Here is a 72089-nt window from a genome sequence, read left to right on the forward strand (position 1 = left end):
ACCCCCAAAAGCTTTATTTTCCTAAAAGGGAGCGGGGGACACTGCCGCAACACCTGCTCCCCTTGACCCCATATATATGGTCACCATATATGATGTTGCCACAACCTTTTCCCGGCTACATTATGTATGGCAACCATATATATGGGGAAAATATTACCGAATACCTTCTATTTGATGGTCCTAGAGGCCTTACACTCTGTTGTCAGGTTTAGACAGTGACGTAAATGTTTGCCATCAAGTATATGGCGTGTTGCCCATTTTGCTGTCCAGTGGAGTTACTGTCTGATGTTTGGTTCCTGGTGTAACATTGCAGTCTGACACCAGTTTCCTAAAGGGACATCATGGTCTGGCCAAGTTCGACTCACAGGAATATTGGAAAATGTTATTATAAAAGAAAATGCTTACAGAATACTTAGCAGAGTTTATTATTTTGACAATATTCCTGGTCTTTGGAAACAGACAATCACATTTGCCTTGTGGGTCACATTGTAGGGACTAAAATAGGGAAATTTTCCTGTGAGACATGTATGAATGTGGAATGAGCTATAGGACTTAGGAGGCGGACACCTGAAGCTTGACCTCATTTGTGACTCGCTGGTAGCGAAGGCACTGGTCATGAAGCCACATGCGGAAATGATGTACCTCGTGAAATTGCAGAAGGGCTTCCAGGTTAGGGCTCTCCCGGGCACTGAAAGAGTGCCACTTACATTTGGCAGAGCGTTGGCATGTATTTGGGGCGAGCAGCATCGAGTGTCGAGACCATCAGGAGAGCGCCCCGCTGGTGGAGCATTGTGGGCCAGCTCTCGAGGTGAGTGGAAGACTATACTTCCCTGGCCATGAGGAGATCTCAAGGTCTGGTGGAATGTGCATCCATAACCTCATATCTATTCAGAAAGACTCTAAGAGGCATGGATCACAAACAGAAGCATGTGTGTTTATGTTTAGCATTCATACTGCGCTACCATGACCCGAGGGCTTACGAGTGCCGACAATACCAACACACAAAGAACTGTAAGTCTAACTAGTCAGGATCCAGAATGTCTGTAAAAGAGATTTTTCAGTTTGTCCAGACACATCTAACAAAATAGAAATGTTTTTAATTTCCTCTTAAAAAGTTGAGCTGACTCAATTTCTCTCAAGCCTGCTGGTAGAGCATTCCAAGCCCTAGCATTGAAAAAAGATCAGATCTCAGATTTGGTGGTTTTACATATTGGAATCTTTAATTGAGTTGTGTTGTTGGATCTTAAGGTTCCTGCGCTGTATTTGATAGCCAGACGTTCAGTTAGATACCGAGGCATGAGTTCCATGTGACATTTTTGGGTTATTAACAGGAGCCTACTCTGAATTCTAGCTCTCACTGGAAGCCAGTGCAAGGAGCGTCTAGCATCAGAGACATGGGGCCTCATTACACGGATGGCGGTAGGGATTTACCAGTACCGGTAAAATACTGGTACCGGTAAATCCCTACCGCCTTACTACGAGGTCCCTTTGCGGGTTGGGGGATTTAACGCCTGCTTTTTGCAGGCGTTAAAATCCAACCCGCTAAGGGACCTCGGAGCTAATTACGGCACCGCAAAATTGCGGTGCCGTAATTAGCGCCTTCCCCATTCCCATAGAGCCCTATGGGGCAGAAATGGGAATGGGGAAGGGCAATGGCGGAAAGGGGATTTACCGCCCCTCCAACCTTGGAATGGGGCGGTAAATCCCCTTTCCGCCAAGGCGGTGCCGGTATTTTACCGGCATGAGACATGCCGCTAATAGCGCCATGGCTCACCGCCTACCAGGTAATGAGGCCCATGATCTTGCCAATTAAGTCCTGTAACAACCCTCACAGCACTATTCTGAATCACCTGGAGGCGATCGAAATCAGATTGTGAAGTGCCAAGCAGCAGACTACAGCAATAGTCGAGTTACGACCCAATGATTGCCCGTGCTATGGTCTCCGCATTCTCCTGTGAAATGAAAGGTTTAAGTGATGTCAGTAGTTTAAGGTGATAGACGGAAGCCAAGACCATCCCACCTATCAGAGCTCTCATCGTAAGATTCTGATCAAGAATAATACCGACCGTTTTGACTTTGCATTGCACTTCAATTTTAGCATCCAATATGGAAAAACTATTGTATGCCAGTCCCAAGCATTGAATTTTCTTTGGAGTGCCCACAATCATGAGCTCAGTTTTCTCCTTGTTGAGCGCCAAGCCATTTGGATCATCCATAAACGGGTGATCTCATAGACCTGATTAACTTTACGCTCATCCTCCTCATATATTCCAGTGGGCGGGAGGACACATTGCGTGTCAACCGCATAGTTCGTAAAAGAAATAACAAAACTTGTCAACATTTTAAAAAAAGGGACCATGAACAAGTTGTACAACGAGGGCGAAACAGATGCCCCCTGTGGAACACCATACAGTAAAGGGATTGGCCTCTGCATCACCGCTCACTACTCTGCATTGTCTATTGGTTAAAAAGGAACGTATCCATAGAATAGCATTACAGGAAAAACGTGCCACTTCCCTCAACCTGGTGGACAGTAATGAGTGCTCCTCCAGGTCGAGAGCGGCGGACAAGTCCAGAATAATGAGAAGGGAGGTATGGCCCCTATCCATAGACTCCAGCAATCTGGCCTTCAAATCAAGAAGGGTTGTTTCCGTTCCATGGAACTGTCTAAACCCGGATTGCAAATTATTAAGAATTTGATGTTGGTGAAGAAGTTCCGAAATTTGCTCATAAGCAACCCTATCCAAAATTTTGAACAAAAAAGGGTGTTCGTAATGGGCCTATAATTACTCGCCATCAGAGCACATAACCCAGGTTTTTTGAGGAGTGGTAAGATCCATGCCTTTTTTGATGTATCTGGAACAGGATTTTCGTCAAAAGAGCGAATTACAAATTTACAAATTGCCGGGAAGAGAGGCAGTGGGTAGGTTTTAATGATCATAGAGGACCCAGGATCACCCTTGTAGCTGGAGCCTTTGAGCTTGGTAATAACCTTCAATCGCTCTTGTTCAGATGTAGGGGAGAAACTAAATTCGGGCATAGCAGGTATTACATCTAAACTATGCTGTGTCTGCCTTGCATAAGAATCAGGCAGCAGTTTGCATATAGCTTTCTGGTCCTCAGTTCCTTGTTTGATACGTGCTAGCTTGCCTGCCATAGCGTCTTGGATGGTATTACACCAGGTGTTATCTTTACAAATGGCTTCTTTCTCTGGCCCTTTTAATATTTCTTGCTCCCTCAAGATCTTTAAAAGTTCCTCGGTTTCGGAGCCAGCATTAGAAATGCGTTTATTGATCATTTCCTTTCCTGTGTACAGGGGCGTTGCTAGGGGGGGGCTAAGGGGGCTATAGCCCCTGATCTTTTGGTTGTAGCCCCGCATAGAATCTCAGGAGCTACAGCCAAAAGACTAGCTAGCCCCCAGTCCCAACAGTTCCAACATCAACTTAGCCCCGGGTCTTTTCCAGACCTAGCAACTCCCCTGCCTGTGTATGTGTAATGCATGACCTTAATACGTAGACGTTGCTGCTGCTTCTGATCACAAAGGACGACTGGACATGGGCATCCGACGAGTAACTTATGTATGCATACATGTATGTGTAATTAATAGGGTTTCTTTTTAAAAATGCCCTTTCACCCAAAGTTGATACGACACTAATCAGTGGGGTTACTCAAATGTTCAGCTTTTAGTGCATTTTTTTCTGCACTCCAAAAATATATTTTCTCTATAAATATTGTGATATCCTACAATCTTGCTTCCATTTTAGCACCAAATGCTGCACTTAACCCGTGATCATTCCGGTGTGACGAGGTGGAGAAGCATGGCAGGTCACTGGGAAATGTTCTGGAATTCCCATGCAAGTTACAAGGGTGTGAGTACAGTACACCGCACAGTAAGAGTCTCCCCACCAGATCAAGCTCCTTGGGACCCACCCCCAGTGTTTCAGAATCATTCTGAACTTGAAAGGATCCGGTCTCAGCACCAAGTGAGAGGAGGCAGGTCGATGCAGCATTAATTTCTGGACTGTGGCTGGGGACCCTGAGTGACAGGGGCCTGAGGTCTTTTGTAAAACTCTGATGTAGGCTTCTGGAATAAACAGATTCTGGCCTCTGCCCTGGTTGCCTGGCGAACACCTGACAAACATCCATTGTTTCCTGATGGGCACTTCCCTGATTGGCAAAAGTCCCAGCAGGACCCACTGAGCACAGCACCTGAGTGAGGTTTGAGACAGCGTTCAGCCTGCCAACCTGATGCAATGTGCGCCTGGTTGTCCATCTCTCAAGCAGCCCTTTCTCTGAGGTCATGCCTCCCATAATCCTTAACGCTCCACTTATGGTTATGCGTGGAGTCTCCAGACTGCCCCCTCCCCATATTTCACAATTCCCAGATGATTGCTGCAAGCAGTGCACAGTGCATCTACTTCAGAGATAAAGAGAGAGAAGGAAAGAGAAAGAGTGAGAGATAGGGGAAGAGAGACAGAGAGAGAGAGAGAGAGAGGGGGGACGAAAGTGGCAAAGTGAGAAACAGAGAGATCAACTGTCTGCATAGGTCAGTGGTAGGAGTGCAGAGACAAGGCCAGGCTGTTTACCCTCGTTAGACCTTTTCATGCTCTGTTGCGGCTTATCGTGTTTTGTAATGCCTTGTCATGCCTCACTGGGCCAGGTTGTGCCTTGCTATATGTGGCTTGATTGTTTGCACCCCTTGGCTCACCATTCTACTTTCTATCTTACACAATACTGCTTCTAGATGAGATGGTGCCCGCTGATATGTGCTCCCATGTGTCCCACTATTTGTGCCTGTCTGTCCAACTGTCACTTTTGCCCCACTTATGTTTTCCTCTTGGGTGTTCCACTGTCGTTTTGCCCCCTGGTTCCAAATACAATTGATTGACCAACCTGCCCCATGTAATTCACAGCACTGGCTCCTAGTTGTCATACCTAGACCTCGTCGTGCGGTGAATCGGTCCTACGGAAACACCAGAACTCTGCCTTCTCTGGAATACATATTCTGAACTCCCCCGGGAACCATTGTTACCCACTTCTGGGTACCCACTGTTGCGTGCTCCCTATGTCTATCACTACTATCTCCGTAGGATCGTAGTGACTGGAGTGCGTCACCAAAAAACGGTCGATGGGTACACCTTGAGATATGCTGACGCATATATGACAAAACCTCTTTGGATATGAAAGCAGAATAATCTATCGGTGTAAGTACCCAGAAGCAGAGTTTTAGTCTCCGAATAGTTTTAACTTTTTAACTATTTTCTACAAAAAGGATATGAGAATCGCTTCCCTCCAGTTCTCTAGTGGCCCCTTCCTCTTGTTGTTTTTGTTTCCGTAAACGAATTGCATTCTCTGCTGTGACTATGTGGTCCCCTGCGGTTTTTCTGTCTCCATAATGCAATCCCAATGTGATGAGGTAATTGAAATTCCTGTTGATTTGCCAGGATTGAGCAATTGACTCTCAATGGGGTAAATGAGAGCTTTCTCCAATCAGGCCTTATTTGTTTTGATCTGTACATGACCTATTATGAGTGTCACGTTTAGCAGATAAGAACTATGATTAATACAAGTTCAGAAATTCTGCATATCTTTACCCTCCACCCTGTGCCCCCTCACTTTCGTAAAGGGCCAGTCACTGCAGACTGTCCACTGCCAGAGACACCCGCCCACTCGGACAACTCCTCACACGAGACATTGCAAGCGCCACTCTGGATGGCAGCTCCAAGTTGCCTGCCCGGCCCTCCTCTAATCTCCCCGCACTAACCTTCTCAACCACTACTCCCAAACACACTACACGCATATCAGTTAAGCCACTCGCACACACCCTTTGAATACCTCTCCAAATAGACCTCAGACAAGAGAACACCATGGGCCCGATTCACAGAAGCGTTTGATAATGGTGGTTTTGTGCATCAGGGCCTATACCTCTGCACACAACTTACACATCACTGTCCCAGCCGACACATCCAAGCAGCGCGGGGACGCAAGGCTCCCCTGTGGACACACATGCCTCAATGCTCTTGATGCAGGGCACCTAGAAACAGACCCGCACGCAGAACCCACGCTGCTTGCATTCTGCACGCATCAAGATCATATCAAGGCTGTCTTGCCTTGCACCCCTTTTCCCCACTGACCTAATGCACCCCCTCTCTTTCTGGACCGCCACAATGCCTGGAGACCATGCAAATGGCAGCGGTGCACAGTGTAACTCCCAATGACATACCATGTTGCTCAGACAAGTATCGCAATGGCCATGGGAAAGGTTTGGGATTATCCCAGAAAGCTTGGACTTTGTGAGGATTCCCCGACATTTGCGGGTGCCCCTGCCTAGACCCTCATAGGCACTTTACTGACCACACCCGCTAACGCAGGTCAGGATGTACGAAAGCATAGTGTACCTCACACCCTTGTACATGACACTAACAAAGGACCCAACTATTTAGGAATAACACCAACATACACGCCTCTGTGAGGAAAAAGGTTTGTCAATCGACCCTCTGGTGTGTAAGCTAGCAAGGTATATAAGTACGATTAAGGCTGGTCTCTTTGTTGTTCAACTCTTTTTATTAGTACTTGAAAACAAACACTTTTCCCAGCAGATATTGAAGATGCAAGATAGCCATGAGTCTATACGACAGTAGATGCGTCAACATGTACAAGCATAGGGTATGTTCTAATTACCTGCAGCAAAAATAAACTCCTAATTCCCAACAACATACTTTGTCACCTTCCACCAAGGGCATGGGGCTGAGAGAGAGAGAGAGAGAGGGGACGGGCAAGGAGAGACAAACAATGTAAACAACATATTGGCAAGATTTACTGTTTACACTTCAAGACCGCCATCAGTCTTTAAAGATTGAGGAGCGGTGAACCAGTAGCCGTGCCATAATGGATCCGACCATGGAGAGTGGCTCTTCAGCTTACACTGACACTTTAAGGGGGAACTCCATCAGTGGAAGGAATATTCCATTGTGAGGAGCTCAAGATGGCAAAGGAAAGGCGCCTAAGAGGTGGTCAAGGAGACAAGGGTACTGGTCACAGATGTCCTGGTGGGGTATCAGGTGGGAGGATGGCAGAAGAGTGGGGCCACCAGATGAGTGGTCAACTGTGATAGCGAGTGAGTAGGGTGACATGATAGTCGCTTGAGAGTCACTGATTTATATTGATTGATTGATTGATTGTTTATTTATATAGCGCCTATACACAATGTGTTTCAAAGCGCTTCAAGGAGGGAGGGAACATAGGAAAATACAGTTACATTCAATAAAAGTCCTTGAAACAATACAGAATGTGAAAAATAACTATCGTAATGGGCCTGACGACATTTCAGATAGTGCAAGTGCATGGAACAAATAAGGCAAAGAGGGAAAGGAAAAGAAGGAGAACACAACAAGCAGTAACATCACTATGCCTGATGACAATTGATGTGACAATAGGGTGATGACAGCAAGATCCTGGGTCTAAGGACAGACGTCACTCAGACAGTCTCTTCTAAACTCTCATTCATTGACAAGGAACATCCAATTGTTAGCCCGTGGGTGCGCACCATGCCTCAAACTCAATAACTCTGCACCAGTTGCACGCTTTTCACAATTACTCCTCATTTTAAGAGCAATATTTTTCATGAAAGGGTTTGGACTTTATCGAGAACGGGCAATAGCTGGACACAAATGCCAACGCATTTTCAGAAACGCATGCACGCAGCAAAATAAGGGATTGTTAATATTGATTAAGGAAGGGTAATGCCGGGGACTTGGAGACGCACTCATGTTACTAGTAGATAGGGAGAAAGCCGTGATCTGCCGTCAGTCGTGACTGTATGTAAAATCTGTACATTGTTTTAGGACACATGTTTCATTGCCTCTAAGGCTTAATCCTCAGGCAGGTGCTCTGGCTCGCCTATTTTTACAGTTTTAGAGGTTTATAATTCCAAAATCAAGCCAACTATAGGCTCCCTAGGTACGCTTGCGAAGGAAATCAGGATTTAGAGTGGGGGGTTGATGAGTGTGACTTGGGATTTAGCTAATGGCTCCTTGAGATTAAACATGCAGTGGTGTGCATGGAAGCAGGGGGGTGGAAAAGGATAATTGGAGAAACTAATTTGTCTCCCCCTGTGTAATGTTGGGCGACATTACCCCCATAAAAAAATCCAAAGAAGGGGACCCATTGTAATGACCACACATGGGACCGCTGAGCATCGGAGCGCATTGAACCTGGTACTCATATATGATGTACCCTGAAGAAGCGCGGCATCTCGCCTCTACAAATGCATTTGACATGTGGCGGATTGCTAAAGAGCACAATGCAGTCTGACGTACAAAAGGACCAAAGTAATCGTACACAGTGATCACCAGTCGGAGATCAGACACCAAGTCAAGAAAGCCGAAAAGCAAAACCTCATTCCAGACTGGATTGCCATTTCTGTAGATGGTTCTGGTACGCTTGGTCCTACCCATCACACTAACCTGGACATAGGAATTAGACGTGGTGAACCTAGGTCTATGGAGATGGATTCCTTTAAGAACCCTCACAGTTAGCTCCCCTACGCCGCTTTTCTTAGGACAGCAGTCATTGGTGAGGAAGTTGCTGCTGCGACATTTGCAGGTGCAATGCCCCTGTGGTTGGGGGGACCCTCCTTTGGGGCAATGGGGGCACTTGTTCACTGCTTGTTTCTCCAGGATATACTCCGCAATGGCTCGTCTCAGGTTTTTCTTCACGTGGCTAGGGGAGCACTTCAGCATGTGGAGGGGTGAAAGCGAGTACTTCACCACATCTGGATTACTCTTTAATGACGTCATCCAAAGTTGAATATTGTTTATCTTTTGTTTCGTGTTTTGACTTGGGAATAAGATGTCAGTGTCCTTTTCCACGTTACCTCCAGTCACTTCGGAAATCCTCTCGTTGAAGGTTTGGGAAAACTTGGCAGAGCCCAGCTTCTTTTTGCTCTCATTATGGCAGTACTTCAGAGAGGCTTCGCTTTTTATGGATGCTCGGTTATTCAGGGTGACGCCGACTTCCGCGTCCAGGCACCCTTTAATCTCTCCTTTGGACATTCCACGCATGGCTACGTCACAGCTTTTTATGGCGGTCACATCTCTGACTGTGCCCCCAAGGTCGACCTGCCTGATGTAGTGGGTCCCAAAGACATCAATGAGATGGCGGAAGTCTTCCTTGGTGTCTTTGTTGTAGGTGCGCGGCAGAGCGTTCAGCATTTCGTCGAATTCTGACGTAACATTCGCACACTGTTTAATCCGGTATCTAGATAAAGTAAATGCACAGGTGTATTAATATATGTACACACCGCAGATGACAACACTGTGAAACACTGCAAAAGCCAATGAGTCTACTCAAAGACTTCCAAGTTCTCACAACTTGCCTCCAAAAACTGCTTTTGGAAGAGTTGATCCTTCCATGTATGACTCCACTGTCATGGCTACCATATGCTGTTAACGAGGATTAAACTTTAATGGCTGAGAGTGAACCCCCTCCCATGCAGCTCGGGCCCTAAGCACAGTCTCAATTTCCACTACATGTTGGAACAGCCCGCAGCCCCTGCCAGTGCAGCCATTATTTCACCGGAAGAAGGTTAAACCTATTGGAGCTCGTACTGGTTAATAAATATGAAACTCATTTGTATGAGAAATGTGCAAACATTTTACACATGTATCTTCAATTAACCATTATTTGAATGTATCTGTATGGTGGAGAGGTGGCAAGACACGTAATTTACGTTCCCGCCTCTTAAGTCCTCACCATCATAGGAATACGTCAGCAATTACGCCAGAATGACATTTTTTTATGCTGTTGTAAATGCTGTGGATTCCTACAGAACCCTCCTGCTTTTTATCCTAGCCAAAAGCATGGGCGGTGCCAGGCATGGGCTTTGGAGGGCTGCAGCCCTCCCACTTTGGGGCAGCAGCCATCCCTAGGCTGTGAGGCCCAACCCAGACAGCAAGAAGCTGTCACATTTCTCACCTCTGATAGCAGTGCATTTACTTACTTTTAAACATTAAAAGTAAATAAATACTCCACTCCCTGTGCAAAAATAGTCTTTTACCAGGACTGCGGCATCAGCAAACATGGTGGGGACAAACGCCTGCCCACGGGATGATATCAATAGACCCCCTATATGGAGGCTAAATTGGCCCATTCCCCCAATGATTAGTGTTCCTTTAACTAAACAGCCTGTGAGCTGCAGAGGCGTGGACAGGGAAGGGCCTGAGAGGGTCCAGAGGCAAACGGGTAGGAAAAAAAAGGGCTTTTGTTTGTGTGTAGGTGCAGATTGTGTGCATGTATATATGCATGCATGTGAAGGTGTGTGTACGTGCGCATTGTTACGTTTTAGGTGAGGGGGTCTCTGTAATTGCATGCACATGAGTAAATGCAGTGTGAATGGTGTACATGGGTGCGAGAGCGTATGTGAATGAGAATGGAGTGTGAATGTTCTGGGTGCTCGTGTGAATGACAGACGTCGTATGGGTGTGTGCGTTTGTGTGTGTGGGCGCATGAACATTTTTTTGCCAGGAGAATGGCATGATTTACTGGCATTTGTGGGCAAAGCAAAGCCAACTTGAGTGTTATTATGTGAAGGAGGGGTTGCAGTGGGGCAAGGGCACTGCAATGGGGCTGGCTGGGTCCTACTCTGTATTGAAAAGTGTCCTCGCATTAAGGGTAAAGCCAGCATGGTGAGTGTTCTTACATGGGGCAGTCAAACGAAAAATGAGGTCTACCCACTTTATTATTTCTAATCTGGACTCAGTGGAAATCAAGAGTAGCACAAAAGGGGACAGTCCAAGACCGGACCTTCCTTCTAATTCTTTTAAGAGAGGCCTAAACCATTATTTTTAGTTCAAGCAAAAATTGCATTCACAAGACCACCACCAATTTATAAAAATGTATACATGTCTTTATTTGTTTTCACATCAATTTATGAATAATAACATAAACGCAAATTACTCAAACAGAGCTAAATGGTGTGGTACAGCAAGCTTCTCTAACCCAACCATGAACTCCATTATCACACAACTCACACATCGACCATTCACTCTTTATGCACAGCCACAGTTGCTGTCTTATGTCATCAACCCAATGCAGTAAATAAACAACAGCGGTGATGTAATTAATCGTCACCTGGCACCAATGATTCCAACTTTGTGTGCCGCTAGTCCTTCTTACGTGCCGATCACTATGTAGAGGCTATGTAGTTCCCATTGAAACATATACATAGTAAATAACCAATTCACTTTTTTTAAGCAATGACACATTTGTAATACATATGACAGTTGCCAGCTATAATACGAAATTTCTTTGCCATGTCCCGGCCTTCCTCAGGGCACATCACCTTCCCATGGGTTAGAGGGAACCAGTACTTAGTATTCTCATTATTCTCAAATTGGTATCAACACCCAGTAGAACATCAAAGGTATTACTGGAAAAAATAGAGATGGTGTGCGGTCAGTCCTGCAGGTCACAGCCTGTATACATATTTATTTATTATTTTTAATCCGTTCTCACCATGTGTTACTGCTCGGGCCACAGTCAATGAAGGGACCCGCAATCCGTGCTCCCACCACCGTCCGTGGAATTTCCCAAAATAGACTCTACAATCCTGTTCCTGTTCCGTGCCACATGCCTGTGGACCCTCCACCGACTCAGTTATGAATCTATCACATTGACTAAGCGCCTTAACACTGTGTGCCGCTTCCTCTGTCAAGCATACCACCCTGGACAACAATCGTTGCCTCGCTAGTTGAACTGGGCCACTCCCAGATGAGACGGTTCACACGGTCTCCATCTGAACAAGACAGTGAGGGCGGGAAGGACAAGTGAGAAATGAAGATAGAAGGCAAAGCCATGTATCTGTCCGGCCAAAGTCTTCCACCCAAGAGGTCTTTACTCATCTACTAGAGTGACCTTAAACCAAAGATGTAAGCCATCTCATAAGGTATAGAAATTGGTTAACACACCTATATGCAAGACACAGTAGGTGCCAAACTGTTTCGTACCACTCCAAATGTTTATAAATGATTACCAGATTTCTGGAGTGCTTCAGACTATTCAAGATCCATCTGGCCTATTATCCTGATGGTTGCATTCTAACGATCCGGGACTTCCAGCTTATCTACCCCCGAACCACATGTTAAGAACCACCTACTGATCTAAATTCATGTTTAGGCAACAGGTAGAGCTGACATTTACACTAGCAATTCTGGCAGAATTCTAAGATGCAGGGAACTATGCAGCAAGAACTGATCATGCAACCTTCTCACAAAGGTAATTGCTACCAAAAACAGAGACTAATAGGTCAATGACCCTGCGACATATCTTCCACTGGGACAACCAGTAGACTCTATAAACTTGTTAAGACCAAGGGGAAATCTAAAGGAAGAAATACTGGCTTCCTTGGTGGCCGCAATGACAGAAAATCATCCATCAATGCTGCCACCTTCTGCTTTCATTACTTCCAGACCACCAAAAGGTTTCCTGAATGACCTGATTGTTGCACACTGCACCATAAGCCTAGCTACCGCCACACCCATCTGAAAACATTACAGTAAACAGTCTACAATCTCTGGTGAGTGACAGGACACAAGGCGGAGGGTGCTAGCTATAGGCCATGCATGGATTTGAATGTATTCTGTTGAATTGTGCACTGCCACTGCTGCTTTCTCTGACAAACCCATCTTCTGGAACCCTAACTTCACTGACTTCTCTCCTAGGATCAGAAACTAGAACCCCCTGGCCCTAAACACGATCATTCACACAAGCTTCATGATTCGTTCCAAATTCTGACTGTAACCCTTTGAGTTGTGGCACTTGTGTGGACCACACACAGCAGCTTCTTGGCAAATTCATGAAAAGTTTACCTACAGAGGCATCGCAAGAAGGCTCTGGAGGGGGGGGGGCTGTAGGGCCAGGGCTCTTGGCTGTAGGCCCAGATAGAAGCTGTGGGGCTACAACCAAAGGGCTAGCTAGCTCCGAGTCCCGACAGTCCCGACATTAGCGTAGCCCTGGATCTTTTCCAGACCTAGCAACACCCCCTGAGTACCTACCTCCACTATTAAGAGGCCTCAAAACCCAGCAAGGAACAGACAACATTTCTTTCCATCTGAGCATCCACACCTGCCACTGCCTCTGGCTTGGCTCCTCACTGTCTGTTCAGGAACTTTATCACAATGTTGCCTGAGTGAACTAACATGACTGTCCCTTGCAAGTGGTCCATAAATGCATCCAGTGCTGTCCTCAATGCTTCAATATGCTTCCCGGGATCAGGAGATTGTCACCAATTGGGGAGGCAATCTTATCTGTGCTGATTCTGAATGCAAGGTGCCTCCTTATCCCCTACCGCCGGCATCCGATGTGAACACTCTTCAGGTTGTCCAAGCACAGCTTCCTTACAGTACTGGTATCAGTCATTCTAAATCCTGTAGCGGGAGAGCTGAGACTGGATGAAGAGCTTAGCATGTTATTTTATGCTATGTTGTATGTAGCTGTAGAGCGCTATGGACCCATAGTACTAAAGTGTTAGCAGCACAGAATTTACAGTCATTCACTAAGCCTTTATTCAATATAAAGTCATTAGGCAACCATCAACAATATACAAATAAAAAGGTTCCTAGTGATTGCATCGACAGCCAAACCATCGACAACCATACCATTGACAAAAAAGCATCTAAAAAAACCCATTGAATGCATTTTTTAAAAAAATGTTATGGGGGTTCACCCCCTACCCCCCTTTTTAAACCATTAAAACATATTTTTACAAAACTAAACCCTTTACCATTGAAAAAAATGCATTAGATGGGTTTTTTCCGATGCATTTTTTTCAATGGTATGTTCTGTCGATGCTTTGTATTCGATGCAATGACCGGATACCAACTAAATATGTATTTCAGAATTACACCATTGCACAATTACATATTGAATTTAAACCACACCATTACGATTTAAAAAAATGAAGATAGGATGATCAGGGTCAAATATTGAAATACTATTACCCAAAATTAAAACTGGGATACAGTACATGACAATGTTATTACAAAATACAACACATATCCTAGGTGATGCGATAATAATCATTCTTCACAAAAATCATTGCTCAAAGCCAGCTCTACGCTGTTGCACCCCTTTTAGAAACTGGGTCCTTGGGAGCCAGGCCCGATGCAGGTACTTCACGACAAAATGGAAGACGTTCAGACTTTGCGTTGCTTTGCATGGACTCCTTGCCCCACGTACCCCCAGTGATGTAAATAATGGTTTCAGATATCTAAATCTCAGGTTCTGATAACAGACACAAAATAACATAAAGTGGACTAAAGATTTATCTCCCACTTAACATACGGGGCAAAGACTTGCCCCATTGGTCTTCTAGGTACTTGTAAACTTGGCCACATTTAGGGTATTAAACCATAATTTGAGATGAAGCGCGTGTTCAAATGGCAGAGCAATAACATTCATGTATTCTTCGTCACCAAAGTCAGGTTTGCATTCGAAGTATAGTTTCCCTGTTGTCATCTGAAAACAGGCAGATTCCATCCTACGCCATACTTGGACCGTGGCTGCCTCCTTAATATTAGTTTTTTTGAAACAGGCTGCAAAGCATTCAGATTTTCCCATTAAGAGCCGAGACCCAGATATATGAAAGTTCTCTTGATATCTTGGAGCCACAGAAGCGATCTACTACCCTGCAGAGACATACGTGCTAAGAGATTCTCTGTATCTATCCAGCCCTGGTGTACACCAGATCCGGGTCCAATACGGAACTGGCTTCAATGTAATTTCTTAAATAATTGGCCTGATGTCCAGCTCCAAGGGGAGAGATGCACTGAGTACTTTGTGGAAGAGTCAATAGTTTAAAAAAAAACATTTTCAATGGTGGAAAACTCATGAACATTGTTACACCCCGAAAGCTCTACCCCATATAAGGCCAAACGTTTGCCCTGTGCGTTATACACCTTGATTTATGGCAAGATTGCTCCATGGCCATGCCTATTGGCAAACCTTCTCACAACCCCACAGTTACGATCTAAAATTGTGGTGGCCTTTGCAAGATGGGATGACCAAAGGCAATTATCTGCAAACCTTAGGCCTAAATTGTCATATGAGATGACCTGCTCCAAACTATTGCCCTCTATTTCCATTGTCAGTGGATAAGACTTACAGTGGGAGGACCGGAAGGCCATGACTTTTGTTGTACTAGCATTAATCTTCAGGCCCAGACTCTTGCATTTCCTACGAAAAACAGACAGAGGGCCTCATTATAAGTTTGCTGGTCTGGGAACTACGGTACCGGTAAGCTTGCTGGTACAGTTGTTCCCGGACCGGCAAACTATGAGTTGTGCTCGCGGGTACATTTCTGCGGGCAGAGCGGCACCCGCAAGCACAGCATGGTGGATGCACCGGCACTGTTATGAACGGTGTTGGTGCATCCGACCTCAATGGGAATGGGGAGCATCCTATTCCGGTGCACGCGAATGGGCAAATACCGGGTCCGGCGGGGCCGGAATGCCCCAGTAATTGCCCATTCGCGGGTGCTGGAATTCTTTGCAAGTTTGGAGGTAGCCTGCCGGTACTACAGGCAAAGCTACCTCCAAACTTGTAATGAGGCCCAGATGGCATCGATCATAAGATCACATACTTTTGCAAAGGAGTTTAAAAAAAGTCTAAAGGCCTAGTCCACAGTACTCTGCCAATCCTGAAAGCCTGCTTTCAAGTGGCTGATAATTCTTGAGGAGGTTACCCAGTCTTGCAGGTGCCCAAGCAAACCCTTAGCAAAAATCTTCCCTAAGTAGAGCAATAACGAGATGGGGCGATCACTTGCTGGAATATCTCTTCCCCCTTTCCAGGGGTGGCCTGGCCTACAGGGAACTCAGGAGATTTCCCGGTAGGCCTTTGCACCCTTTTGTGTGGTATTTCCAAATGTTGCCATATTTTATTTGTTCATTTATTGGACATTTGTATGGCGCCTAAACACAAGTGTTTCCAGGCACAACAAGACAATGAGCCCCATTACGAGGAAGGTGGTAGGGGGTTAACGTTCCGGTACAGCTGCCGGCTTCATTAACCCCTACCGCCTCATTATGAGGTCTGCTCGCGGGATTCGCTAAGGACGCCTGGTAAAACCAGGTGTCCTTTGCGGGTCCTGCGAGCAGACCAGGATGCTAACAACGGGCCCGTCATTAACGGGCCCGTTGTTAGCATCATCCCCATTCCCATTGAGCCCTATGGGGGCTGAAATGGGAATGGGGATGTACCGGGTCCGGGTTCCCTGAATGGGGAAATACCGGGCCCTCCAAGGTCGGAATGGCCTGGTATTTCCCCATTCAGGGAACCCGGACCCGGTACCCGGAATGGGGGTAGCCATGCCGCTAAAAGCGGCATGGCTACCTCCTTCCTCGTAATGAGGTCCAATGGGTGGAGGGACACAGAAGAAACAATAACAGTAAGGAATGGTCCTATTAGGCCTTGTGACATTCGGATCATGCAAGTGCAGTGACAATAAGTACAGTTAGGAGGGGGGACGTCAGGTCGAAAGGGATGGGGTGAAGGGAGTGGAGAGGGAGAAGTGCAGGAGACCACCCAGGGCTTGGAAAGTGCTGAGGAGGCCCAGGGGGTTAAGTGCCAGGGGGAGCTAGGGGTCAGAGTAAGATAGTGCGGGAATGGGTGGACCAGATTCAGGCTAGTCAGGGAAGGGTGCCCGTGGGCAAGTGCTGGTAAGGGGAACTGGGTTAGACTGGATGGGGAGGGCCTGGCCTCATTAAGGCACATAAGGGTCCAGGCACCAGTCACAGTGGCAGGGGGAACCGTTTAGCAAAGGAGGGGGAGAGGGAAGGAGGAGGTGAAAAGGAAAGTCTTGAGAAGTTTCCAGAACTTAAGGAGATCCGGCTCAAGTCTGAGAGGGACAAGAAGGCCATTCTGGGGGTAGCTGGAAGGTCGAGCTGAGGGTAGATCTCTATCTTTGGCTGGGGCCTCCCTTTGGAACAGCCTCCCTGCCACCTTGAAACTTGAGGAGAACCAGCTCTGGTTCCGGAAGCAACTCAAGACCTTCCTCTTCGCTTCTGCCTTTGCCCCTTTTCTCCCCTGCTGATCTGCTTTCTCTCTTGGCACCGTGCACCTGGCCACCCTCTGTTCTTCAGGCCCAGGTACCTGCTTACCAGTGCCTCCCTCCTGCACTGCCTCCTGGACACCCCTTGCACTGGGGTCTGTATCTATACCCATACAGTCCTACACCCACTCTTCTTCTGCACTTATCAGATACACCCTATCTGACTAACCTAGCACTTTGCCACTTGCTGGCTGCACTACAACTGTTTATCGTCTTTATTTATCTATTTATTTTACTTTTATTTTTTATTCTGTTCTCTCCTACGTTCCGCACTTTCCACTTCTCCCCTCCTCCATGCAATTTCCCCCTTTTCCATTTCCCATGCACTTGCACCCTCTTAATGTCACTGGGCCTAGTAAGATCGTTGTTTTTGCTCTCCCTTGTTCCCCTCCCTTTGCCTTGTCACACTCTGAAACACTTGTGTATGAGTGCGATATAAATAAAATACAATTTCATTTAATTTCATTCCAGAGGGAGGCTCCAGCTGAAGAAAGAGATCTACCCCAACTCTCTGCTTGGAAAAACATCTGATCTGCAGAGAGTTGGAGCTAGAGGACCAAAGGACTCTAGCAGGGAGGTATTTAGGTAGAGACCATTGGATGTAGCGGGGTCCCAGGCCCCAGAAAGCCTTATGGATGATGCAGAGGGTCTTATATTTGATCCTTGCAGCCACCGGGAGCCAGTGGAGAGATTTTAGGGCTGGAGAGATGCAGTCCCTGGGCTGGAGGACAAGGATAAGTCTTGCAGCCCTATTCTGGATTAGTTGAACAGGGCGAAGGGAGGAAAGAGGCAGATTGAGGAAGAGGCTGTTAAAGTTGTCCAGCCTAGAGAGAACCAGGGCTCTGGAGACATTGAGCTTCTGGGGATAGGCGAGGAAAGGGAAAATGCCTCTGAGGATGTTGAGCAGAAAGTTAGACGTCTTGGCAAGGTCTGTGATGTGAGGGGAGAAGGAGAGAGCGGAGTCGAAGATGACCTTAAGGTTTTTTGCCTAACAAGTTGGTGAGGGGAGGGGGTCCACAGATGGCGGCCAGAGAGTGGGGGGAACAGGGAGCAGGTGCCCCAATGAGAAGGATCTAAGTCTTACTGGAATTAAGGCAGAGATCATTAGCAGAACACCATGCCTGAATAGCAGTCAGGCAATCAGGTATGATAGCGGAGGAAGAGGAGGTAGAGGAGGGAAGCTTAAAGGAGAGGTATACGTCACCAGTATAGCACTGGAAGTGAGGAGAGAAGGTGGAGATCAAGTTGGGCAGAAGGGCAAGGTAAATGTTGTAGAGCCAAAGTGATAGGATAGATCCCTGTGGAACGCCGCAGGTAGAGAGTGAGGTGGAGGAGAGGAAAGGGCCAAGTTGCACTTACTTGGGAAGGTTGGTTAGAAAGGAAGGAGTTCAGCCAGGCCGTTGTCCCTTCCGTGAGGCCAAGGGTATCACAGAGGCGATTTAGGAGGATGGCATAATTGACTGTGTCAAAGGCAGAAGATCGAGGAGGATCAGAACAGAGGGCGAGTTGGAATCAAGATTTGAGAGCAGGTCTTCACGGGTGTTCAGTAGCTCTGAAGCCAGACTGGTGGTCGTGAGACAGCCAACAGATTTGGTGTGGAGGGTCAGTTGGGGATGACCAACTTCTTCAGGAGTCTGCCCAAGAAAGGGGTGATGGAGATAGGCCTTGGCCCAAGCGTCTTTTCCACACTCCTGCTCTGCATGGCTTCTTTCGAGCTTGCTCCTCTCCCGCCTGCTTCACTTCTGTAGACCATGTCCTTCTCTCTGGGCCGTCTCTCCCCTTCTGTCGGGCGGTTACCCTTTTTATACACCTGGGACTGGGCAAATGACTGCATGTGTGAGTCCTTCAATTTCATTGCCCGACCATGATGAAACCTATTAGCAAGACATGCCTGGCTACAACTGAACTCCTCCAAGGCCGTCTTCCTTGTCTCAGTACCAAAGTGGTATTCCCGGGAGTTTGAATGAATGAAAGTGTGCATAACTCCCGGTTGTTTCTGCCTCATCCCAGTATTTAGGTGAACTGTCTGTGGGATATTTTGAGTGGAAGAAAGGGACAAAGATGGACAGTAGTCCATAAAGGCATGGGAAATAGAGGGTTCACTTTTACAATAGAAAGGGGATACCATGTTTCACCCAAAGACATCCTCTCCCCACTCCCCAACTGCCCTCCACCCATGTGAGAAGAGGACCCAGGGGGAGATGAAGTGAGGATGGCATCAGGTTCCTCACACAACTGTTGCTCTTGAAATTCAACACCCATTTTTTAACATTTGCTCTTCATGGCAGCCGCTGTCCCTAATATTTCTTCTATCAGCACTGCAGCCTTTGTAGAATCAAATATCACATTCCATAGCAACATCACCTGTTGTTCCGAAGATAGGACACACAATCTGCCGCCTACTGCCCGACTGTATAAAGGGTTACAAAATCCTACAGAATTTAACAAGTACTTGTAGACTTCTCATCATTGAAAAGTTTTAACCTCCATGCCTTATTTTCATGTAACATCCTTTTTGTATGTAGTGCATCTACGCAAGGTTTATCATTAATGTCTTTCCTACAAAACTGGGAAGAATAGTGTCAACATGAACCACATCTACCGGATCCGTAGTCACTCCCTCCACTGCATACATCTGGGCCATGGATCATGGAAGGATCAATTGCTCTCGGTACTTCAAATCACCTTTAAAATAGCCCTGTAAAGGCACTTGGGAAGCAAACAGCCGATCATAGGTATCGGACCATGCTGCACAGGCAGCAGGCTCTCCGCTAGGAGCCTCAGATTCTCTCTCCCATGGGGCATTACTGTGCTTGCCTTTTCGTTGGCTACTCGACTCCCCTATCCTTTAATATGCTTGCCTTTACTTACTCTCTTGCAGAGTATCTAAATAGGTTTGAATCATGGCAAGCCAATGTGGTCCAGTTGCAGCCAAATCCTGCAACTCTCTCAAGGATTTGGGGAGGCATTTTGAAGGGTTCTCTTGACTTTTTGTTACCTTGAGGACCTGCATCTCCAATGTCCATCGGGTTAAAGGACTGGGATGACAAAGAGGGCCAATTCTGCATGCCTTGGTCCGAGTAATTGCCAGACTTGGAAGTTATCTTAGTATTACCCCACAATAGTCACTGCATGTCACAGCTAACACCTCTACTTTGCCTAAACACTGCTGTCCTGCTACTGGGATGTTAATACTCCCAGATGGCCCTAGTGGCATGATCACACACACAAATTATATCCCACTTGCCTCATTGTGTTTCAGTGTGATGCACTTGCGGGTCCTTGCTGCATCTAAGAACACCACGAGTGGTATTTACACTTGCAGAGGCCTATAGCCCCTGCTGCTGTCCTGCCACAGTGTGGTCCCTGACACTGGAAGATCTGCACGCTCTACTGCTTCCACAGCCACAATCCCAGGAGTGACCATACTATTTCCAATTTATTCTAGAAAATAAATTGACGTAAGACCAGCACGGTCCTGGGATTATTTTCTAAAGATTAGCTATCTGGACAACTCCAGGCTCTGGCTATACTTTTGCCATTTCTGCAGTAGAATTTTCGTAGAGCTTCAGCCAAACGAAACCAGAATAGGATGAGGTGTTTGGGAAGCTCCTGCTTTTAGGCATTAAGGAAGGCAGGAGCTTAGAATGAAATAATAGAAAGTAAAATGTTTTTGTTTGGGGGCGTATGTCAGAGGTAGGGTTATTACTCTATAAGTAGTTTGACGAGCAGGACCCATGAAAAGGTAACAAAAGATACCTTTCCTTCATTTGTACTTTTTGCAGTGCTATGGTTTTAAAACACAATCTGGCAACGCTGAGTATCCTATCAGGGTCTGGATGCATCAGTGTCCTTCTGATGTCAACACCCCTCAATGGTTATAGGTCAAAGGATAGACTACAAAGGATCGAACCGTCAAAGGATCGCCGCAAAAGGACCGAAACCCCCGTTTTTGTGGTAAAAAGAACTTTTTTCCCTAAACGAAAACCCCCCAAAATATATAATTAAAAATAAAAATTCGATCCTTTTGTTTTCGGCCCTATTGCGTCGATCCTTTGACCATTCGATCCTTTGTAGTCGACCCTTTGATCGGACATCCCCCTTCAATATGGACTATCAACAGCTTTCTGAGAACTGAGACATCCATGAAATGTCAACAGCCAGATACTGCTTAGCACTCACACCCTCACCACTCCCCTCGCTTAGGATATTGACAGTTGCCATTGCACAGGGGCCAAGTGAGAGGCCTGGGGTCTGGGAGTAGAGTACCACCATAGCCAAGCAGAGAAGGAAGAAGAAACAGGACAGGGAGAAGAAACACACTCCACTGTGTTACTGCGCTCTTCTTGGCCCGTTTGCCATTTCCCCTCTGCATGGCACTGTGCCCCTGGCCATCCTCACACACCATGCACACTACTCTTCCCCTTTAGCAATGACAGCAGAGGATGGCAGAACCATGCAGGAGAAGATGACCCAGTGAAGAAACACAGTAATTGATTGATTAGTTGAGGCGCTTGTACAGCGTAATATACCCAATACAGGTCAATCTCAATTGCAAGGCAAAAAGCCATTACATTTGCTGTCAGGAGGAGGAGGGAGAATTGGGCAGGAGAGTCTGCATGCAGGGACACAATGTCAACTGCTCGCTCCAGTTTCTAGCACAATGTTGGCGCCATTTTTGGTAATTATGCTGGGCGGTCAATAACACTTAGGATACGTGCCCTTCCCGACGTAAGTCCTTGTCTTTAGTTTGATAATCCTGCATAATGACTTCTAAATTAGGCAATAACCAATTATCACATTGCAGACTAAACAATATGTGAGAGAGTGTGAATTGTCTAGCATGTAGTCCGTTGGACATGGTGGATTGTGAATGCCAATGACCCTGTTGGACACTCCTCTTTCGCTCTCTCTCTTTCTTGCTTTCCCTCTCTGACTCACTCCCTCTACCACGTCTTCTGCCATCCTCTACACTGTTTGCCATGCCCACCACACATCCCCCAGGCACATCACATCCATCTGTCACCTCACCTGTAAAAGCTGCAGGCCATTTCTTGACTGATGAAGCTGTATTTGTCTTGGGCTGATTTTTTCTGGGAAAATTCTGCCAGCGTGGAGTGGGTGCCAGCAGCTGCCCTGGTCAATGCATTACCTAATTGTCTCCAATCTAGGCCAGTCCTCCAGTCATTAGTGATGGAAGAGGTAAGGGACTTTGTCAGAGAAGTGCTGGACTCATGGACAGTGGAAGATAGCTGGTTTTTGCATTTGTAGGCAATGCGCCAATCCGCGATGGCCTCAGGCAGCTTCTGGTAAACATTGCCTTGGAGGGGGTTCCTACACAACCGGCAAGTCTCCACTTCTCCCCAAGATGTCATTGGAATAACATATGCAGTTTTCCTTTCCATGGAGGTGATATCGAAGCCTTCTCCTCCTAGGTTGTAGCCAGGGACATAATTGGCTTTTTCGCATTCTTTAGCCTTACCAGTCCGGCAGCTTGCCGTTACTCCATCCAGCTTGGGGGATGTCATGCAGAGAGCCAAGCACAGTGAAAGGAAGCCACGATGATTGCTTATTGTGGATGCTTTGCCCGTCCACATTCTGGAGGGTGATTGACGCTTCTGCACAGGTACTTGGTCCTATGGATTTCAAAAAAGAGAGCGTGAGAGAGAGAGAGAGAGAGAGTGTCAGGAGAAATAAAAGATAGGGAAGGAAGTAAGGCACAGTTGCGAATTGGTTCCCGGGCCATGCGTATCATCATCAGGAAAGCTTTTGTTTTCAATATGCACTCTGGGGCTTGTCGATCAAACAGTTAATGGGGAAATGTCCCAGCATGTAAAGTGCAAAGCCATAACAGGCGGAAGGCATTTCGCATCCCGCATGTCAAGGGCCACTTAGCGTGTATGGATAATAGGTGTAGACATGCCCACTGGTCCCTCCATTTTTTACTTCAGATTCTAGATGATCTCCAGCAACATCTGTGTGTTTCCACTCTATAGTTGGATCCATTGAAAGTAATGATAAAAACATCTTTCGAGTCCATTCCACACACTGTTCTGCTTTTATGATTTTACTCCTCAATACTAATCATCAATACAAACATCCTAAAATCATCAATGGAAACATCATAAAATTATCAATAGAAACATCCTACAATCATCAATAGAAACATCCTAAAATTGTCATAGAAGCATCCTAGAAACATCATAAAATCGTCAATAGAAACATCCTAAAATCATCAATGGAAACTTTAGAGGGGTGGAAAAGAATGTTTGACTCAAAACAGTAACAGAAGCCTCTAAATAACTTGGATATGTCAGAGGCTGATCACTGGTCTGAAAGGCTAGTCAGGGTTCTTTTGGAAAAACAAAGATCTCAAATTTCTTACACTACTGCTGCTATATTGTAGGGTGTATTGAACTGAAGGTGGTAATTTATCCCCCTGAAGATGAAGGTAAACACAGCATACAAATAGCATGTATGATAGAAAACTAGAAAGAAAATAAAAGGCATATACGTTTCAACCATTCCCAATGTATGCCAGAAGCTTTGGGTGATGGGAAGTACCAAATAGTTTGTGTCTCTGCTGCCATCACTTGTCTACAAGTGTGGAACCTTTGTGGTTTGTGACTTTACTCGCACAGGTGAGAAGTTCTAATGGTGGTCTCCTTCTTTGAGCTTCGATAAAACACACCAAAGTACCTTACTGATGTGTCTGAATGGCTGTAACATCTATGGACATCTTTGAAATGAGATCCTCAGCAGAACCTAAGCGTACACTGCCAACATCCTCATACATGATCAGAGAATTTAGGCATATGATGGTCACTTGGTGGGTAATACGGAAAACATATTTGGTCATCTATCTAAGGCCATACCTGGTCATCTGATGACGCTCTTTGGGTAAATAATGCCAGTACAAGGCAGAAGCTGGGCGTACCTTGAAATGGCCGGAAGTGCCAGGACATTTCATTGAGATTCTTGGCACTCTGGTGACATTTTTTGGGTATATGAATGCCACACGTGGGCTTATGATGGGAGCTCTAGAACATTTGTTGTTCGCACTTTGTGCATAAACTGCCAGTGCACCAATATAAGCTGCTAACAGTGCCTGGGTAAGATTCAAAAGCAGGGCATATGGTTGCAGCTATTAGGCTGATTGCGGCCAATCTTAGGTATGACTCAGCACATTTTGGCATACGTATGATAGTACCTGGACATAACGTGGCAGTACCTTAGCACAAAACAGCTAATCTTGTGAACGTGATGGGGCATAAACTGGGAGGACCTGGGCGCATTCAGTCTGTGAAAGAACATGTTACAGTTAAACGTGAGCATATAGTCAGAGTTCCCAGGACTATTAGGGTCATACCTGTGCATTATGACAGCTGTTTCTAGGCCCATCCTTGCTGTCATTTGGCTTTATGATGCCCATAGTTGTACATAGTAGTTCCAAAGCATACTATGTAGTGCTTATAGATGGACATAGGAAGGCATGTGTTAACAATATATTGACAGTACTGGGGCATATACCAGCAGTATGTGGTCTGAAACTGGGATGGCTGATATTGATGTTCTGTCTAGAGTTCTTCGATGGTTGAAGGCCTGCAATGGGCCATGTGATGACCATTCTTTGACGTTTTGAAAACTATAGTTGGCAATAGCATGGCCAGCCAAGGAAGCAAACATGCCTGTGCTCTGCCTTACAAATTACATGTTGATTACATACATGTTAATATTGGTTTGCAAGTAATTGCCATTTTAAGGACATACCTCCTCATGTAGTAAAGGTCACAAACTCTAATCTCTCTAGGGGGTGATTAATTTCTAGCAGGATTTCCGTGGTAAGGATAAGGATAATTCTCCAACTCACTTACCTATTGTTTGTCTTTGGATACAAAATGGAGTGTGCAGGGGACGCAAGTGATCCACAGCCCGTGGACACCCTTTGTCTTTTTGCTCTTTTGACCATCACAACCTAGTCTCAGGGTTGTGTCTCTCTCCTCTGCACCTCATTACTCCACCTAATTCTCTACAACACATATATACATTGGTGTGCAACTGTGTTTATTCCTTTTTCCTCTGTCTTACCAATGACAATTTCCCAATCAGGTGTATTGACCGTGAGTAACAGACTCATTAAAATCAAGGGTCATGTACAACTACAAAGCATGAGCACCCAGTAAGACCAACCCACACTTAACACCCATTTTAGAGACCAAACACACATTAACATACACACTAAGGCATCTTAATAGGTTGCACACCTTCCCATCCAGAGCACAGACTTCAAATTCGGGAGTCGCACCAGGCTTCAAAGACTGATCCCCCAGAGAGGACATGCTGCCTTCACCAACCACAAACCACTCTAGAGAGCAAACCTTACACTGACATTTGCATTCCGGTGCAGAGCAAGGATGCAAAGCCCGATCATCCTGAGGGAATACACCAGCCTGTAGTATCTTGGGTGGTGAGCGAAGGAAGAATGTTGAGGTGCGTGATGCCAGCAGTGTGCGGTGGGACAGTTCATGCAGATGGGAGCGCTGGATGATCCGGTGAGTCTCCTTCCTACCTCTTACCTGTAAATGCTTCTGAATAGATACTCTTTATACACCTACAGAGTACTGCCTGCTTAATGAGCTGCCTCCTTACTTACCCCCAGGCTGTACACTTCATAAACTACCAGACAATCTATGGTGTTGTGGACGACTGCATATCTGCTTGCCATTTTAGGTACATTTTAAGTGTAGGAAACCTGCTATGGGCAAATCATTATCTCAACACTCCTGATAGATATCGGTCCCTGAATGGAGAGCTCCATTCCTGCGCTGATGGAGTTGATCGATGTGTTCAACAAGGTTTCTGGATACAAGATCAATTGGACCAAGTCGGAAGCGCTGCCGGCATCAACCACTTGCACTGTTTTGAAGATGCAGGGCTTTCCCTTTAAGTGGTGTCCGAATAAGATGAGATACCTTGGGATTTGGCTAATGAATGATGTCCCGAAAATAATGGATGTCAATATTACACATGTGATTCAATCTTTGGAGCTGGACCTGAAGAGATGGAGTGCACATAAATTGAGTCTCTGGGGGAGAGTGAATGCCATCAAAATGACATCAACACCGCAAATCAACTATGTGCTCAGTGTGCTTCCCCTGGACGTGAAGAAGGGCCATTGGAGGAAAATTGAGAGTTTAATCCAGTCTTTTCTCTGGGAGAACAAACAGCCACCCCTCAGCTTGTGGAAATTGCAGCTGCCCCAAGACTGTGGAGGTTTGGGGGTTTCTGACTTTGAGAATTATCATTTGGCCTTTGGAGCCAGGCATCTGGTTCCATTTATTGAAGATTCGGAGGATGTTTGGACGCTGGCAGAATCAAGTGGTTCTCCTCCGTTGCCGCCTAGGGCCATACTGTCCACGGTGGATGGATCTGGTTATCGCTCATTTCCGCCGACAAGATTCCTGAGAACTTGTTGGAGGGAACTATGGAAGAAAAGTAAGCGCAAGGTATGTGATAATGATTACATCCCTATCTGGTTGAATCCAGGTATTTTGCTGAATGGGAGGCCGCTATTGTGGTTGAACTGGCTCCTGAGTGGTGTACTATGGTTGAGTGATCTGATGGAAGACGGCAAATGGATCAGCTATAGAAGACTTGCACAAATTAAAGATCTCAGAGACTGTACAATGGGTGAATACAGAAAATTGAGAGGTTTGCTGCAGAACCAGAGAACTGTTGATGGCGGTGGTTGGCAGTTATGGCTACCTGAATATAAGACATTAGGTGGTATGGCGTCCAAAGTATATAGAAATCTGAGCCAACAGTACACGCCAGCAGAGGGGTTGTTAACTAAGTGGTCTGAGGTCCTTGGCTCTGATATGACTGTGGAGAGGTGGAGGTTCCTTTGTAAAAACGTAACTCTGACATCCATTAATCTTGGAGAACAATGCCGCCAGATCAAAATTCTTAATAGGGTGTTTAGGACTCCCCAGAGACTTTATGCGAGAGGGATGATTGACTCAGAGGCCTGTTGGAGGTGTAAGCATGATGTCGGCTCCTTTGAACACTTGATCTGGGACTGTTATGAACTGAGGACATTTTGGAGGAGTGTCACTGAGAAGATTAATGAGGTTCTATTGCTGCAAGAGGATTTTGATTATAACACTATCATCTTGGGTGAGGACAATAAAGTGGAAGATCTCACTTATCCACAGAAATGCTGGTTTTTTAGGGCTGCGAATTCTGCGAAAAAGATTGTTTTGAGAAAATGGAAATGTGATGAGAGGCCAACCTGTTCAGAATGGGTGGAGGACTTGAGGCAAGTGGCCAGAATTGAGAAGGTTATCCTTCGCAGGAACAAAAAGTTGAAATTGTTTGATGATATGTGGGGTGGGTTTTTGGATGACATGTGATAATAAATTGGTCTGTTTTGCTTTTTAGATTCTGTGAAGGTTGGGGGTGGTTATGGGGTGAGGATTCTATGCAATGAGTTATACGATTACAATGCTGATAAGTTTGTTGTTTGTATGTTTTCTATAAATTTCAATAAAATTAATAATACAAAAAAAATAAGATATCGGTCCCTGTGAAGCAGTGCAAACATATGCACAATGTGTCAATTGCCACATTACATGATATATTGGGACATTCCCTTGGCATGTAATAGTCATACCTGGGCCTATGAAAGTTTTTCTGGATCATACGCTGTCAACACTTTGGCATAGGCTGGCAGAACCTGGGTGTAAACTGTCAGTATAGCCATGGTTCCAGTGGCCATATATGGGCAAACAATGGTAGAATTTGGTCACGTGTTTGAGGCCCCTAGCATACAATGGCAAATCATTTGGAAATGATAGCTGAGTTTAGGTAAACACAGGCAGTTTGTGAGGAGAGGAAGGTGATACTTTGCTGGTTTCATTTGGGACATCTGTTATGTTACGTTATGGTAACATGTTTTATATCGATCGTGTACTCCGAGGGCATTTCTTGGCACTGGCCTTCAGTCTGAGAGGAAGGAGGAAAGCAGAGGATTAAACCAAGGCATAAGAAGAGAGATGGGGCTCAAGGTGGCAACTGAATTTGGAGTATTGAGGGAGCATTGAGGGAGAGGATAAAGTTGGAGATGAAGACAATTCCATATGTGAGCAGCTAGAAGGGAGAAGAAACGACCATCAACACAACAGCGGCCTAAACACAGAACACAAAAAAGAAATGGATCAGCTGACTTCACAGTACGAGGCAGGGAGTATTTAGTGAACAACAGCTTAACGGTCTGAAAGAGGAGTGTGGGCTGAGGTTCCCTCATTCCACTTAAAAATGCTCTGGCTCCATTGAGGGGCATACGATAAGTCTGTTACAATCGCTCAACATCTTCTCCACTACATCCACTTCAGTAGAATCCAACTCTCACCGCACAATGCTGATGATGACACATCCCAACACCACATCAGTCGAGAAACACAACTCATGGATACATGACTTTAGCCAGAATCAAGCATTGGATGTGCTCAGGCTCTCCAAAACCTGGCTAGACGGGTCAAATACATTATTCTTGATCTTCTCATCCATATTAACTTCATAATCATAAATGACAAAACCCAAAAAACAAGGAGGAGAGCTAGCTGTTGTCCGCCAGTTATCCTTGGAACCATGCATAATCCGCACTGCATCTCCTAATTCCTTTCAATCTCTCATTGTCAGTCTCCCCTATATTAACCCCCCTCAAGTCCTCATTACAGTCTTCTGCCCTCCTGGAAAAGACTGCAGCTATATTCAAGGCTTCTTGGATCTAACAATCTCAATATAATTCAGGCACAAACAGATTCTCATCACCTGAGATTTTAACATCTGGATTGAGGATCCAACAATGTATTTGCCTCTTCTTTCCAGAATCTGCTTTTGTCTATTCTAGCATGTTAAGCGTCCAACCCACTGCACCGATTGCACCCTCAACCATCTAATTTCCTCAGACCAAACTCTGCCGCTCCCGCCACCTCTCCAGTTAGTTGCTCAGACCACTCTCTTATCTCGTGGCTTTTCCTGCTGTCTATGCATCTAACTAGCTAACTAACTAACTAACTAACTAACTAACTAACTAACTAACTAACTAACTAACTAACTAAAAAAGGGCATCCACTCAAAATGCCACAAATCACACCCAAAACGAACCAGACCTAATCGTAAACTCGACCCCAGCTTCTTATCCCTGACCTTAGTACTAAAGCTCATCATTTGATACACACCAACAATCTGTCATCTCAGTAAGGCCCATCACCACAATTCCTTTGAAATGAACCAAGGGAAGGCAGCTCACCTTTTCCAATTCCTCGGCAAAGTGCTTAATAAACCCCAGGAGCGCTTTATAATAGTCACATTTTAAAGCACCACCATGCAGATTCCTTTGAAATGACCTCCTTTCCTAGAATGCTGCATCAATCTCATCAATTGCACCCTGAACCAAACTCATCTGCCTGCTAGCGCCAAAGCATCATTCTTCATGCTAGGATCGCTCAAAGCTCTCACCACTCTCCTCGTATATTGCCAGAATATAATAGTCCCGAACTCCGAAATAATGAACGCCTCAGAAGCCAAAAGCCTTGTAGTGACTCTCGTCTCCTCTCGCAAGCTTGAGGCCCGCGTTAACTCCACTCTCTCCTCTGGCCACTTCATTCTATAATTCCTCTGCAGCATGAAAACCTTTCTTTGCCTTCAAATCTCCAATCTGTGACACAAGCACTCCTTAACCCTGAATTGGACTGATGCAATCCCCTACTGGAAGGAGTCAATGGATCTCCCCTAAATAAGCTGCACATTCCCCAGAACATGGCAGCCAGGCTCATCTTTAATGCCAACCTCTACACCTACTTTCACCCCACACTACAAATCTTCTATTGGATCACTGCCAGACAGAGATGCGGCTGTAAATCCTTGCTTCTAGTCCAAAAAGCACTCCTGACTGCTTCTCCAATCTGTTTTCTACACATCAACTCATCAGACGCCTGCGCTCCCATAACAAAAATGTGCTTGACCCTCTCCTTTCAAATCCTCTACAATGTGTGGTAAAAAAATTTCTGTTGTTGGTGCCCACCGCTGGAAACTGCTTCCTCAATATCTGTGCTACCTTTGTAACCTCAACCAACCTAGACGCAACTGTGGGAACTCTGAGATCTTGCGAGACTTCGCGCCCTACAGCAACTTGAAGACCTGGCTTTTGCCGCGAGCCTTCTCAGATTCCCCCCCACACCTTCTAATTTGTCTGGCGACATTAGGCTTCTTCACCATACGCACGCTCGATACATTTCGAAAATACAGCACCTACTCTGGGGCGTATATGTAGCCAGCGGATGGAATGAAGGTGGTGACGTGAAAGCATTTGAGTGACTTAAAAATGCAGGGAGCACCTCTGATCCTAATTACTTTGCGGTGGTTGAGACTATCGTTCTTTTATAACACGGGATCGGGATTCAAACCTGTGTTGCGCTTCCTCCCCAAAAAAGCAACGCCCAAGGCAAGGGTCACTGCCATCATTTAAATGTCATTGTATTTGTATGAGGCCAGTGACAGCAGAATTGCATGCAGAAAGAACGAGAAGGTGTCGAAGGACGTCAAGTTGGTAAAAACAAGAGGAAGCAATTTGGTTAATTTGAGGAACAAGGGAGAGCGAGGAACAGAGTTTAATATAAAGGTTTTTGACAACAGAGATAAGATAAGGGCGGCAGTCTTGCACACAGTGGCCCTCATTACGACCCTGGCGGAAAGTGACTGACCGGAGCGCCACAGCGTAAATAGCGTTTCCGCCATTGCACGAAGGAGCAAAGTGCGGCCCATTCCGACCCATCGGGCACGAGCACCACGCCACGGCGGAAGTGCAAAGTCCAAGATGGCGGAAATGACCCCAAAACGGCCCACACCGCCGCCGTACGGCGCCCTAGGTGCCATACCGCCACCCCTCTTAGCGGTCACCGCAGTGTGCGCCTACCGGAAAGTACGGTGACCGGAAATATACGGAAACGGAAGTAAAAACATGGGCCCGGAACGGGAAACATCCCGCCGTACACCTATAAAACCACTAAAACCACACAACCACTAAAATCACTACCCTGAAACACACCCCAACCCGTCACCCACCCTAGCGAAACCAAGAAAAATGGGAAAAGTAGCGAAGAAAGCGTGCGACCGCAAGCGGCAGGTCCACTTCTCCCGTGAGGAACTCACCGTGCTAACAGAGACCCTCCAGGAGAATGCTGCCGTCGTCTTCTCCACGCAAATGACCAGAACGGCACTTGCAAACAAGAAGACCATATGGGCTCTGGTGGCACAGCGGGTAAGTGCGGTGGGGACCGCACCCCGCACCCCACAGCAATGCCGCAAGCGATGGGACGACCTGCGGATACGCGTCCGCAGCATACTCTCTGCCAACCGCAACATTGCCACAGCCACCGGGGGAGGTCCTGAATCACCCATCAAGTTGACCCCCTGGGAAGAAATCTGTGCCTCCACCATCGGAATGGAGAGCATAGAGGGAGTCGGAGGGATGGAGAAAGGAGTGCAGACATCCGAAGATTCAGGTAGGTGGGCCCGATAAAACAATGCCAAATCCACACAGTCCATCCATGTGAAGTACCATGCGTCCACATAGTGCAACAGAAACACATGTCCAGGAGAACGTCCACACACATCGGCCTGATAGCGCACGTTAAAACCCACAATAAATACATAAATAATTAAAAACCCCTAATACACGCACTACACGTGCAGCAGGCACACCCTAACTGCAGGCTGCCAAACAACTGCACCCTCACTCCACACACAAATTAAAGCACCTCCAAGGCCCCGACCCAAATCACCCTCAGGTACCACCCCAAAGCATGTGATACAATGCCATTCCAATTCCCACAGACCCATCAATAACCCTCGCCCTCCTTTACTCCACCACAGGGTCCGATCCAAACGACGAGCTACAGGACACCCCTACCAGCACACCTGCAAAGAGGGCCAAGACCAACGGCCAGAGACCCTCCACCTCAGCTGCACGCATCAAGACACGGCAGCAGCACAAATCAGGTGGCAGCACAGAGGAGGGAACATCAACAGGCACCCCAGCAGCCAGCATGCCCACAACACCACCACCACAGGTCCCCCCAATGGATGCCACAGAAGGCACTGCCTCTGGTGGCAGCAGCACCATAGGTGACACCCCATTGATGGCAGCATGCTCGGACACAGAAAACGGGGATGTCGAAGTCAGATCCATCCATGACCTGTCCCAATCCCCCTGTCTGTCCCATCCCGTACAACATGAGGATACCACGCAGGGCCACCCACAAGACGACGACTGGCCATCCCCCACAAGCCCTGTGGCAAGGCAACATGAGGACAACAGCCCCTCTGTGGCACCCCCGCAAATGGCCATGGCCCAGCAGAGGCAACAGTCCCTCGACCAGTTAATCGTACAACAGCAGCAACTGGCCACACTCCTCAAGGACCATGCCGATGAATGTGGGGGCACTAAGGCAGACATAGAAACATCAACTGAGACACTTAGGGCAGAAATGGAGAGAGGTACAGAGACGCTAAGGGCACAAATGGAGAGTAGCACCGAGAGCCTGAGAGTCCAAATGGAGAGTAGCACCGAGAGCCTGAGAGTCCAAATGGAGAGAAGCACCGAGAGCCTGAGGGGGGAACTGCATGCGACGTCCAAAGACGTATGTGCCGAACTTGCCGCAGTGCGCCGTGTGCTCACTGAGCTCTCGCAAACCCTTAGGGACATGCATGGACGTGAGCAGGCAGACACATCATCCGTTGCAAGTTCCGTCCAGGGCAGCCCCCAACGTAGATCTGGAAGGAACCTGCGCTCCACAGGCAGGGGTGCCCCTGATACCCGCAGAGGGGGCTTGCAATAGCGACAGCCCACTGACAATGAGCATCTTTGGACACTGGTGTTCGGGGGGGAGGTAGGAGGGTGGAGGGGGTGTGTTGGGCTCACTTGGGTGGCGGGTCGATAGGGTGTTCAACATGACATCACATATGCCATAAAAAGTGCACGATCAACCAATGAGATGTGTGGACATTGATCTGTGTGTACTAGGCCATCATAGGCGTACAGTCCATATTGTGCATGTCCCAGACACACGCAGTGCCACGAGTCCCGTGTCCATGTATCAGCCACCAGGCGTGAGTGCTAGAAGCATACATCAATGAGATGCTGACGAATGTCACGGGCCTCCGGTGCCTCGCAGACTCCATGAGGTGCTGCCACATCCCCACCCTCATCATGACCATCATCAGGTGCTTGCAGTTCTGCGTCAGGGGGCATGGGCACATTTCTACGTACGCACATGTTGTGGAGCATGACACATGCCATGACCATCCTTGCAACCTTCTCATGGCGGTACAGGAGTGCCCCGCCAGACCTGCTGAGGCAGCGGAAACGAGTCTTCAGTAGGCCGAATGCCTGTTCAATGACTACACGGGTACGTGAGTGGGCATGGTTGTAGTCCTCCTCATGCTGGTCCCGTGGGTTCCGGACTGGTGTGAGGAGCCATCTCTTCAGTGGATATCCAGCATCACCTGTATGTGGACGAGAAACGTATGATGTGGAATGCCATTGATACGTACGCACACCCCCCCCCTTCCTGCCAGGTCATTGCCAATTCACATACCCCACATAATCATGCATGTAATGAGACTCACCGAGTAGCCAGGATCTGTTCCCTGCGTGTCGCTCCATGTAGCGTGGTATTGTAGAGTTCCTCAAGACCATAGAATCATGGGTTGATCCAGGGAATCGGGCACAACAATGTGTAATGATCCTGTTGGAGTCACACACCATTTGTACATTCAGGGAATGAAATTGTTTTCGGTTGCGGTACTGGGCCTCCATGGCATGTGGGACGACCAATTCCACATGGGTGCAGTCGATGGCACCAATGCAACCCGGTATGCCGGCAAGTGCATGGAATCCCACTTTTGTGTTGGTAATTTCCTGCTCCGAGCGTGGTAGAGAGATGTAGTCGTCTGCGTGCTGCAGGAGGGCATCGAGCACTTGAAATAGTGTCCGTGAGAACAGTGGCTGAGAAATGCCATGCAACTGTCCGACTGTGTGCTGGTAGGTGCCTGTGGCCAGGAAGTGGAGTACAGACACCACCTTCAGTAGGGGTGGGATGGCGGTTGGGCTATCTATCATGCTGACAAGGTCAGCCTGTGTCATGTCCACAATGGCGGCTATGGTGTCCCGGTCCAGACGGTAGAGGGTGTGGATCTGCTCATCAGTGAGGTTGAACGGATGTGCTCGGAGGCGTGGGATTGCGGGCTGCCTGCGTGGTGGTAGTGGCTGTGCTGGTGGGCCTTGCTGGCCCTGCCTTGGCCTCCTCCTCCTCCTGCGTCTCCTCCGTGCGGCTGGTTGTAGTTGATGTTCGTCTTCTTCTTGGAGTTGGAGCACTTGCAGTGCTATCAGGTCCCCCAGGGCCAACATCGCGAGTCCTGCTGGTAGCATTTCGGTGTGGTTGTGGGAGGAGACTGGCTGTGCAATTTATGTGTTTTCAGGCTGTATGGCCTCCACCTGTGGTGATTAATTCCACCTGTGCAAACTGCTCTCCCCTTTGGCCGAGCACGTCCCGTGCACAACGCTGCAATTCGGGGAATGGCATCTTGCTATTGCAATCATGTATTTGTACCCGATGGCCGTGTAAGATTGGTTGATATGTTCATTCTGCTGTGGTCCCATTGTTTCACATACTATCTGTGCAGTCGCGAACAGACTTGTGAAGGGTCAGTGGAACGTAGTACTCGAGTAACGGTGGGCCCTCATGCATCACTGTACCGAGTTGCAACGACGGGCGGGGCGTCCCATTTGTGGGTGAAGGCAGTTGCCATTTTCACACACAGCCGCACTCGATGGAATAATTAGTGATTTCAAACGGCCACAGATGCCTTTTCGACGTGATGTTGCAAATGAGGAATTCGAAGGGCGGCGCTTTCGGTTTCCAGCTAGCGGCGAGGAGATGCCCACAGGTCTGACTGCAAATACAACGTTCTATTGTTCAATGTCCTTGAGACAGGGCCCATGGCGAGGAAGCAATGATTGATATGAATAGTTTGGGATGCGCAATAGCTACGTGGGCGATGAGGCCGGCCGTTCCCAAATACATGTTACTTCACAACACTGGAATTACGGGCTGGGGCACTGTGGATTTTGCAGGCTGCATAACGCACAGACTCAATGGATGTTTCTAATGTTATGTGAGTAATTATTCAGGCGTTTTGATCCCGGGATGAGGGAATGATGAATGGATGCATGGGCAGGTGATTTGATACAGAGTTTGCCATGTACAGGGCTTCTTGGGATCTATCCGCCTCCCCTACGCTATGTGATGCAGGGCTGCCATAGTGGGACCATCGTCTATCTGGCCTTGTTGAGCCCTCCCTGTCTCGACGCGCCCTCAGACACTTGTGTCCATGCACGTTAACATTCCCATCTGATGGATTCTGTTTTGACAGACGCATGCACAGGTACACTCGTTTGTGATGGTGTTTGCACCTCGATATAGATGGTTATGAGTCGCAAGTGGTTTTGGGGTGGTGATGATCCTTTGGAGTGGGCTAGCATGCATATGGCTGTGGATTTCGTGTGATCATTGAAGTGAGTTGTTGGAATGTAGTTCTGATGGCCATTCTGTTCTTTTTCTTTTCTTTTGGTTGACAGGTATCTCCTCCCCTTTTGCCACTGCCATCTGTATGCCACTCCTGCAGATGGGTTTTACTCCCGACACCTGCTGCTTCGTGTTAATCAGTGGAGCAGCATTACGATCTTATGGGACGATCGCCAATGGCCCACATGCCCTTACGCAGTACTGGTGGCTCGGAGCAACATTTCGGCCTTTCAGCTGGACTAGTGCCTCCCCATTGGGACGGCCCTGCGGTTCTGTGCGCTTCCATGTTGCCTTTTCGTACGTGAATGTGGCTCTGTGTACCATGGGGGAACAGGGCGACACACAAGTAGTGGCTGGTCATTTCTTGCGGATGCAGCCCACAATGGTGATTAGTGTTTTGGAGTTCATGGCCTGATGGCTGTATGGGCTTGGTGACTTTGATGTGCATAAAATTTCTATTCTGATTTGGCCCGTGTAGCGTTTTTCTTTGCAAGTGATGTGGCATATGCCTATTTGGGGGGCGATGTATTGTGAGGAGATCTGCATTGGGTTCCAGCTTCGGAGTTTAGTTGCGTGGTACTGTACTGGGCGCGTTTGCCTACTAAGCCCGTGAGGTCAGGGATGGGGGCTGCCAATATGACAGTTTGAATGTTGTCATGCTCAGGGGCGGGGGATTGGGTTTTGTGTAACAGATGCCGGTCAGCCAGGTGGACTGGTGGAATGATGTGATTCTAGGAATATTGCTGGTCACAGGTGCCTGTGTTTGCGTGCGTTTCTTGGTAGGGGACTGTGGTCATGTCCATTGGGATGGCTTCTGTATTCGTGCCATCTGTGCCCTGCAGCTCCCATTGGCCCCTCTTGTGTTTCTTTTGTTCGTTGCCATGCATGGGTGACTTGTACATTTCAATGGTTGCATTGTGACTTCATTGCACCTACGGGGAGTTGTACTTTGTGGGCAGGGAGCGGTGTACAGGCACTCAGTGGGGCCGTTTACGGTTGATTCGCGATGCCGTACTTCTCACCATGGCGGAATGGTACATTACGCCATGCCTGATGGGGTTAGGTACATGTCCGCTAGGGTCGGAATTGCCGTACCCTTGCGCCATGGTGGTGTTTGCGGTTTCGCATGGCGCGCGCGCGCGTGCTTGGTGCAGTTAGCGTTGGCGTTCACTACGGTGTCGCTAATGGCTTCGTACTTTGCGGTGACGGGTCATAGTCGCACTGAGCGCTATTCGATGGCGGTATTGCATTTCCGCCATCGTTTTCCGATTTCCGCAAGGGTCGTAATGAGGGCCAGTATATTGTCGCACTGTCAGGTTTGTACCGCCCACGCTGACCATTACTGCATGCTTGCACGTCTTGCACTGAGTGTACCCCACATGCAGCATGCTCACAACATGGACTGCAGCTGAGGCACAGTGGCCATGTCAGGTGTATCTTAGTGGTACACACAGCACATGCGCATATACCTAGATACACCAGATATGGCCTACAGCTAAAGGTTAGAGTCTGTGTTTGGATATAGTGTGTTGGTTACACAAAGTCCATGGTTGCCTGCCGCGTACCGTGGCACCCCAGGCACATATAAAACATGAGCTGCAGCTGAAAGCTACAAGCAGTTTGGCTAATCTTAGTAGTCACAGGTCTTGCTGTGTGTTTGCCATTAAAGCACAATCATACATGTGCCGCTTTCATTCTGAGGCGCCTTCACAGTGGCATGAGCAAGCTTCAGAAACCTTTCAAATAAAAAGGCAAGAAATAAAGCGTGCCTCACAGGAGTGATTTTCAGGCTGTGCTTGGAGTTGCACAGTACTTGCCTGTGAGTCTAATGCCATATATTTTGAACACTACTCAGACTCCCTTCACAAGTCTGCTGCCTTTGAGTGCCCCCTGTTTGTGGAGCTTATATGGTGTGCCCACAGAGCACAGTCACAGAGCATGGCATACTGTGTGCTGCTAAAACGCAATAAACATTAGCTGCAGCCAGGGGCCTAGGAGACACATAAAATCTGGGGGGGACAGGGGACACCTTGAGGACTTTGCTACGGACACAAACCACAGAGTAAAATCTGCCCATTTATTTGTAGTGAGTGATGATCATGCACATTTGTTCAAAAAAACAAATATATTTTGCGGCGTTCGGTATGCATGACACATTCTGTTGCTATTGTTTGTATGTCAACTAGATCCATTATATCTTTGTGTATATTGCACACACAAACATGAGTGAATCTTTTCTGAGTCATAGTTGTACGCAGCCACGTTTTCAGTCTTTGCAAAGCACTAAAGCTCCTCCCAGCCTCACAGGAAGATACTGGAACAGTTAGGAGGATCTGCAGTTGCTTCTCCACCTGTGCAAATAAAGCTCTTTCTGTGGGAGGCATCCTTTGATGTCTACCAATTCTGAGATGGAAGAATACTTATGGACGCTTGATAATGTTGTTAATTGTGCAGAGAGGAGGAAATATTCAATGTCTGTTTACTTAACATTTTCAGCACTTCTGCCTGTTAGAAGCAGCTGTGCCGCATGAGATGGTGTCATCCCTACTGCAGTACTGCAGGACATTATTTTACATATTCTACTCAATTGACTTTAGTACACAGGTGTTGGAAAACAATCAAGAGTGTTCAATTTGATTTGTACCTGCCCTAGTATTTGGCTAAGGCCTTCACGTACCACTGCACTAATGCTATGCTTAACCAGAAAGTTAACACACCTTCTAGCAAACAGAGTTTCTGAGCAATGCTTCGCTTAGCAACGAATTAGGAGTATGCGCCCATGATTTCATTAGCTTAACATACAGACCCAGAGCACGACCCTGGATTAGAAACTCGGTAGCTGCCAGTCCAAAATCACCCCAGATTAATTCCATAGGGGTGCTCTGGGGTAATCCCAACAAAGATCTTCAGCACTTTCCCTCAATGTGTTTAGTGTCAAAAAGGCCTCTTAAGGCCCACACTGCAGACATACATAGGGCCTCATTAGAACCCAGGCGTTAAGGGGTTAACGGCGCCGTAAATGGTGTCGGCGCCGGTAAACCCTTAACGCCTTACTACGAGGTCAGAACAAAGAACCATTTGGTAGTTTCCTGGTACCGACAAGCGCGGTGGTCTATCAAACATTTCTTCAAGCAGACCTCCTGATACACATGCTGCAGTCGATAGTGTTTACTTATTAGCTAAGCTTGCACCATGATTGCTAGCAAACGCTATTTGTTTGGCCAGGTGAGGCCAGCACACCCCACTCTGAAGATTATTCCACCAACGCTGATGCTAGGCAATTACATTAATTGCCAAGTGCTCACATCCGAAGCCAGGCATTCCACTAATTCACACCATCTAGCAGGCATGCCAATGAAATATAAGCGGCCTTAGATATTGCACTCATATGCTGAAGTAAGCAAATCATATTCCAGGTAGTGCCATCAAACGCCAGCTTCTAAGATCATATAGCAGGTATCACCATCAAATGGTCAGCGTGTGCTCAGCATTTCCATTAAAGGGTAAGTATTTGCCCCATATGCCAACCATTGTCAACAGATACCCAGGCGCTCACACCACACACTGGGTGTTCCCAAATACTAGGTGCTCTTATCCTATCCCAGGCAGGCAGTGCCACCCCACCACTCAAAACTAAAACACCATAGAAGAAAAGCTCTTCCTCATGCTTTGGGAGATGCTGTAAACAGGATAAGGAAGCAACATGTGTTTATTTATTGTTTCCTTGTAAGGCGCTTATGCAATAAGAATATACTGTTTCAAAGCACCCACAGGGCAAGGAGGGAGGGAGAGTGGAAGTACATTACAACAATTACAACACAATATTTAAGAGCAGAGGGGCAGGAGGGGGGGTGAACCTACTATGCCTTGTGAGTATTCAGAAAGTGAGTATTCAGAACATGTATCTGTTGCAAGAAAAATGAGACAAGAAGACCAAATTCAGGCTTGCCTGAAGTGCTGGCCTGACAGACTGGTGTGCACCGGTTTTGGCGGCCAATGCGAGGGAGTTTTGCGACTGGGTGCCCCTGGCGGGCCACATCTGGCAGTTTTGATCATAATGCTGGCCCAATGGTATTTAAAAACCTTCATTGACCACACATTTTTCAGAAAAAATACACCAACATCCAAGCACTAATTTGTTGCAATAAATCATAATTTGTGTTTACAGCCATATTTTGGTACCTGGTCCTTTCTTTGCCACAGTCCTATCCACAGAGAGACAGGGAAATAAATCTGCTTTACACGTGAAAATGCACGAAAAGCCAATGTGCTGCTGTTTGCACCCCTTGTACTCATTTGGTCAATACGTGTCTCTTTTAGCATACTAATAAAGTGCTTTGTAGATGCATTTAACAGGCAATCCCAGCATGGGACATTTAGATGAGTTGGACACGATTCACCCACTGAATGCAGCTTTAACAATTCATGCGTGATCCCACGGAAATACTGCACTGGTAGCCACTGTCCTAACGGTCGGGTCCTGTTCTTGGCACATGCTCCGGCCCTGCACAGTGTAATACCGAGGTGAAGAGAGAGGGGCCAGGCCCTCGGGAGGGGCTGTGTCTTGGGCAGGTCCTTTTTTGGAAGGGTTGGGCGGGACTGTGTCTCTGGTGGCCCAGCCCCCTGTACCACTCCCTCCCCTCATCTTTTTGTCTGTTCAGTACTGCATGATGACAGCCATGTAGGACACAGGGATCCCGCTTAGCCCTGACAGACACGGAGCAGACAACAACAAAAGTTGCATGACAACATTATTTGAAAATGTGATTTTCCAAGAAAAAAAAAGAAAACAATGTTTGGCCCCAGGCATTCGCACAGCACTGCACAGACCAGTCCTGTCCTCACCTGAAATCAATGTCAACTTGTCAAGCACAAAATCAATGGTAGTTTGGAAGCGCCGGAAACGTGCACCATCCTTAGCACATGTTGCTGCCTGCCTTCTCCACTTGCCACCCCCTCAACACGCAGCAGAATCAGCACTGGTTGCCCCCACCCTTCCCCTCACCGCTTTCCCGGGCTGCGCTTGCACTGTCTGTAGTGCACTGTGCATCATGTGATGTGAGCACTGGGGGAGGGAGCAGCAGTCACTCAGGAATAGAGCTCACCTGTGGTTTACTTCCCGGCCCGGGCGGTGTCGTGCCCCTCAAATGGGCATGCAGAAAAGAAATATCTGGAGTCAGATTACAGAAACCTTGCACCTGTGCAAGTTCAAAGTTGCACGGTATTAGCACTAGGGCAAAGTTTGCCATGTTTTTTTAAAACAAAGGGACATATTAGAAAACGATTGCAGTTTGTCATGGTATAAGCACCAGGGCAAAAATTGCCCTTGGGCAAAAAAGATACATTTTGACTGCATTATTGCAACGTGGCAAAGTGTGCCCTAGTGCTAATATGGAATGATATTAGCACTAGGGCAAACTTTGCACTGGTAAAAAACGCATTGAAAATGCATCTTTTTTGCACTATGGTAATTTTTGCCCAGGTGCTTATGCCATGCAAAATTGCACTTGTCATGGTGCAATAGTTTTCCAATATGTCCGTGTGTTTTTTAAAAAAAATAGGGCAGACTTTGCCCTTGTGCTAATAACATGCAATTTTCGAGCTTGCACTGGTGTACAGTTTCTGTAATCTGGCCCCTGGCAGGCAGCGCAGTGCAGCATTGGCACAAGCAAAGCCTTACCAGTTGGAATGAAAAATAACCCCAGCGTTTCCCTCGCCTCGCTTCTAATTGTGGGGGGGGGGGTAAATGACATTATACCCCCCACTTAAAATTGTGGGGGATTTGTCCCCTCTGTCCCCCTTGTTTCCTACGCCCATGGCTGCAGCCACAGGCTCACTCTCATCCTACGCGCATCTGACTCACACTCACAGGTCACAGCCACTGGTAGTGCAGTGCACTGTGTGTACCTCTTACATACACCCAACATGGACCATAGCAGAAGGTGGCGTGCTGTCTTTGGAATGTCTGTGACTTACACACATATTGCATGGCCTTATACGGTTCACCATGTGCACCTTTCAGACATAGTTCACAAGACCTTAAGGGCCTGTTAAGTGCAGGCATCCACTACACACTGAGGAGCTCCTTTTATTTTAAATCATAATTTGTCTGCAGGGACTTGGTACGCTTGCACTTAGGCATAGCCAGGTCCCCTGAGCAAAATGTTGATAATTTGCATGCATGTGCACCGCCTTTTGCCCTGCACATTTGCACTCTGCCGTGTGTAAATGCTGCACACCACAATCGCATGGTAGGCAGTGTTTAAAATTACACGCTGCCTGCCATGCGAGCATGCTAGGAAGTGTTTAATGCTAAAGCTTGTAAAGTGTTTCCAATGCATCCCTATGGAGACTGCTTGCTTTATGCTGATGCATGAAGCCGGCAGGCGACATGGGGATCCCCAGCATTTACACCAGTATGAAAATGCATACCGGCGCAAATACTGGGGCATTTGTATGGCAGAGAGGAAAGGAGACGGCAGAAAGGTAAGTTGCGTTCAGCCCCGCCTCACTGCCTTAAAAATCAATGAAAATGTGGCGAGGCGTGAATGAAAGACGTAACGGCCTTACGCAAGGCTTTTACGCCTTTCATTCACATTACACCACAGATGAACACGAGCTCCTGAATTTCATGCTCATTGTGGAGTAAAGTAAAAAGCATGTGTAAAATACACCATCCACTCAATCACACAACTATGCAAGCATTTAAGCGAGCATGACATTTTCCTGCTAGAGTAAATGATTTGGCTTCCTGGGGAATCTGTCTGCTTTTTACACCAGCTAAAAGCAGGCAGATTCCATAGAAATCCACTGTAAACGTTGCTAGCCATGTGCAAATGGCAGGTGGCATTTACCCAATTTACACTGTGAAGTGTAAAAACAAAGGCATACAGGCGATTACGCCTGCAATGACACCTTTCGTTTTCAATTCATAGTGCAAATGACGACAATTGCACGGATGGGACGTGTTTGAATGAAACATGTCCCTTCCATGCAATGTACGCTTTTAAATAATGCGACCCCTACTGTGTTTACCCACCGAGATCCACATAACATGACATGAAACTCAAGGCTAGTGACTAGGCTGGAGCCCCGTTAGTGGTACACACAGGGCCAACCATGAACCGGACGTGATCTGTAGCATTTAATGCATGCATGAACTCATGCCTAAAATGGAAGAACACGAAGCGCTTAGAGTATATGAATGGCGGTCAGTTAACGTCGCATCATTAAAACCCACTGCTGGGGATCTGTGTGGATTAAGGAAGTCAAGAAGAAAGGAGCAGTGTGGGAGTCTGGAGATGGAGAGGGCAGTGCGTGTCTGAATGATGAGGAGAAAGCTGTAGAGAGGATGAAGCAGAGATGAAAGAAAGGTAAAGAGCGAATGGAGGAGGGAGAACATCAGAGAGAAGAGGAAGAGGGGATGTGACAGAGATGTAGGGAGACCATTAGAGAGGGGGGGGGGCGAGGTAACAGAAGGGAAAGGGAGCAGTCAGGAGGAGAAGGGGAGACCATCAGAGAAAGGAAGCCAAAGAGGTGAAGCAGAACAGTGGGAATGAGGAGCACAGGAGGGGAAGGCAGAAAATAACAATAAAGAGTGTGAGCAGAGGACGCAGAAGGAGCGAGCAGCTGGCGACAGAGGAGGAGCTGCAGAACAATAGAAGGGAGGAGTGTAAGAGCAGAGAGAGAGAGAGAGGGAGGAGGAGGGGGAGCAGCAGATACGACTGTTGAGGGCCATCAAGAAGTACAGCAGAAGTGAGAGCCAGACAGAGGAGCATGAGGTGAAGGTGAAAGAGGGGGTGACCAAACTAGGCCTGGTGAGTCTTCAGTCTGCGGAGGAACTCCTGGCTTGGAAGAGGAGGGTTACCGAAGAAGGGGTCTGGCACCGTTTCAAGGGGTTGAGCTAATAACCCCATGGCCCACTGTGATCCTGAAAAGAGCCAAACGCCTTGCACCTCCCCAGACAACCCAGGACACCAGAAGCATTGGTGCCAGTTCACCTAGACGCCGAAGCGGGGCATTCAGCCAGGAAAAGCAAGCCAACATTGATTAGGTTAAGAAAGAAGTGCGGGCACTTAAGACCCCAACGTCTGTGAGTGGCCTCTTGGCTATTGCTAGGAAGGGGGTCTCCAGGGAAGAGAGTGATGGCCTGAATACCACAGTCTTGTAACAAAAGCCTGATTTATTTTGTTTTGCTGAATTCTCATTTAGTGACCTCAGTTGAAATGCAATTCCTTCAATCATAGTAAAGACAGTTGAACCTTGCAAACTAGCTTCAAGTAGTTTGTTGAGCCGCAGCCGTGAAAAAACACAGTTAGAATTGCAGGATATAAAACCCAATAATGACCAATCAAAAAAAACCAGAACTAGCTATCACCAGCATCAATGAGGTGTCATACTACTTACTGCCTGCAAGGCCATGGCTTTGGAAACCTGATGATGCTTTGCCAACTAGTCAATCAAGAGTATGCTCCACTTTCCAAAACATATAACAAAGAAAGCGGACAATAGAGCAATTCTCATTAAGCATGGCATTAAATAAATGAATTACCCTGCAAAACTGGGCACAGCAACCTGCCAATCATCTTGTAAATAAGGCCAAAACGGTTTGAACAGAAGCATTTGACATCTTTAAAGCAAGGTCCTTGTTTAAGACATCCAGACAAAAATGTTGTCCTAAATTTAGCACAGTAAAGACAATGGGCTCTATCATGACATGGGCGGTATCCGCAACTCACTCCGGCGCAATTTGCACCAGATACTGAGTTGCTGGGGGGTGGGGTAAATCTCCATTCCCCATTGGGGCCAATGGGGTTGAGGGGTACCATTACCGCGAGTGGTAATTGCTCAAGCGGCTATTAGCACTGAATAGCCGAATAGTGCCAAAAACGAGCAAAAACAGGCAGTAAAAGACATAAAACTCCAACTTATCGCCCAACTTGTAATTGGGCCAACCCTTAAATGAAGCAGTAATATTGCTACTGCCTCATTTAAGGATTGAAGCCACACTCGTGATGAGGCCCAACGTGTGTCCCATCTATATATATATATTTGTGAAAGTGTATGTGTATTTGTATGTTCAGGGTTGGCTCCAGCCCTATAACGGGTTGGTGGGTTGACATTTTGGCCCAAGGTCGGCACACCAGTCTAGGGTGTACTGCGATAGTGAAATCTGACCTACCCCACCAATTCACCCTGCACAGGCGCGGTCCGGCTCTGTGCTATCAGTATAGGCGATTTCGGGAGATTGCCGATTTAGCGATTTTCCCAAAAATAGCATGTTAGGACACAAGGGGCCTCATTACGACCCTGGCGGTAAGGGGTTAGCGCCATCGTTAGCTGCGCCGACCCCTTACCGCCAATCACGAGTTCCCTTTCCGCCATGGCGGATTTTACACCTGCTTCTAGCGGGTGTAAAAAACCATGGCGGTAAGGGACCTTGATGTTAATTACGCCACCGTAATTTACGGTGGCGTAATTAACGCCTTCCCCACTCCCATTATGCCCTATGGGGCATAAATGGGAATGGGGAAGGGTAAATGGGGATTGGGGACTTACCGCCCCGCCGACCTCGGAATGGGGCGGTAAGTCCGCCAACCACCATGGCGTAAACGTAGTTTACGCCATGGTGGTAAAGTCACGGCCCAGGCGGTAACTTACCGCCTGGGTCGTAATGAGGCCCAAGGTCGGCATACCAGTCTGGGGCGTACTGGCCATAGTGAAATCTGACCAACCACACCCATTCGACCCTGCAAAGGGGAGGAGCGGGATCCGGCCCTGTACTATCAGTATAGATGATTTTGGGAGATTGACGATTTTGCAGATTTTCAGTAATAGGAAGCTGTGTCCCAAAAAAACATCCACAAGGCTATAGCAAACACCCATGTGCATGTCACTTCAAGACCCGGCCAATGCCGTGTGGTACCGCTAGTAGAGAATAAAGTTGATAGGAGCAAAACATATCGAGACATTTGGAAAACAATTCACTAGAATAAGTGGGATGCAGACTCCGAAGAAAGGAGTCACTGTAGCAGGTTATGCTGATGTGCCTACGAGGGGTCACGCCCCAGATGCAGCAATACGTCTTAAGAAAATGCCAAGAACAGTACCCATTAAGTACGCAACCAAATGAACGAAGGACCTTACATCTTTGACTATTAAGATGAACATTAATGTTACAGCAAGAGTCAATCCACTGCATATTGTGTTGCCATCGAGAAAGTCCTCAACTTTTAAATAAAGACCAAGAACTACTTCTAAACCAGAGACTAGGAAAGTAACTTCTCATTTATGAAGAAATACAAAAAATATGTAACTTTTGAAGATGGCCTACACCTAATTCCCACCTACAATTGGTGCATGGTGCAAACATTCAGAAATGGGAGCAGACAAACTCAGGATATTTAGTTGCTAAGACTGGAAAAATGTATCTACAGTCTGGACTGACGAAGTTACACAAACACACTAACAAATGTGGTTGTGAATTCCCATACATATATGCTTACAAATGGATTTTACGAATCCGCATGACAAATGTGGATTAGAATGTGGTTTATGAATGTGGATTACAGAGAACATGTTTATAACCACAACAAACTCTCTCACACCACAATTTAAACCCTAACTCACTCTATACCACTACTTGAAAACACATTTTAAATATTGGGGGCCTCATCAGACTTTTGGCGCTCTAGTAAAAAAGTGTCAGCAATTCCGCTACCCCCACTTTTTCGGGCATTAATGGAGCTATGGCCACTTTTACCGCAGCACCTAATAATAGGTTCAGCCTTGAAGTAGAGGACTCAGCTTCAAGCCCAAATATTATCCAATTTACTACTAGCACGGTATACAGAACAAAATCCCCATGGACTCCAAAAATGGGAACTAATGCTGCTGTTACTCCACTCATAATCCTGTGGTAAATTTGCGGAACTGAGTGGCGGTAACAGCAAGCAAGTATGGAAGCAAGTGCGCCTGAATTACCCCCAAAGTTGTAATGAGTCCTGAGGTAGATAATGTGTGAGGTGAGTCTCGTGGAGTAGTAGTGCAGTGCGAGTCAATAATAATCCTTTGTGACTTCATTTAAAGGCTACATTCGCCCTGTAAAGTGAAGCCCGCCTTCCTGCCAGAGACCAGCACTTTATGAGCTCTCCACCCAGGGATTTAATTTGCAGTATGGTGGACTTGTGCAGAAAAAGGGTTTGTAGTAACCTTCATGTTGACATTTTCAAAGTTCCTTCAAGGGGTTTTGTTCAATATAGGTAAGGTTCCTGCCAGGAGACAGTGTCTAGTTCAAGCGTGCCTCTCAACGTAGGCCCCACATGACAGCTGAAAATGCACGCGCACGTTTTTGGATACATCTGTCACTGCTTTAACCTTTGCGCTTTATTCAAACGTGGTTAGCACCCACCTGATGTACTTCTGAAACACGAAGGCCTTTCCCACCCACTGCCTGGAGCCACGTGTGACGCTGCTGGCTTTTCCTCACGTTCTTCGGCTGTTTCCCCGGATGATGCAATGCTGGGTCGCTGTAAAATGAATTTAGATATAGCAGCAGGTAAGATTTAATTAGTTATTTTTTTTTATTTGCCCCTTTTGTTATTTATTATCCTCCTTACCTAGTCTCCACTTGTGCGAAGGGCCGCGTACCATAGCCGATGTGAGCTCAGTGGGTAATTTCAGAAAATCATCCAGCTGGAGTGGTATAAATAACTGCGTCACGCCTGTCTAAACTGTCCTTTCTCGAGAAGAAATGCCACAAGTAACACAATCTTTCTTCAACCTCACAGTTTACAGTTTCGACATCACAATGAGCTGTTAGTGTTATTTTTTTTTATCACACCTTTCAAGATTCGATCTTAAAGGTTCTGATCTCACACTCAGGAATGTGTCTTTGCGGTTAATCTGTGGTAGTTCTAGTCAAGCCTCTCGCTGCTTGAAGCACTCAGGCAGCACTTACAAGGTCCTTTCTTTTTTGTAAGTAACTTTGTAAATTAGATTGTCCTTGCTATTAAAAGTGTTCTTAGCATTCTTCTGCTCAAATAAAAGAATCGCACTTGGCCCCAAAATTGCCCACCCAGACACCTATCCAGTGATGGACCGCGCTGACCAGGAACTCTGGAGAGTTTTCCCGCTGACCCTTGCACCCGGGGCCTCTTATGTGTGGACACCCTGGCTCTCTGGAAATCCTACCCTCTCTCCCAATCCCCCAAACCCTTTCCTTCCATCTCTCGTCGTCCCCCATATCAATTTAAAGAAACATATGTGTTACAACGCTTCCAGAATGTTCTTCCTCGCTCTTAACAAATGTTTTATGTGAGGTGTTTTTATTATGTTTAACTGTTTTTTAATTCCTATATAGGTATAAATGTGCTTCAGAATTCACGATAAGGATCACATTTTCTTAGGCCGAGATGCCCCCTCAAACCCTACTTCGGGGAGTTGGGCATGCTTGCCGCATTCGCTCACATGGTGCAATATGGGGAACTTTGAACATTTCCAGGGCCACCTTTGGTACCAAGTCTACCTTCCAGTTAAAGAATTGTTGCTCCATAGTGCACGAGGGCTCCAAGATGTGACATGGGGACCAAGGAAGAGCAACATGCTGTTTGTGAATGATTTGAGCGGAGGAGTGGATGAGCAGAGAAAGGATTCCCCCAACACCAAACTAAAGGCTAGAAATAAGGAGTGCTAGAGGGTTTACCCTGCTATTCTTACAATCCCAGTGGATGATGCTGTAGACCTCTTTGCAGGCTTAAGGCAGACTGAACTCTCCATGGACTCTTTAAGTAAAAGAAGCCTGTGGAAAGCCTAATGCTTGAACTGACTGTCATGGGAGATTGTGGATTGTGAGGCCAGAGGCTCACTGTATGTTCAAAGTTAATGTTCACTTTTCTAAAACTTGGCAATGCGAAGTGAGACTTGGAGATGGGGCACCATCTTGCTGCCAAGGACGTCTACGGCAGCCTGGTTCATGTCTTCAATATGTTATTCCTTGTGGGTTACGTTGTTGGCCTTAACAGGCCTAGTTGATTTTTAATCTCTTTTCAGGAAACCACTTCTTAATTGCCCCCTTCCTGTGTTGCCCATGCAGCCACGGGTTCCATGGTCTAGCGAGCAGCTGAGTGGGTGTGAGTGAGGTCCCACAGGGATAGGCCTCAGCACCCTCTGCCTTCTGAGATTGGAAGGCAAGTACTGAGGTTTTGGAGCAGAGTGGAGCTGCTTACTTTAAAAAAATAAAGGTGTTCCAGAGGCCTGCTGGTATCCAGTCTTTTCATGGAAAGATTTTCCATCGAATGATTTTCCATCGAAAAGTATTCATTGAAAAATGTTTCCATTGAAAAAATCTTTCATTGAATATTTTTCCATCGAAAATGTATGTATGTGTATTTGGGTTGTAGAAAGGGTTAAAGGGTTACATGATTAAATTTGGAAAACGTGGGTTTGGGGAGACCCCCCAATTTAAAAAAAATATTTGGGAATGGGTGTTTTAAAGGGCAAAAAACCAGGGGATTGGGGGGACCACCCAATAAAAAAAATCGTTATATGGGTTTTTCGATGGAAAGTGGTAGTGAAAAAAATTTGATGGAAAGACTAAACCAGGCCTGCTCACTACTGTCCCACTTCTCTAGCAGTCTGAGGGTTGCTTCTGCATCAACCGTTGGCCTGGCTCCCTGTCAATGGATGACCAACCATCAAAGAAGGGGGGGCCCATGCCTAGTGGGGACCCTGCAGCACTCAGACAAAAGTCAAAACATCTTGGCAGACGCTCCAGTACACAGCAGTGGAGGCGAGCATATAAAAGGTGCACAATTTAAATTATTTGCTCGTTTTTTTGTGTTCCTGCTCCAGTCTTCTACTGTGATTTTGTATTTTCTTACACTTATTCTTAATATTTAGTACTAGGCCTTTGGGGTGCATCTTTTTTGGGAGTTTACAGAGGTTTTTATTTCAATAACATATACATAAATATACAAATCTGTTTTCGAACAATTAATATTTACAATCTTATTCATCATATAACAGAAAGCTGATGCTAGAAAGCTTAGTATAAATTCATTAGAGAATGCAACGCGATAGATTCTAAGGTTAATTAAGATGTAATCTAGGAGTAAACATTAAAGGTTATGTATATATATTGTGTGGGAGGAGAGGTCTTGGAACCCCTCCTCCATTCTCCACACTACCTGGGAAGGCCGAGTGGCGGCTGCTTTGGGTCCAGGGCCCTGGCCCCGGAGCACTTGTGCGGGAACACCCCTAGGAAATGTGACCCCCCTCAAGACAGCGTGAAACCAGAGTTGAACGAGACTCCATTTTGTAAGTTGCTGATTCCATTTTGTAATGGCAAGACAGTCGTGAAGTTAAAATGCAGGCCCGCAGTTCTCCCAGTCAGACGCACACAGTGAGTAAGCTACTCCCCCCACCTCTTCCCCTCTGCTGTCTCTGCAGTTGTTCGGTTCTCATGAGAGACTAGCCGTGAGAATGCAACAAACCTTACACTGTATCTTCTGCCTTCTGCCTTACTTCATTGACCCTGACACGGCTCAGCACAGGGGCCAGCACAAAAGTCATTCGTCTCTATAAACCTGCCCACACCCAGCAGACCCTAGCCATAAATAATACTGTCCCCACACTCCTTAAAACAAGATCAAACAGTTGAAGCAACCCCCAAGCGAGAGACAAAATGCCTTTTTTCATGCAATCAGAAAAATGCTGCTCATGGGCCGGTTCTATCTCATGCAAAAAAATCTAAGGATTGTAGTAGAACACTAAGCATGGTAGCGCCCTGTATAATATATGTGCAGTAGAAAGCCCTAACATTAGAATTCAATTATAAAGGTGTGATCTATATTAACGTATGGTACGATGCTGCTAATAGAAATGGATTGCCGTGCCGACATGCATAGCCAACATAACGCTGTACACGCCAGCATAAAGCTACCTCATCTTTTTAGTTTAACTGTGAATACATGAATGATATTGTGTGAAATTAATACTGCAACCAGTTGCTCTGACTAGAATGTTCGTATTATAACGATATGTGTTAAGGCCACAAGTGCAGAACCTGAACCATGAACTGGTTAGTCAAAGAATGGACGCTAACCCTGACATACGTCTACTTTCCTAATGAGATTTGTAACAATGAGGATATTAAACTCAATAGAATTATAGTATGCTTTAAACAAATGTAACCAGAATGTGGATTATTAGGCCACATGTAAAGTGCCCATATGTAAAACTTGTTTCTGAAGGCCCTGTCTCTTTATGCAATGCAAAATTGTACCGCAAAGGTGTTTTGATTCCCCTCGTGGTGTCAAAGGAGATTAGCAGAGATTTAATGATCTTTGAACAACCGGCCACTAACCCCCCACCATGAGATTCATGCCCGCAATGGTATGTGCCTCTTGTGACCTTTTTTAAGTATAGCTCCAATTTAGATATAGACCCCTCTTTGTTGTTTATGAGATGGACATTCCAGACCATGCAGTGACCTCAAAGGCCTCACCTTTTTAGCCAATACATCTTGCATTGTATCAACATACGGTTAAGATGCCTACCAACAGATCAAGTGCTGTATTTAATGGTTATACTCTGACCTGTGCCCACAGATAAATTAACCTGTACTCGCAAGTCTTTGAGTTCACTGAACAAGCAGATTGTGGTAGTGAATAAATGAGAATGTGTGGCCACAAGGGCAAATGTCAAATGGTTATTTAATATGTAAATAGTGCAACAAGTTGCCGATTCTACATGCCAACTGGATGAGCTCAGATGACCGATCGACCCGAGAAGCATCATCACCACACCACGTGTCCTCAAGCCAACCAGGCGCTCTCCAACCCTATGGCACCTATAGGTGTTCGTCCCTGGTGACCAATCGCAATCGATTTTGTGCCCCTTAGGCCTTCCCCCTGTTCGATGACAATATTGTTGTATAAAAGCAAGTTGTAACATGTTTTCTGCAGAGCACTCTCAGCGTGAGCAGAGTAGATTCTGCTCGCCCTATTTAGATAAAACCTTTTCTTAGCACTAGCACTTGGTCTTGGTCTCATTCCCTCCTCGGATGTGTCTTGATTGACTCTATTGAGTGAATTAACTGTATTTTTGGGGGCCTCTCACTTTCAATATGAAACTTAAAGACTTGCCCTATTTAGACGACAAATTGAACTGTATATGCACAAAAGGAGGAAGATGACCACTGATATCTACAAGGGAAGGGGAAGAGCAGGATAATATGAATAATCAATTATAATGCAGGGGTGACAAACAACGGTTAATCCCCCTCACTAGCGTGAGAGGGGGTTTAGATTCTATTAAAGACAAGGGGGCAAGCATTATGCATTACAATCTTTTCTTCTGAAACCACAGCAGCAAAGAAAAAAACCGTTTACAAGCAAAAAAAGTTTCAACCATAAACTTAAAACACAGTCTAAAGACAGTGTATGGGGAACACCTCAGTCCAACATAGAGTGCAGGTCATGCCCTGCAGATGACCAATGAGCTGAGACCCCCATAAAAGTCCTTTACTCTAATACCAACTCCTCTTTCTGCAGCTGTCTTGTATCAGACACCCACTGCAAAGATCCAACTGCGTAGCACAGAGAAAATTATCCAAACTACACTGGAGGGATCTCAACCTCTCCGTAACCTGAAACTGCGACGAAAATCTTCTGACCAGATCGTCTCACCCGAAAGCTGAAATAACAACAAACAAAAGGGTGGGTCAGTGGGATAATACTCACCTCCTTGTCCTTAATAGAATCTAAGCCCCCTCTCACGCTAGTGAGGGGGATTAACCATTCTATGACAAGACAGGAGACTTCATATTATGCAAGTTCAAAGCCCTTGCATTACATTAATTGCAACATGATCAATACGCTTATGATAAAATGTTTTGAATGTTGATTCTCTTGACCAATCAGCTGCTTTCAAGATTTGTTCTAAGCTACCCCCAAGGAAGGCGGCTTTAGAGGCCATGGCACCCCTAACCGAATGAGGACCAAAGGAGGAACTCCCGCCTCCCACATGACCCACTTAATGCATCTGGCCAAAGTGGAAGGGGATACCGGCTTATGTGGCTTCCTATAGGAAATTAGCGGCTGAGAGGTATTAGGAGGTCTAAGACCCTCCGTCTTCAACTCAAAACATTTTAAACACTGAATGACACATAGTTTAGAATCTTCTGGAAATGCTGGATAAGAAATGGAGGAAAGTAAACATTTAGTTCTTATGGAAAAAAAGAAGGTGACCCCTTGAGGGGTGAACATTTTATTGTACACATCCAACGCTCTGATATCAGACACCCTTTTAATATACAACAGACATAACAACTTCGCCAATTTGGAAAACAGTTGCTGCAAAGACACATTTTCATTATGAGGCTAGGCTCGGAAAAGATCCAACAGTATGTTAACATCCCAGACAGGGATGTCATTTCACCAAAATGCCAGGGGTAGCGGAAGTGACATCACATGACCCTTGACCCCTGATATCATTTGACCCCACCCCAAAGTGATATCACGGGAAGCGATGGAACACAACCTTTCACCCGTTCACAAAACAGGAAGTGGCATCACATAGCATTATACACTACGAAAAATATTGTTACGATATCACTATAATGTGATGTACATTTCATACAAGAATGTATTGCCATATGTATCGTTAAGATCAGTGTGTATAGGCCCATATTACCAAATTACTGTGAATGCAAGCAGATGTCCATGACCACATGATAATGATGTGTTATTATATAGCACTTACACTTAAGCACTTTACATAGAAGAAATATACACCCAATATCACCCAACCTGTGTTGGTACCCATTTATGGACCTCAGAAGGATAAAAGGCTGAGTTGAGGTGTTTAAGAACAGTCTAAATCAGTGACTCGCCCCCTGAAGTGTGCCTGAAATAAACCTTTAATGAGTCAAGCAATTATTGTATAAAATTCCAGAAAGACACATTATTTGGCATTCCTATTTTTTCTTATTTAGGCTCAGTGCTGAAAGTGTTAGACTTGTGGCACTCCTGTTCTTATTTTTCTTCTTTTTTTACAAGTAAGCTAGCCACTCCAGAATTAAAGAGCCACATGGTGCTGGCCACAGCCCAGGAGCTTGCATTGCAGAGCATTGCAAAAAAAAAAAAAAAAAAAAACCCTTTTTTTTTTTAGAGATCGCAAGGGAGACCTCAGAGGTCGCACTTGTGACCTCTGGCTACCCCCAAATGACATCCCTGATCCCAGACAACAGAATACCTTGCTTTCGGCGAAACCTTAATGCAAATGGATTTTAGGGCCCTTCGTACCAAAACATGTCTGCCAACAGGTTCCCCTTTAACCAAAACATTACCCGCTGAAATACTACCTCTACTGGAGGGGGAGAAATGGGAACAAAATGTCTAGCTACACACCAGCCAACCAAGCGGTTACATGCTGAAGAGTATCCAGACTTAGTAGAGGCCGTCCAGGAGTCTTTGATGACAGAGATAGAGTCCTCTGAAAGTCACTGGAAGCACCAGGAAAAGCTGAAATCTTCCAAGCCATAAGCCATAAGGGAGAGGTGCACCTGAAAGACCAGCTCGTGAGGGAGACCCGCTGATTCGGACAGCCGCCGCCAACTCCAGAAGGGCTGGGAACCACACCTGGGAAGGCCAAAAGGGGGCAATTAATACCAGAGTTGCCGCCTGCCTGCGCACTTGAACTAGCACCCTGGCTATCATGGCAAAGAGAGGGAAGGCATATGAAAGAGGGCCCGATAATCCTGGAAGAAATCGTCGGTAGCTAGAGCACTGGGATCCTGTCTCCAGCTCTAGAACATGGGAACCTGGCAGTTTAGCCTCGAGGCAAACAGATCCACTGCAATCGGACTCCAAAGAGACAATGGCCCTCATTACGACCCTTGCGGAAATCGGAAAACGATGGCGGAAATGCAATACCGCCATCGAATAGCGCTCGGTGCGACTATGACCCGTCACCGCAAAGTACGAAGCCATTAGCGACACCGTAGTGAACGCCAACGCTAACTGCACCAAGCACGCGCGCGCGCGCCATGCGAAACCGCAAACACCACCATGGCGCAACGGTACGCCAATTCCGACCCTAGCGGACATGTACCTAACGCCATCAGGCATGGCGTAATGTACCATTCCGCCATGGTGAGAAGTACGGCATCGCGAATCAACCGTAAACGGCCCCACTGAGTGCCTGTACACCGCTCCCTGCCCACAAAGTACAACTCCCCGTAGGTGCAATGAAGCCACAATGCAACCATTGAAATGTACAAGTCACCCATGCATGGCAACGAACAAAAGAAACACAAGAGGGGCCAATGGGAGCTGCAGGGCACAGATGGCACGAATACAGAAGCCATCCCAATGGACATGACCACAGTCCCCCACCAAGAAACGCACGCAAACACAGGCACCTGTGACCAGCCATATTCCGAGAATCACATCATTCCACCAGTCCACCTGGCTGACCGGCATCTGTTACACAAAACCCAATCCCCCGCCCCTGAGCATGACAACATTCAAACTGTCATATTGGCAGCCCCCATCCCTGACCTCACGGGCTTAGTAGGCAAACGCGCCCAGTACAGTACCACGCAACTAAACTCCGAAGCTGGAACCCAATGCAGATCTCCTCACAATACATCGCCCCCCAAATAGGCATATGCCACATCACTTGCAAAGAAAAACGCTACACGGGCCAAATCAGAATAGAAATTTAATGCACATCAAAGTCACCAAGCCCATACAGCCATCAGGCCATGAACTCCTAAACACCAATCACCATTGTGGGCTGCATCCGCAAGAAATGACCAGCCACTACTTGTGTGTCGTCCTGTTCCCTCATGGTACACAGAGCCACATTCACGTACGAAAAGGCAACATGGAAGCGCACAGAACCGCAGGGCCGTCCCAATGGGGAGGCACTAGTCCAGCTGAAAGGCCGAAATGTTGCTCCGAGCCACCAGTACTGCGTAAGGGCATGTGGGCCATTGGCGATCGTCCCATAAGATCGTAATGCTGCTCCACTGATTAACACGAAGCAGCAGGTGTCGGGAGTAAAACCCATCTGCAGGAGTGGCATACAGATGGCAGTGGCAAAAGGGGAGGAGATACCTGTCAACCAAAAGAAAAGAAAAAGAACAGAATGGCCATCAGAACTACATTCCAACAACTCACTTCAATGATCACACGAAATCCACAGCCATATGCATGCTAGCCCACTCCAAAGGATCATCACCACCCCAAAACCACTTGCGACTCCTAACCATCTATATCGAGGTGCAAACACCATCACAAACGAGTGTACCTGTGCATGCGTCTGTCAAAACAGAATCCATCAGATGGGAATGTTAATGTGCATGGACACAAGTGTCTGAGGGCGTGTCGAGACAGGGAGGGCTCAACAAGGCCAGATAGACGATGGTCCCACCATGGCAGCCCTGCATCACATAACGTAGGGGAGGCGGATAGATCCCAAGAAGCCCTGTACATGGCAAACTCTGTATCAAATCACCTGCCCATGCATCCATTCATCATTCCCTCATCCCGGAATCAAAACGCCTGAATAATTACTCACATAACATTAGAAACATCCATTGAGTCTGTGCGTTATGCAGCCTGCAAAATCCACAGTGCCCCAGCCCGTAATTCCAGTGTTGTGAAGTAACATGTATGTGGGAACGGCCGGCCTCATCGCCCACGTAGCAATTGCGCATCCCAAACTATTCATATCAATCATTGCTTCCTCGCCATGGGCCCTGTCTCAAGGACATTGAACAACAGAACGTTATATTTGCAGTCAGACCTGTGGGCATCTCCTCGCCGCTAGCTGGAAACCGAAAGCGCCGCCCTTGGAATTCCACATTTGCAACATCACGCCGAAAAGGCATCTGTGGCCGTTTGAAATCACTAATTATTCCATCGAGTGCGGCTGTGTGTGAAAATGGCAACTGCCTTCACCCACAAATGGGACGCCCCGCCCGTCATTGCAACTCGGTAAAGTGATGCATGAGGGCCCACCGTTACTCGAGTACTACGTTCCACTGACCCTTCACAAGTCTGTTCGCGACTGCACAGATAGTATGTGCAACAATGGGACCACAGCAGAATGAACATGTCAACCAATGTTACACGGCCATCGGGTACAAATACATGATTGCAATAGCAAGATGCCATTCCCAGATTTGCAGCGTTGTGCGCGGGACGTGCTCGGCCAAAGGGGAGAGCAGCTTGCACAGGTGGAATTAATCACCACAGGTGGAGGCCATACAGCCTGAAAACACATAAATTGCACAGCCAGTCTCCTCCCACAACCACACCGAAATGCTACCGGCAGGACTCGCGATGTTGGCCCTGGGGGACCTGATAGCACTGCAACTACTCCAACTCCAAGAAGAAGACGAACACCAACTGCTACCGGCCGCACGAAGGAGACGCAGGAGGAGGAGGAGGCCAAGGCAGGGCCAGCAAGGGCCGCCAGCACAGCCACTACCACCACGCAGGCAGCCCGCAATCCCACGCCTCCGAGCACATCCGTTCAACCTCACTGATGAGCAGATCCACACCCTCTACCGTCTGGACCGGGACACCATAGCCGCCATTGTGGACATGACACAGGCTGACCTTGTCAGCATGATAGATAGCCCAACCGCCATCCCACCCCTACTGAAGGTGGTGTCTGTACTCCACTTCCTGGCCACAGGCACCTACCAGCACACAGTCGGACAGTTGCATGGCATTTCTCAGCCACTGTTCTCACGGACACTATTGCAAGTGCTCGATGCCCTCCTGCAGCACGCAGACGACTACATCTCTCTACCACGCTCGGAGCAGGAAATTACCAACACAAAAGTGGGATTCCATGCACTTGCCGGCATACCGGGTTGCATTGGTGCCATCGACTGCACCCATGTGGAATTGGTCGTCCCACATGCCATGGAGGCCCAGTACCGCAACAGAAAACAATTTCATTCCCTGAATGTACAAATGGTGTGTGACTCCAACAGGATCATTACACATTGTTGTGCCCGATTCCCTGGATCAACCCATGATTCTATGGTCTTGAGGAACTCTACAATACCACGCTACATGGAGCGACACGCAGGGAACAGATCCTGGCTACTCGGTGAGTCTCATTACATGCATGATTATGTGGGGAATGTGATTTGGCAATGACCTGGCAGGAAGGGGGGGGTGTGCGTACGTAGCAATGGCATTCCACATCATACGTTTCTCGTCCACATACAGGTGATGCTGGATATCCACTGAAGAGATGGCTCCTCACACCAGTCCGGAACCCACGGGACCAGCATGAGGAGGACTACAACCATGCCCACTCACGTACCCGTGTAGTCATTGAACAGGCATTCGGCCTACTGAAGACTCGTTTCCGCTGCCTCAGCAGGTCTGGCGGGGCACTCCTGTACCGCCATGAGAAGGTTGCAAAGATGGTCATGGCATGTGTCATGCTCCACAACATGTGCGTACGTAGAAATGTGCCCATGCCCCCTGACGCAGAACTGCAAGCACATGATGATGGTCATGATGAGGGTGGGGATGTGGCAGCACCTCATGGAGTCTGCGAGGCACCGGAGGCCCGTGACATTCGTCAGCATCTCATTGATGTATGCTTCTAGCACTCACGCCTGGTGGCTGATACATGGACACGGGACTCGTGGCACTGTGCGTGTCTGGGACATGCACAATATGGACTGTACGCCTATGATGGCCTAGTACACAGAAATCAATGTCCACACATCTCATTGGTTGATCGTGCACTTTTTATGGCATATGTGATGTCATGTTGAACACCCTATCGACCCGCCACCCAAGTGAGCCCAACACACCCCCTCCACCCTCCTACCTCCCCCACGAACCCCAGTGTCCAAAGATGCTCATTGTCAGTGGGCTGTCGCTATTGCAAGCCCCCTCTGCGGGTATCAGGGGCACCCCTGCCTGTGGAGCGCAGGTTCCTTCCAGATCTACGTTGGGGGCTTCCCTGGACGGAACTTGCAACGGATGATGTGTCTGCCTGCTCACGTCCATGCATGTCCCTAAGGGTTTGCGAGAGCTCAGTGAGCACACGGCGCACTGCGGCAAGTTCGGCACATACGTCTTTGGACGTCGCATGCAGTTCCCCCCTCAGGCTCTCGGTGCTTCTCTCCATTTGGACTCTCAGGCTCTCGGTGCTACTCTCCATTTGTGCCCTCAGCGTCTCTGTGCCTCTCTCCATTTCTGCCCTAAGTGTCTCAGTTGATGTTTCTATGTCTGCCTTAGTGCCCCCACATTCATCGGCATGGTCCTTGAGGAGCGTGGCCATTTGCTGCTGTTGCACGATTAACTGGTCGAGGGACTGTTGCCTCTGCTGGGCCATGCCCATTTGCGGGGGTGTCACAGAGGGGCTGTTGTCCTCATGTTGCCTTGCCACAGGGCTTGGGGGGGATGGCCAGTCGTTGTCTTGTGGGTGCCCCTGCGTGGTATCCTCATGTTGTACGGGATGGGACAGACAGGGGGATTGGGACAGGTCATGGATGGATCTGACTTCGACATCCCCGTTTTCTGTGTCGGAGCATGCTGCCATCAATGGGGTGTCACCTATGGTGCTGCTGCCACCAGAGGCAGTGCCTTCTGTGGCATCCATTGGGGGGACCTGTGGTGGTGGTGTTGTGGGCATGCTGGCTGCTGGGGTGCCTGTTGATGTTCCCTCCTCTGTGCTGCCACCTGATTTGTGCTGCTGCCGTGTCTTGATGCGTGCAGCTGAGGTGGAGGGTCTCTGGCCGTTGGTCTTGGCCCTCTTTGCAGGTGTGCTGGTAGGGGTGTCCTGTAGCTCGTCGTTTGGATCGGACCCTGTGGTGGAGTAAAGGAGGGCGAGGGTTAATGATGGGTCTGTGGGAATTGGAATGGCATTGTATCACATGCTCTGGGGTGGTACCTGAGGGTGATTTGGGTCGGGTCCTTGGAGGTGCTTTGATTTGTGTGTGGAGTGAGGGTGCAGTTGTTTGGCAGCCTGCAGTTAGGGTGTGCCTGCTGCACGTGTAGTGCGTGTATTAGGGGTTTTTAATTATTTATGTATTTATTGTGGGTTTTAACGTGCGCTATCAGGCCGATGTGTGTGGCCGTTCTCCTGGACATGTGTTTCTGTTGCACTATGTGGACGCATGGTACTTCACATGGATGGACTGTGTGGATTTGGCATTGTTTTATCTGGTACACCTACCTGAATCTTCGGATGTCTGCACTCCTTTCTCCATCCCTCCGACTCCCTCTATGCTCTCCATTCCGATGGTGGAGGCACAGATTTCTTCCCAGGGGGTCAACTTGATGGGTGATTCAGGACCTCCCCCGGTGGCTGTGGCAATGTTGCGGTTGGCAGAGAGTATGCTGCGGACGCGTATCCGCAGGTCGTCCCATCGCTTGCGGCATTGCTGTGGGGTGCGGGGTGCGGTCCCCACCGCACTTACCCGCTGTGCCACCAGAGCCCATATGGTCTTCTTGTTTGCAAGTGCCGTTCTGGTCATTTGCGTGGAGAAGACGACGGCAGCATTCTCCTGGAGGGTCTCTGTTAGCACGGTGAGTTCCTCGCGGGAGAAGTGGACCTGCCGCTTGCGGTCGCACGCTTTCTTCGCTACTTTTCCCATTTGTCTTGGTTTCGCTAGGGTGGGTGACGGGTTGGGGTGTGTTTCAGGGTAGTGATTTTAGTGGTTGTGTGGTTTTAGTGGTTTTATAGGTGTACGCCGGGATGTTTCCCGTTCCGGGCCCATGTTTTAACTTCCGTTTCCGTATATTTCCGGTCACCGTACTTTCCGGTAGGCGCACACTGCGGTGACCGCTAAGAGGGGTGGCGGTATTGCACCTAGGGCGCCGTACGGTGGCGGTGTGGGCCGTTTTGGGGTCATTTCCGCCATCGCGGACTTTGCACTTCCGCCGTGGCGTGGTGCTCGTGCCCGATGGGTCGGAATGGGCCGCACTTTGCTCCTTCGTGCAATGGCGGAAACGCTATTTACGCTGTGGCGCTCCGGTCAGTCGCTTTCCGCAAGGGTCGTAATGAGGGCCAATATCCTGGCAAAGAGCACCCTGTCTAACATGCAGTTGCTTCTGTCCTGGAGATGCCTGGAGTTCCAATCCGCAACCGTGTCGCTAGCCCCAGGAAGATATTCTGCTTTCAACACAATATCCCGATCCAGGCAAAAATGCCAAAATTCCCTTGCTATATCTGCTAGGTCCTTGGACCTGGTACCCCCAGGTGATTGATGTATCGCACCGCCGAGACATTGTCCATGCGGAGGAGGACACAACAATTCCCCTGATCCTTGAGAAGGATCTTGACTGCAAAAGAGCCCGCTAACAACTCCAGACAGTTGATATGCAGTTCTTTCTCTGAATTGGACCACTTCCCCCCTGTGGAGACCTGCCCTATCCTGGCTCTGCAGCCCGCTCCACTGGCATCACACTCCAGAATGACATTCGGAGAGGGACCAAAAATTACCCTGCCATTCCAGGCATCCATGTGCCGGAGCCACCAAAGCAGTTCTAATCTGGCCTCGTGGGACAGCACCACTAACTGCGAGTAAGACAGAATTTTGCGCAGAAGCTTGGCTTTGAGGCGTTGCAACGCTCTGTAATGGAGGGCAGCTGGAAAGATGCTGACAACATCCCCACCACCCTGGCCAACTGCCTGAGGGACACCTTCCTCTTTCTGAGGAGAAGACGAATTTCCTTCCTTATCTTGGAGAGCCTGGAGTCAGGGAGGAGGAGGATGCAGAGCTTTGAATCTATATTGAAGCCGAGAAATTGGAACATTGAGTAGGCTTCAATATGGACTTCTTTACATTTATGACAACCCTAATCTCTGGATAAGGGATACTGTAAACTCCAGATGAGTGTGCAGAGTCTGAGAGTTCTGAGCTAAAATAAGCATATCATCCAGGTAAATTATTATTCGAATCCCTTTGGATCTGAGGTGAGCCATCACTGGTTTGATTAACTTGGTGAAACACAACGACAGGCCAAATGGAAGCGAGGCAAATTGCCAAATGCGTTCCCCCCACTGGAACTGAAGAAACTCTTGGTGGGGAGAGAAGACGGGGACCACGAGGTACGCATCCCTGAGGTCTAACTTGACCACCGAGTCCGCCGGGAGAGGGGTATCTCTGAGCAGATGAATTCCTTCCATTTCGAAGTGATGGTATACCACAAATGAGTTGAGTTCTTTTAGGTTTATGACTGGACAGAAACCCCTCCTCGGGCTTCGGTACCAGAAAAATTGTGCTCAGAAATTGAGAGGCTGTGTAGGAAGCTGGGACTACTGCTCCTTTGGAAATTAGGTCCCTGACCTCCACATCTATAAGAGTCTGTTTGACCTCGTCGAACACCAAGGGAAGGGGAAAGAAGAGCTGGCAAGGGGAGGAATCCAAGTCTATTTGAAACCCCAGCACTGTCCACAACACCCAAGGGTCTGAGGTGAGGGCCTCCCACTGAGGAAGAAACCTGGCTAGCCTGCCCCTAAATTTCTGTGGGAAGAAACCTTTAACACATGAGACATTACCTGACGCTCCTCTTGATCTACCAGCACCCCGGCCGTCACGTCCTCTCCAATGGAAATTATTTCTTTGAGGGTAAAACTGGGCTGGCGCTCCCCGAGCAGAGGAGGAATTGTGCGTGCCTCTTGACATGTATTGGCAGGGACGGTTAGAGCCCTAGGGGAAACAGCCAGAGGAGAGAGCTCTACCTCTACCAGCTTTGTTGAAAACCTTAGGGGCAAAGACCTTTTTAATATTAGCTTGAGCTTTGTCCAAAGAGGTGAATGTATGAACATAGGCCGAGAGATCCTTCAGAAACCTATCCCCAAACAGATTGCCTTGGGCTGAAGGACCCCCTTCTCTCTCTTACATCTCAGCCAATTTTGGATCCAGTCTCATGAGAAGGGATTTGCGCCTCTCTTTAGAGATGGAAGCGTTAGCATTGCCGAACAGGCAAACAGTTCTTTGAATACATCCTCTCAGGATGTGAACATCGACAGGAATATTAGAGGTTGCGGCCTCCTCTGCTAACTCCAAAATGTGAATTACCGGACCAAACACTCCCAACAACTTGTCTTGGCAGCTGCGCCAGGCCTTCTCCACCCCCTTCTTGGGGTCTTTCCCTTTTTGGGATAGAAAGGAGACCGTGGACTGGTCAATGTCTGGTGTGAGGGCCACCTTATCAGGAAGCACCGGCCTAGGGCACTCCAAACGCAACTTATTTCTGTCCTCTTTAGGCAAGGGATGCCTGACCCAATAGTTCAAGAAGGACGACACTGCCTCCGAAGGATGCCATCCGCCAGATCTGGGGTGTTGGATAAGGGCAGGATAAAAAAATGGAACCCCATTAACATCAAGAACTGCCCTCTTTTCTGGAGGGACAGGTGCTAAGGTCCTTTTGCGCCTTTTTGGAGGGGAATCCGAATCCTCTGAGCTATCCGAAGATGAAATAGGGATTGCAAGAACAGAAGCAGGAAGCTGTGAGCTGGCTGGCCAAGGGTGAACAGATTGGGACTGTTGGGATTCCTCCAACCTACGCTTCCGACCCTTTCCCGGGGAAGAAATCTGAGACGGGACAGTGGGTGGACTGAGTTGTCCTTGAACATGCTTGGTAGTGCATTTTCTAGGGGCTTGACTATTCATAGAGGGAACCGCCTCCTGGGAAGGGTGAAAATCAGATATTCTGTGAATAAGCCTGTCAAAAGCAGAGGCAAGGGTACAATTGAGGTCTGACAAGGCCGTGTCCAATGACAACTGTGTTGCCTGAGCCACCGATGGCTGGCTATTATGGGAATGGTCTCCCAAACCTTCCTCCAACGTATCACTTTTTTTGTAGAAGGCCGCACCTGAGTGCTGGCATCCGCAGAAGAGGGACCCCCCAAACTTCTAGGCTCCATGACAGCCTAAAACGCCAATGTTAAATAGAATAAATAATAACTAAAACCAAATAAACAGTAATATATATATGTATATGCAAAGATAAAAGTTTGATTCCTTCAAAACAACCCCATTTTTTTTTGCACAGGGCACCTTTAGCGCCTCCCTGGAGGAAACAGCAGAGCAGGAGCACCTCCACGCTGCTCACCCTAGCAAGCTGTTAATACTAGCAGCACACAAGAACAAAAGTCTCGTAGAAATGCCAGGCACCGCCTGAAGCTTAGCAGGCAGAAACACGCAAGCAGCATGAAAGCGCCGGTCAAAAAAAGAAACTCATGAGGGAGCGTATCATTTCAGTGAACTTCAGTGACGCGTGGCGGGCCTGAAGCCAAGCTTCTTGACAGGCCACGCGCGTCACAAATAATGAGAGAGAAAAATAAACAAACACGCCAGGTTGAGTGTTTTACAATAAGAGACCTGCGTGCGTAGTTCGGAATGAGAATTCCGACCGAACAAACAATGCCTGCACGCGACGGCCTGAAGCAAGGGCTTCAAAGGCACGCGTGGCAGGCAGCAGATAAGAAAAGCTCTGTGAGGAAAATGAAGTCCACCCGCACCTCACTGATATAAATATAAATATATCCATGCAAGCAATATATGAAACAGAAACCTAATTCAGTACACTTTCCCAAACCGGACGTGAAGCAAAAGCGAACACCTCACTAGGAAAGTAAAACACTGCAACAAATACAGTTCATACAAAGTATCAAAGTCAACACTTCACTAGCATGAAATGAACTAGAAGGAGTGACTTAGCTGTGGTGTCAGCAGCAAAGAAAGAGGAGTTGGTGTTAGACTAAAGGACTTTTATGGGGTTGGGTCTCTGTCAAGACTCGAGGTCCACGTAGATTACAATACCTCAGTCCCCAAGCACCAGTCAGAGAGATAGCAGTAAGTACTCACTGACCGGTAATTGGGGCCACAAGTGGCAAGAACAAGAAACACTGGGTCCCAGGTGGCCGCAAAGGAAAGAAAGCGTATTAAAGCAAACACTATGGCATAACCTCCCAACAGCATAAATGAAAAGGAATATGCAGGGACACTTACCAGTTGGGAAGACCGGAGAAGGAAGGAGGGGCAAAATGGGATCCCCTGTCTGTTCCCCTTACTGTAGTGTTGTGGAGCGGCTGATGAGGAGAACCAGAAGTGTTAGCCCTAGGCAGTGACACTTTCAGGGTTGCCACAGTTGCTCAGGTATATCCAGAAAGGTTCCTACCCAATGGTAAGTACGAGCGTGGTGCAAGGCTAAACAATCCAGAAGCAAATCAGAAGGTCAGGAGTCCAAGGATCTAAACATGAAAAAAGTGCCAAAGCCAAAAAACAGAGTGAGGAGGCAGTCCATGATACTGTTTGCCGTGGAAGGAGCAGTTCAGGCTGGGCAGTCCGGAAAATCGCTGTGATCAAAGGATAAACAAGAGGCATTCGAAAAGGGCAGAAACGAGGTCAAAGATCCAAGAAGCAGGTCAGGTTGGAACACAAACACACGCCACTCGCCGTAGAGCACAGCTGAGAAGCTCCGAGCAGGGTGAGTGGTGTTCCTTTATTCTGCCGACTCCGGTTCACGTGAGTGGAATCTCTGCATAGCGTGGGAATCATGTGAGTGGGTCCTCGGAAATGCTGTTTGCGAGAGGCGTGTCTGCAGTCGCCATGGCAATTGCCACGGTTGTCGTGGCCAGCGCACCCATGGTAAACGGACTGTGCTGGATGATACCAGGCGGTGTGCCAGTTGGACAGTTGACTGCTGTCGGGCGGGTGAGTGCCGGAGTGCATGCATGACAGAACCCCCTTTAAAGGCCCACGACCCTATGGGTTAGCAGGATTATCCCTATGAAAACGGGAGACTAGGAGTGGGGCATGGACCGCACTGGCAGGTTCCCAGGACCTCTCTTCCGGGCCATAACCCAACCAATCCACCAGGTAATACAGACGCCCCCGGCAAATACGCGAACCAAGGATGCCACTAACCTTGTATTCGTCAGAAGACCCCCTCAAGACAGGAGAAGGGGGCAGTACTACCTGCATGGCCGGAGGGCAGGGTTTCAAGAGGGAAGTGTGGAACACTGGATGGATATGCCAGGTGGCCAGAAGGGAGATGTTTTAAGCCACTGGGTTGACCACCCCAGTGATCCTACAAGGGCCAACAAAACAGGGAAGCAGCTTCCGGCAGCCGAGGATTGGAAGATATCTGGTGGAGAGCCATACTCTATCCGCAACACCATAGGCAGGAGCATGAGCGTGCCTCCTGTTGGCAGCCTGGTGCATCATCTCCTGCGATTCTTTAAGGTGTATCAGTGTCTGATTATGGATGTGCGTCAAGTCCCTGAGACAAGAAGAGGCGGCAGGAGTGTGGGTAGAGGACAGATCAGGGAATAGCAGGACACGGGGGTGTTCACCAAAGAGGGAGTAGAAAGGGGAAAACCAGTGGAGGAATGAGTGGCATTATTGTATGCGAACTCAGCTATGTGTAAGACCTGATACCATGAGTGTTGGTGTTGCAGGGACATACAGTCCGTCTCAGGGTGGTACGAAGGTAAAAACCGAGTGTCAATTCCAAGAAGCCCAGTAAGTGACCACCAAAACCAAGAGGCGAACTGGGAACACCGGTCTGACACGAGGACAGTAGGCAACCCAAAGAGGCAGAAAACGTGGTGAAAAAACAGACTGGCCAAGATGGGTGCTGTGGGTATAACGGTGCAGGGTATTAACCGTGCCATTTTTGTGAATGAGTCCACGACCACCCAGACCATGTCGAACCCCTTCACCCTTGGCATATCTGTGACAAAGTCCATAGTAACTTTGTGCCAGGGTCTGAGTGGAAGGGGTAAAGGCTGGAGCAGGCCGAGGGGTGCCCTTTACGGTTTTTGCACTGGGCACATATCGAACAGGTGTTGACGTACTCATAGACGTCCTTACGCATGGAGGGCAACCAACACCAGCGTTGGAGCAGATCCAGGGTGCATTTTTGTCCTGGGTGTTCGTTGATGATTGCATCATGAGACCATTCCAGTGCTTGAGTGTGTGTATCTGGTGTAGGCAGGAATAACTTGTTCTGGACAAAAGGTAATCCATCATGTATCACTGATTCCCAGTCACGTGCTTGCTCGGGATGATGGGTGGTCCATTGGCGAACAGAGGCCAATAGATCCGTGGGTGGTGTACAAAGGCAGATCACATGTTTGGTATCAAGCAATGATTCAGGGAATATAGGAAGGGAAACACTCGCCGGTATGCATGACAGGGCATCTACCTTACCGTGTGAGGTGCATGGTTGGTGCCGTATGATGAAATCGTAGGCAGAAAAGAATAAATGCCAGCGTACTTGGTGACTGTTAGTGCATTTGAATGTGGCAAGGTCTTGTAGATAGCGATGATCGGTGTAGACTGTGATTTGGTGTTTAGCCCCTAGAAGGTGGTATCTCCACACTTGGAAAGCATCCTTCACAGCTATGAGTTCTTTCTCTGTGACCGTGTAATGATTTTCTGTAGGGCAAAACTTGCGTTAATGGTAGGCAACCGGATGTAGTAAACCAGAGGCTGGACAAGTCTGCGAAAGGACAGCTCCTACGGCATAAGACGAGGCGTCAGCCCCGATAACAAAGGGCAGTTCCAAATTGGGGTGTTGTAATAAGGGAACAGAGGTGAACGCAGTTTTCAAGGCAAGAAACTCCTCCTGCTGTAAAGGAGTCCGGACGAATATGGTATGTGGACTGGTTAGCTTGGTCAGAGGGGCAGCGATAGCTGAGAACCCAGAAATGAATCACCTGTAAAAATTGGCGAACCCAATGAACGACTGGAGAGCCTTGACAGTGGTCGGGACGGGCCAGCGCAGACTTTGGAGGTGTTCATGGACAAACCTCCTGGAGTAATATGCAACCCGTGGAAGTCCACTTCCTGTGCGTGAAACAGGCACTTTTCTGGCTTTGCATATAGAGCATGAGTCTTCTCGTACATGTGCCACGTGTTCCCGGAGAGAGGGGGAAAAGATCAATATGTCATCCAAATAGACGACTACAAATGTGTCTATGACATTGTAGAATATGTCATGAATAAACCTTTGGAAGGTTGCGGGTGTGTTGCAAAGCCCAAAGGGCATGACCGTGTATTCGAACAGGCCATGCCGGGTGCAGAAGGCAGTCTTCCACTCATCACCCTTCCTAACACGAATCAGGTTGTAAGCGCCCCTTAGGTCTAGCTTTGTGAAAATCGTGGCATGAGTCAACCGATCGAGTAGGGGGTTGATGATTGGAATGGGATAGCGGTTCTTAATGGTAACATGGTTGAGTCATCTGTAGTCTATACAAGGGCGGAAGTCACCCTCCCTCTTAGGTACCAAAAATATTGGAACTGGCAGCAGGAGATTGAGAAGGCCATATGGGTCCGAACTGGAGGGAGTGCTGCAGATAGTCTTTCAGGGCTTGGTCTTCAGAAGGGGACAATGAATATATGCGACCACAGGGCACGACCGCTCCAGGGACAAGGTCAATGGGCCAATCGTAAGGCTGATGTGGGGGAAGATGTTCAGCACAGCCCTTATCGAATGCTTCTGCAAAGTCCTGATACTCCATGGGTATACTAGTGGTAACGACACCCACAACGTGCCCTGGGGAATGGAGATCCATAGCCTGTGGTTCTTCTAGTGTCAAATGAACCAGGGTGCCTAGGACTTGGGACGGTGAGCCAATGTTTTCGGGAGCGGTGAGCCAGTTCTCCTGGCAATGAACTGATTCAAAGAATACGTGGATCCGGCGTTAGGGAGAATTCTCAATATGTGCTAATTTCCCTTATCTTTTGAGACCCCAAGCAACTTTGCTGGATTTCTAGGATTTGATTTTTTTACCTGGGAAGAGTGTGAGCCTTTTTATCCCACTCTGCCATGTATTTTGATGTGTGTTTTACTTTTGTGTTCTTTGGTTATCGAGTTTTAAAACAACTCCACGGGCATCATCTTTTTCTGTGTGTCACACAGCACCTCCAGTGCAGTGACACAGGGATGTCTTTCAGACTTCGCAAGGTTTAAATACCTTCTTTGGGACTGACTACTGTCTCCCAGAGAATGTAAAGTTTAATTGACTTTACTAGTCTCTTTAAATTTACTGACCCAGCACACACTATCTTCCTATAGAGTGCTGGAGGGGTTGTCTAGCTTCCCCTGATCAAAACACTCATGTAACAGTCAAATCTTACCATTTCCTACTTTAAATGGCTGGTTGCAGTGGTTTAGATCAAACTACCACGATTTTTCCCGACCACGAACAACGGTAGCTAAAAATCGGGTCAGCCATGTTTTTCAATATGGCGCCCAGGACCTATCTGTAAAGACAGACTCCGGTCAACTTTTTTCGACATTTCTTTTAGGAAAGGTCCTTCTTGTGTTTGTCTCTGCACGCCAAACCAGGTTTGGTCCCTTTGTTCGTTGGCCTTTGGCGGGCTTCAGTGCTGAAGCCCTCCTCTGGTGCCAGGGTGTCTGGGGTGGACAGGATGTGAGGGAGGTGCCTGAAACTCCCTGTGCTTAGTCTCCTGGGAGACCTGAATACACTCTGGCATGATTGGCCAGCTGTGTGAGTGACAACCAGGCTGGAATGAATGGGGGAAAACTGTTTAAAAACAGGTCCCTGGGATTTGGAAAGGAGAATCGACCACTGGAATGAAAGAACCGAAGACGAGCTGAAGAAAGAGGACTGCTTCAACTCCTGGATGACCGGTGAAGCCCTGCTGCAGGTCCGAATTACCTGAAACTCCATCGACAGAGAAGCCCTTCAAGGTTAACTTCTTCCCTTGAGTTTGGTGGGAACAACCAACTTGCAAGCCACCTGGACACCATCCCCATCTGGTCGAATTTTCTACAGATTGCTGTTGAAAACCAGATAGCCAGAGGAAAGGAAACCAGCTCGTGGACTTTAAGGCCCTCTCACCTGATGTTTTGCTAAGCTTTTGGCCTCATCCCTGGGCAGTGCAGGAACCTCCTTCTTGTCCCACGACTGAAGCTCAGGAACAGCGAGATCTGCTCGAACTGCCAGGAACAACTGCCTCAGTTACAGCTCTTCTTCACTAACAAGGTACTGTGCAAACGCGGTCCAGAAATCTTTTCGGCCATCGTGAAAGTTTGTGAAAACTTTCTCAACTTCGAAGGCTTGTCCTTCCCTAAACATTCCTCAACGTTTTCGCCTAGCCAAATTCTTCTAAACTCTGTGGCAAAGACTTAACCGTTATCTACCAGAACTGTGGTAGCCTATACAAAGACTCTGAACCATTGACTTTGGCCCCGGCCTATTGAGAAGAATTGCTGGTTGTAGTTAACTGAAACCCTTTGCCCTGCCAATGAATGTATTCGGGCTGCCTTTCCTATAACCTTGTCCTTTTATCCCCTTTATAAGTAACTTGAGTGCCATTTTGCTCCCACTTCAGGGGAGCTGAACTTGTTCAGTAACATATTGGTGGTGTATTGTAGTGTATTAGTGTGTGCTATTGAGCTGCTCTTACTAGTGGAATGTTTTCTAACTGACTGTGTAAATAAATGTATATTCTTTTACCAAGAAACCTTGAATCTGTGTATATTTGAATCATTGTATTTGTTGGTCCTTTGTGTAACTTGTTCTACTGCTCACTCAACTCTTGAGATTAATCTGGCTGCTTGTACCAAAGGTGATATTGTACTGACACTTGTAGTCATAATTGCATGTAGTGTTCCCAAAGGGTACTGCATGTGATTCTGCCTAACACTGGTGTACAGTGGTGAGGATAAAGTATACTTGTTACATTTAGAGTACTGCTCTTACCTTTGTTCATATAACCCTCACAAGGCTAAGCAACACTAGAGAAGCAATTGTTTTATCATGACTGATATGGAAAGCTACAGACAGGAGACCCTAGTCACTTTAACAGTTGATCAATTGAGAGATATGCGTAAAGCTAGGAATCTCACTGTAAAAGGCAAGAAGGTTGACTTAGAAAAGTTGTTAGAATACCAAAGTCTGAGGAGTGGGTCTGAAACCCACACACCTGCAGCAAATGTGGAAAATGTTGATAAGGATGATAATATGTCGGAGCGCAGCTCTAATATTGTGGATGAGTTAGATGAGGCAGAAGAGTCTCCAAATGTAGGCCCTGTCTTACCTCTACCTGCTCATAGGCCTCGACCGTTGACCCCAGGGACCCCATCAGGTCCAAACCTTTGTCCTGAATTTGTCACACTTGAAAGGATGAGACTGGAGTTAGAATTTAAAAGAATCCAAGCTCAAACTGAAAGCAAACATCAAGAACTTAAGCTCAGAGAAATGGAGCTGAATCATGCACTTGAAATTAAAAAGTTGTCTCTTGAAACTGGTTCTTTCCCAGAGCCCTCTAGGTCTTCCAATCCTAAGAGGCCTTAAGTATGTATGAGGTTAATCTTGATATATTGGATTGGTTGGCTGCTTTTGAATATAATCATGGGATCCAAGACATTACAGGGAATCAGTTGATTCCTTGGCTTTTTTTTAGGCTACCCCCTGTTGCAACTGATGTGGTAATGGAGTTGGGGGATATAGACAGAAAGTAGTATGAAACTGTGAAGCTAGCTTTGATAGCTAGATTTGGGAAGACCCCTTCTCAGTATTAAGAGGTTTGGAACCCTCAAAAAGCATGATGGTACCCTTTGGGCTACCTGGGTGACTGAATGTTTGAAAAACCTAGATGGATGGGTTAAGGGTTACAGAGTTAACACTTATGAAGGTATGAGAAATATGTTTATGTTGGAATATATTTATAATGCCTGCTCTCCTGAGCTGAGACAGCACTTAGTTGGCTCTAAGGAAATTGATCCAAAGAAGTTAGCAAGGGCTGCTGACTTGTGGGTTGCCAACAGGGCTACTCACAAGGATTCTGGGGCAACTCAGAAGAAGGATGAGGGAAAGCAGCACAAGAAAGATACCAAAGATAATTCTAATACTTCCACTCCAAAAGAGGTCCACAAACGTAACAATGGTAAGCCACAAGGGAAACCGAATCAGGATAGTGTACCTCCTGGTGACAAACCAGAAGGAGGTCAGAACAAACCCCCATTCATAAAGACATTTGGAAAATGTAATGCTTGTGGGTCAACTGACCATGTGAAAGGGGATCCCAGATGTAAGGATAAACCTTCAGGGGTCCACACTGTCTCCTTAGCCTTCTCCCCAGTGAATGAAGTACCAATGGCAAGTGGAAACTTTCACTTACTGGCTGAAAAACCCATGAAAGTCTCAGCCAGTGTTTCTTTAGTATACCTGGGTCTGTGGGAACAACAGAACTTAGATGTCTATAATTCTATTCCAGACAATACTAAAGAGTATTACAAAGACAGTGTTTTTGTGAATGGTCAGGAGACCACTGCCATCAAAAACACTGCGGACAG

At 47.4% G+C, this 72089-nt stretch overlaps 1 protein-coding gene across 1 annotated transcript; it reads right to left on the reverse strand.

The window, feature by feature from the left end:
- Positions 1-6545: 6545 nt before the first annotated feature.
- Positions 6546-47467, reverse strand: LOC138580958 (perforin-1-like). The gene is made up of 4 exons (XM_069651917.1): positions 47373-47467; positions 47165-47282; positions 22136-22740; positions 6546-9258 (listed from the first exon to the last, which is right to left on the reverse strand). The coding sequence occupies exons 3-4, from the start codon at positions 22699-22701 to the stop codon at positions 8097-8099; spliced, it is 1728 nt and encodes a 575-aa protein (XP_069508018.1). The 5' UTR covers positions 22702-22740; positions 47165-47282; positions 47373-47467; the 3' UTR covers positions 6546-8096.
- Positions 47468-72089: the final 24622 nt, after the last annotated feature.

The sequence above is a fragment of the Ambystoma mexicanum genome, chromosome 3p (assembly GCF_040938575.1).
Source record: "Ambystoma mexicanum isolate Mex_15411 chromosome 3p, UKY_AmexF1_1, whole genome shotgun sequence".
NCBI lineage: Eukaryota > Metazoa > Chordata > Amphibia > Caudata > Ambystomatidae > Ambystoma > Ambystoma mexicanum.

Bases quoted from the DNA above. Each gene is read 5' to 3' on its own strand.
- LOC138580958 (XM_069651917.1), bottom strand. From the start codon at position 22,701: ATGTGGACGGGCAAAGCATCCACAATAAGCAATCATCGTGGCTTCCTT. The intron at 9,259-22,135 runs GTGAGGTGACAG...TACTTTATCTAG, and splicing joins ATGGCCTGCAGCTTTTACAG to ATACCGGATTAAACAGTGTG.